We start from the raw sequence: 72,089 nt of genomic DNA on the forward strand, positions 1-72,089 counted from the left end.
AAAGGGAAGTACCTCAATATTAATATATACTGTTTATGCTTTTATTTATTTATTTATTTAGTTGTTGAGTTTTTTATGCTGTCATTCGGTAGAGCCATCATAACGGTTTACAAAAAAGTTTAAATTTTTTAACAATTGAGCAATAAGTATAACAATGTGTATGTTAAACATTACAAGTCCAGAGGAATCATTGTTTGGGAGGAGGAGGGTTTGAAAATTCTGGTTGGAGAGAAGTTATTATGATGTTTTTGGATAAAAGTACAATATACCTATTGTTAGCTCCTCTCCTCAGAAGAGTGTCATAGAACAGATTGTCAACTCCTCTTCCCTGGGGAGTTGATCTATAACATTGCTACCTCCTTTCCTTACAGGAGCATCTAACAACAGTTCGCTAACAGATTACTAACTCTGCCCTCCTGGTGGGGTCAGCACTATAGATAGCTAACTCCTCCCTTCTGGAGGAGCAGATCATGACAGATTGCTACTCCTCCCCCTTTCAGGAGAAAAGCAGAACAGTTTGGTAACTCCGTCCTCCTGGCGGGGTGAGCGACAGCAGATTGCTAACTCCTCCCCTCTGGAGGAGGAGAGCGTAACACTTATATTCCGCTGATCCTTTGGTCTCAGTGGATTACAACAAATACACATATTAATAACATAATCCACTAACGACATAACTATGAAATTTCTGCATACTTTACATAATAACAGCAATCCAGGAGAGGGAAAAGGAAAAACAGAAAGAAAAACCAAGGTGAGACTAGGCTGGACCATCTCCAAAAGCTAAAGTAAATAAATATGATTTGAGGAGCTTTTAAAGCGCAGCAAGTTTGATTTAGATCTAAGCTCCTCAGAAAAACTGTTCTATAGAGTGGGGCCTGCTATATAGAAAATCCATTTTCTAGATTATGTAAGTCATACCTGACTTAAAGATGGAATCTCCACAAGGTGTTGCGAGGAAGAGCGAAGGCAACGAGCCAGTCAATATTTCTGAATAGTTGTAGCCAAGCAAAAAGAGCTCGCTCAAGAAGGGCCTTGAATACCCACAACGGTGTTTTAAACTTCACACGCCAGCTGATGGGTAGCCAGTGTAAACTCGCTAGAACCGGAGAAATGTGATTACGTAGTGGGGTACCAGTAATAAGATGGGCCTTAGAGTTTTGAATCAGCTGAAGTACTTGCAAGTAAGAATTAGGGAGACCCAAACACAAAACATTACAGTAATCCAGTGATGACAACCCAAGGAACTGTGTAATAGTATGGAAATCAGAGTAACTGAGTAGTGGTTTTAATGGATGCAGTAGGCAAAGTTTATAGTGGAATGACTGTACCAACTTATCAATGTGTGAAGGCATTGATAAGGAAGAGTCAGTAATAACCCTCAGATGACATACCTTCAGCTGGATAGGACTAGTGTGAGTGGGTTTTTGAACATTCAATTGCTACAATATATGCCATTGAATTGTTCATAGGATTTATTCATGTAAGTGCACTTTACACATGTAAATGACTTTTGAAAATTGCTATGATAGTATGTTACATTTACATGCGTAACTCCTTTGAAAATTCACTTGAAAGTGAGTAGAACAGTCTACAGGTAAAATTCTTCTATGCATGAATGAAGAGTAGGATCTAGGGTTGATCCTATATGAAGTTCTTAAGGTGGTCAAACAGGTGGATAAGGCAATCTCAAACTTGATCTGAACTTGTTCACCTGTCAAGTTCAGATCTTCTTGTCTGCCTACCTATATTATTACAGCTATTTTCAAATATTTAATAAAGCACAAGCATAAGTTAGTTCTGTGGGGTAGCAAACTCTTCACATACAAAAAGATCCATTATATGCAGACAAGCTACATGGTATCACTGTATATGCTCTGACCCAAAAGACAAGGACAAATACATCAAAGTTCTGACAGAATCCTTCAAACCAAAAAGCTACAACCCTACAATCATCGCCAAGGAAGACAGTGTCTTTATGTAAAACATCCAGATCAAACATAAAGTAATGCAAAGAAAGGAAAACAGAGTGAGTACACCTTTTAATAACATCCAATCTGGAGCTAGAAAAACTGAGAAAAATCATTAAAGACCTACAGTTGTATGCAAAGGTTTTGGTCCCCCTCGTCAAGTTGTACTATACGTTTCCATGAATCTCTAGGTGAACAGAGGCTGACACAATCTCTACATGCTATAAAGTTAAATATGATATCTCTTCCCTCCCTTCTCTCTCCACCCTCTTCCCCTCTACCCCATCCCTTTCCTTGTCCTTCCTTTCTTCCTCCCCCTTTTTCTTCTCCCTTTCCTCTTTTATCACTCTGTCCTCCCCATTTTCTATGTTCCCCCTTCCCTTTTTCTCATTTTTTCTCTTCTTCCTTCTTCCCCATTATCTCCATCCTCCCTTTCATTCTTCCTATTCCCCTTCCCCTTCCCAAACTTTAAAGTCACATCCCAATTTATATTTATATATAAGTGGTTAAGTAACATTTTGGAATTACTTATTTATTTTTTTATTGTTTTTTAAATTTGAATTATTAATGTGAAGGAAGTAAACTAATACTATATAATCTTTTCTGTCTTTCTGTTATTCATGTATTATTATTCCTATTTTTATTTCTAATTAAAGGGGTTATTTTCTAAAGCTTTATCACGTGTGCTAGGGCCCTAACGCACGCGATAAGGCCATATCACATGCGAAAAGGGCCTTTTCGCATGCGATATAAAACAAATTAGGAGGAGGGGAGGAATCGGGGAGGGGAGGAGTCAGGGAGGGGAGGGGCGGAGTCAGCAGTGGCTTCGCTGCCGGCGATAATGTTACTAATATTATCGTCGGCAGTAGCACGCCGAATAGCACCACTTTTCACGTTGGCGCTATTTGGTGCGAAAGCCGGCAGCCAGCGCACCGCTGTGGTGCGAAGGCTGCAGGCTTTCACAGGCCTGGCCCCTCCTACACCCCCCGCTCTCTGTTTTTGCAGGATTTATCATTCTGCGAAGAATGATGAATCCAGGCCTAAGTGATATAAGGTCACTACAGTTGTAGAACCTTACAAGGCAACTATTTTCCTGCAAGTAAACAGGATACATTATATATTTATTATCATAGTAATTTTAATATTTTTTGTATTTTTCATACATTTTTCATGTATTTATTTTAATATGGACTGTTTTTGTGCTATTTTAATTTAGAATTCATTGGTCTAGTATATGTTTTTCACTTCTCTCCATCCATAGTATATCGGGCTTGGTAGTGTGTCCGTCAGTGTTCGTGCATGTTCCCCAGCCTGCCGATAGATGGCGCTATAATATATCAGGCTTGGTAGTGTGTCCGTCAGTGCTCGTGCATGTTCCCCAGCCTGCCGATAGATGGCGCTATAATATATCAGGCTTGGTAGTGTGTCCGTCAGTGCTCGTGCATGTTCCCCAGCCTGCCGATAGATGGCGCTATAATATATCAGGCTTGGTAGTGTGTCTGTCAGTGCTCGTGCATGTTCCCCAGCCTGCCGATAGATGGCGCTATAATATATCAGGCTTGGTAGTGTGTCTGTCAGTGCTCGTGCATGTTCCCCAGCCTGCCGATAGATGGCGCTATAATATATCAGGCTTGGTAGTGTGTCTGTCAGTGCTCGTGCATGTTCCCCAGCCTGCCGATAGATGGCGCTATAATATATCAGGCTTGGTAGTGTGTCTGTCAGTGCTCGTGCATGTTCCCCAGCCTGCCGATAGATGGCGCTATAATATATCAGGCTTGGTAGTGTGTCTGTCAGTGCTCGTGCATGTTCCCCAGCCTGCCGATAGATGGCGCTATAATATATCAGGCTTGGTAGTGTGTCTGTCAGTGCTCGTGCATGTTCCCCAGCCTGCCGATAGATGGCGCTATAATATATCAGGCTTGGTAGTGTGTCTGTCAGTGCTCGTGCATGTTCCCCAGCCTGCCGATAGATGGCGCTATAATATATCAGGCTTGGTAGTGTGTCTGTCAGTGCTCGTGCATGTTCCCCAGCCCACTGATAGAAGGCACAGGTGGCTCCCTGGCCGCCTTGGAGGCTCAAACATGTACAGTGGCCATGTCACAACACCATCTACAAGAGGAACTCCTGGGGGAATTCAGCGATACTGCAGAATGCAGATTTTGTGCAGAATTCCTCCTTCCCACAGATTTTCTCCTTCACCTCACCGATTTCCTCCCTTGCTGGAAGACTATTCAAAACTGGAAGGACAGCGGCCATCGCGGGACAGGCAGAAAATAGAAGAGAAGACCCTGGCATGCCGCGAACGGAGTGCGTCCCGCGGCACATGATCCGTTTGCGGCGAAGATGAAGGCCCAGCACACCGTTTGCGGCAAAAAGGGAAGGCCCCCGTGTGCCGTGCTTGGCACGCCTGGGCCTTCATCTTCGCCGTGAACGGAGTGTGTGCCACGGGACGTGCTCCGTTCGCGGCATGCCGGGGTCTCCGCTGCTATTTTCTGCTCGAGGCGAAAATGGAAGGCCCCCGTGTGCCGCAAACGGCGTGCTGAGCCTTCATCTTCGCCGCGAACGGTGCACCGGGCCTTCATCTTCGCTGCGAATGGCACGGGTCCCATGGCATATCAGTGAGAGAGAATGTGTGTCGGGGAGGGGAGGGTGAGAGAGAGCAGGAGAGTGTGAGAGAGAGCATGGGGGGGGGTGTGTGTGAGAGAGGGGGGGTGACAGAGAGCATGGCTGGTGAGAGGGTTGGGGAGGGTGTGAGAGAGAGCATGGGAGGTAAGAGAGGGTGGTTGGGGGAATGCTTGAGTGTGGGTTTCAGAGAGAGGGAGCCTATATGAGGGGAGGGGGATGCCAGTGAGAGAGAATGTGTGTGAGAGAGGAGAGGGGGTGTTGGGGGAGTGCGAGAGACAGCTTGGTAAATAAACTTTGCCAGCCCTGGCTTTAGCAAATGTGCCACCACGTCCTTGCCCTGGGTGAAAACAATTTAGTTTTTCCTTTTCAGCTAATGCTTCCATACAAGAGCATATATGCCAATAAAAAGGCTCGCCGCCTGGGTGTAGAATGGGTACAGTTGCTAGTTTGTATATATGCATATAAGTAATTTGTGGTTTGGGGTTTTATTTTATTAATTTCTCAATATGTTTTCAATTAACTCAAACATTTTTTATTAGAAATGTTTATATTAATTATGTTATTATTATTTGAATATCATTGATCTTATTAATTTGGTTGTAATTATATTGAAATCTACAAGTTAAATATTCTCCAATATTGTCATACCGTACAATATTCTTGAATGCTTATTCTTAAAGGTATCAAGGAAGAATTTGGTCTAATGTATCCCTGACGCAAATATTTTAGTCAAAACATGGCCATGTTGGATTTATAAATATATCACTGTTGCAAGAACTGTGGATCCATGGAATTTGGTGTTGTAAAACCTTTTTGTATATATGCATCTTTAATATTAAATAAGGGAGCCCTTTAATTCAAGTGTTTTGGTTAATCATTTTTATTCTATTTACTACTCTTTATTATTATTATTATTATTATTATTATTATTATTATTATATTTTTATTTTCCTTGACTGTATATATATATATATTTGTGTTCCACTGTTGTTTTTCATTATTCTGACTGTGAGTCCTTGGTGTATTTTATTTTCCTTGCAGAAAGTTATATTTGCTTGGAAACAAGGCTATCTTTCTATGTGTATGAGTGTACTAGGACAGTCTGTGAGTTTTTAAAGTCCACTTTCAAAATTTAGCTGAAGCCCATTGACTTTAGGCCTGCGCAGCTATTATAAAATTATCCTTTTTAAAGTTAAAATGATCAAACAATTCAGACCTGACTTAAAAAGACTTAATAAAAAATTTGTTTTTATTTTAACTTACCTTCTTTTTACTCTGACACTTCATAACCCCAATTTCTCCTTTCACATTAACACTTTAATGTAATCTGTGATTCACTTGTATTTTCTGGCAAATACCAGTTTTTACTCTGCCCACCTAAATATGTTTGGGCCTGAGGAAGAGTGTGTGAACTCCCAAAAGCTAATCAAGAATATATTAACTAGTCTAATATATTTATTTATTTGTTGACTTTACTTCTGTGCATTCAAGGGAACTAACATGGCTATCCCACTACTTTATCATAATAACTTGAAGGAATTCTGCACAAATCCTCAAGAGGGCAGTAAAATAGCTACTGATACATGCGTAATATTTCAGCAAAGCAAATGATAAAATCAACAAAATGTAGAAAAGTATGATTTTGGTTAGTTTTGACATCCCCATAAAATATTATTGAGAGAGAGAGAACAAAATGGTATAGCTGTTGCTGGCAATGAGTGTAAGGCTAATTTCCTAGTGATTTTCTGGGAAATGTGTGACATCCTAGCCTGCTAACATCTGATCACCACAAGGGACCGTCTAGGAAAAACTTAAATGAATACATAAAGGAATGTATAGTCTATCAGCTACAAATTCCAACAGATTTTCTGTAAGAAAAGTCCACTAAAACTTACATAGTAACATAATAATGACAGCAGAAAAGGACAAAATAGTCCATCCAGTCTGCCCAACAAGTTTCTTATGGTAATAACTGTTGATTTGTACAGTTACTCCCATGTTTCTATTAAGGGTAGTAACTGCTGCTCATGCTGGTTATCCCCAAGCCTTATGTTAAGGGTAGTAATATTTACACAGCTCATGCTGCTGCCCTCTGTCATCCCCCACTTCCATCACAAAAGCACAGTATAACTGCTGTGGTTAAGAAAGTTTACCACCTGTATTTTGGCTGCAAAACTGGACAAGAGCTGGGCCCCACACATATGATGCAACACTTGTGCAACAAATCTTCGCCAGTGGTTTAACAGTTAAAGGAAATCTATGCCTTTTGCAGTGCTAATGATTTGGAGAGAGCTAAGAGATCATATCAACAATTGTTACTTCTGCATGGTGCCTTCAGTCAGGAAAGGATGTTTTGGCATCCTTGTTGTGATGGGTAACCTGAGTCAAGGGGTTGCAATGTCTAGAACTTTTGATTGTGTTGCAGGTCGGAGGGGGGGGAGAACCAGGGGGCTGCTACATGGGTTGTGCAATGGCAGTGAGGTCGCTGCTTGAGTTGCTGGGTCTCTAGGTCTCTATGGCTGGGATATGGCCTAGAGGCCTATGCTGCAGGCAAAGGTCTGCTGTTGGGGGGGTTGGGGGTGAGGAAATAAGTTCTGTGTGGTCATTCCTCTGAGGAATGTTGAAGGGGTTTTCTGGGGGGGGGGAGGGGATGTATTATTTGTAAGATTTGGCTCGGATATTGGTGTTGTGTTAATAAACTGTGGCCTTGTTTAATCCCATTTTCTGTTTGGTGTGTACTTTGTCAAAAGGGGGTGAGAGTTGTAATGCTATGGGACTCCCGCTTGCGCACATTATTTTACACTATATTTATTAGAGATGAGCTTTGTTTTTCTGTGTCGGGTCGGGTATCGGTTCGGGCACTTCGTTGGAAAAATTTGTTTTCCTGCGGGTTGTTTTTCGGCGAAATGGATCAGAAAAAACAAAACGGGAAAAATGAAATGGAAAAAAAGAATAAAAAAAACCCCACCCCAACCCTTCAAATTTACTTTATTACAAACCCCCCCCCCCCCCACCATCCCGATCTCTCTCCAAGACTTACTAAAAGCCCTGGTGGTCCAGCGGGATCCCGCAAGCGATGTCTCCCTCTAGGGCCATCAGGGCATCGGGCCTGCCAGGAATCAAAATGGCGCCAGTGGCCCTTTGCCCTAACCATGTGACAGGGGCTACCGGTGTCATGGTCGGCCTCTGTCACATGGAAGGAGCAATGGATGGCCTGTGCCATTTTCTAAGACGGCACCGGCCGTCCATTGCTCCTACCATGTGACAGGGGCCGACCAATGGCACCGGTAGCCCCTGTCACATCGTAAGGGTAAAGGGCCACCGGCGCCATTTTGATTCCTGGCAGGCCCGATGGCCAGACGGCCCGAGAGGGAGAGATTGCTCGTGGGACCCCGCTGGACCACCAGGGATTTTAGTAAGTCTTGGGGAGGGATCGGAATGGGGGGGGGGGTTTGTAATAAAGTAAATTTGAAGGGTTGGGGTGATTTATTTTTTTTAAATAAATGTGCCCCTCCCCCTCACACTAACCCGAAAAACAAATTTTTCCCGAAATTCGGGAAAATCCATTTTGGGATTCGGGTCCCCCGACCAGGACGAATTCACATCTCTAATATTTATTAGTATAATTTATATTATTTTTATTGGAAGGCAGAAAATCTTCAGCTAGCCTGCTTCCCCCCCCCCCCCCCCCAATTTCTGCTGCCCTAGGCACAGGTCTAGTCTGCCTATTGACAAATCCAGACCTGCATACAATGGAGGCAATGAATGCAAATCTATCTTATGCACATTCACTGTGGATATCCTGAAAACTTTGTCTCTCTTGAGGACTCGAGTTGGCCATCCCCAGAATAAGCAAAAGGTTGTCTGGTCTGCTGAGTAGAAATGGATTTGTGAAATTCAAAGAAATGCCAGAAAGCCTTATTTTCATCATTCCGATATTTAATTCATATAGGTGAAATATCATATGTTCCAGAAAAGAATAATGCAAAAGACTGGTTTATAAGTGCAAATCTGTCCCCCGCAACTCTGTCCCCCTTCTTGACACTGGACTGTGTTTCACCAATGCTGCATCAGGAAGGCATAAACTAAGCAATTTTGCAAGTTTCTGAAAATAACAATAAAACAAGGTAACATTCAAAATACAGACTGAGAAAAATGGCAAGAGTGGAGGATATTCTATACAGTATAATATATATCACTTTTAGAAAGAGTTAATTTGATCAAATGTGCATAAGCTGCTTATAAGTAAAAGACAGTTAAATGGCTGAACAATATAAAAATAAACAAAAAAGGGTGCCAAAAAGGCGACCAATGGTAAGGCAGAGCAAACCAGAAAATATGACATCACCAGTTGTGAAATTATAAGAAAGCAGATCACTCAATTTCTTTGCTCAAACTATGAGGGATGAGAGTATGTAATTCATAAATCTATCATTATTCACAATGGGTAAGGAAGCCTGAGAAATCACCCCCAAGAGGGGAGGGAGAAACAACTTCTAAGAAAAAGAAACATAAATTGGTGGCAGAGAGACCATTCTCTTGCTAGTGATTTACTAAGGGGGCTTCCAGTTAAGTATTGCGAATGCAAGAACAATGTTCAAATATACATGTTTTGAGCTGACAAGAGGTTTTCCCAATATATAAAATCTCACATGGGCAGGAAATAACATAGATGACTCCTGTAGTTTCACAGTGTGACATGTGGTTCAACTCGTATCGTTTACCCATATCAGGATGTGCAAGCACAGTCAGTTTACTAGACACAGGGCAGAAGAGACAATGTGCACAAGGTGAATGTCCCATAGGGTGATCCAGGGCTGTAATAAGAAGCTTCAAAAAAGAAAATACCAGGAGGTCTCGGAGATTTTCACCCCTTTGAAAGCAAATCTGGGACGGTCCGTAAGGGCAGATGTGGAGACAATACTTACCAGTGTTTATTGACAATGGCACATAACTCACCAACATGACTAGATAAAGGCAAAGCACATCATTCTATTATCCGTATTAGAAGTAGGTGATAGAAAAAGCCATTCACTGTGAGTATAATGGGCACATTTAAAGGCTTTCTTGATATCCTGCTGGGAATATTCTCTGGAGAGAAAATGAAAAAACATAGTCTATGCTTGAGCAACAAAGTCAGAGGTAGAAAAAGCATAATTGTTGTAGGTGTAGAAATTGCCCAAACGGTATACTTCTTCTGAGGGGTTGTGGGTAGTCACTTGTAAAATTTAGCAAAGTATTTCGATCAGTAGGTTTACAATAAATAGATGTGACTATCTGCCCCTCATGGAAGGAAACCATAATGTTAAGAAAAGGCATACAGAGGCGTGATAAAGAGTCAGTAAACTGTAAAATGGTATCACAATTATTTAACCAATCCAAAAAAATAAAATAAAATTAGATAATGGATCCCATAAATCATAACCAGACTGGAATGAAAAGCTAAAAAAAAGAGGAGGGGTAAACATACCAAGATTTGAAATGGGAAACATATAAACATGCTATCTGGTTCCATGGTTACACCTATGGCAGTTTCTTTAACTTGTTGATAGAAGGTGTCCTGAAAAATAAAAAAGAAATTTGTGAGTGCTATTTGGGCTAAACGCAAAATAAAGTCAGTGGGAACTTGTATAGTATGGGGACATGAGATGAGATGGGATTCAATGATTAACAAAGCCTGGTCTTGGGGGACATTAGGATAAAGAGCCTTAATGTCAAGAGTAACTATTTATTTTTATTTATTTATTTATTTGTTTGTTTGTTTTTATATACTGACGTTCATCAGGAACATCACATCGGTTTACAATATACTACATAAATACAGTTAAAAAACAAACACAATTAGTTACAGCAGAGAATTAAAAAAAACACTCAACTAATATACAATAAAAATTATTATAAAAGTGAAACTAAAATCAGATAAATAAAATATAGACTGTGTGAAAAGGTACTCTGCTTTCTGAAAAGAATGAAACCATATATAGCAACAGGTAGTACGAGGCAGGCAATTATGTATAGGCTTGCTGGAACAGTTTTTAATTTTTTTTTTAAGCTACTGGGGTTTGGCTCTTGTCTTAATTCTTGAGGTAAAGAGTTCCATATATGGGGGCCTGCTAATGATAAGGCATGCTCTCTCACTGAAGTGAGATGAGCTAATTTTGGAGATGGTATTGCCAGGGTACCATTGCTGGCTGAGTGTGTGATTCTTTGTGGGGTATGAAAATGGAAGGCTGAAGTTAAGAGCGGGAAGTGTAGTCTGCTGTAACCGTGTAATGAAATGTGCAGTATCTGGAACATATGAAGCATAAGATATCACAAATGGCTGGAGAAATTTTGCTTTGAAAATCAATAAAGGTTCTGATATCCAATATGATTTGGCATCCAGAGGGATTAGTAAGGCTTTTGTGAATCTTAGGGAGAATGTAAAAAGTCAGAGTAATGGGGTGGAGTTCTGCTAGAAATTGGGCCCCTGAGACGAAAGGAAATGGCCATTGACAACCTCTTGAACACAAGATAAGATATAACCCCACAGCTCTTTAATGGGGTCTACAGGTAAAGGTCTATAAAATTGTGTGTTAGCCAATTGATGGTGAACCTCAATAACATAGTCCTGTTGAGAATGACCATACCGCCCCCCTCCCCCCTTTGTCAGCCAGTATAATTACAATTGTAGAGTCAGTAGTTAAAGATTTTGGAGCAGTCCATTCAAGTTTAGATAGATTATTATATGTACGCCATGTGAAAGGGGACAATAAGGCAGCAACAAGTAAAACCAGTTTCTCAAAAGCAGCAATCAGAGGATCAGGGGAACCAAGGGGGAGCCAGGAAGATTTAGGTACAACAACGGACATGTCAGGAGAAGAGGAGTGTGAGTGAAAAAAGTATTTGGTTTTAATACACAAAAAAACCTTTGCAAATATATATGGATAGTAAAAAAAAATTAACTTTGATAAATGGCACAAAGGATGAACCATGCGGGACCATGTGGGTTTCAATGTTCATTAAATTGTGGGAAGAAAGGTTGAAAACCATGTTACTTTCCAGAGGAGATGTGATATTGTTTGATTCAGGAAGAGCAGATTTAGGGCTGGATTCATCATTCTTTGCAGACGGGGGGGGGGGGGGGGGGGGGGGGGGGGGCCTGCGAAAGGCCACAGCCGTTTGCACTGCAGTGGCGTGATTTCGTCGGCCGCAGTGCGGCCAGCTGCAACCTTTCACCATAAAAGGTGGTGCTATTCACCATGCTACTACCGGCGATAATGTTCCTCACATTATCGCCAGCAGCGGAGCCGCGGCCGACTCCTCCTCCTCCCCGTCCCGACTCCTCCCCTCCCGGTCATTTATTTCCTATCACACGCAAACAGGCCCTTTTCGCGTGTGATAGGGGTTTATCACGTGCGTTAGGGCCTTATCTCGTGCAATAAGGCCCTAATGCATGCGATAAATCTTTAGAAAATACCCCCCTTAGTTAACGTCATGGGTCGTGGTAGTGCTGCGTTTGTGATTGAGTCATGCATTGTGGAAGAGCTTGACAAAAATTCCCATGAGGTTTTTTGAGATCTTGTCATGGCTGACCTTGGTGCGAGTCTAAAAAAGAGACAATGATGAAATGGCAGATGAGGTTGAAAGATATTTTTGCTGCTGTTGTTCATCTGAGTATGGTGAGTTGTCAGAGGATGAGGTATCAAAGGTGACTCTTTTTCATGGCAGATGAGTCATGTTCATCCAGGGATAAAGAAAACCTTTTACATAATCGGTCTGTTCACACTGAAACTTTTTATAATCAAAACCTTTATATTGGCTCAGAATTTGTCCAGATTAGATTGGAATTTTGATAATTGTGCAGAAAACAGGTTTGAGGATGTATGTTTTTTTAGAGATTCAATTTGGGTAGTAACTTGCTCTTGGAAGGTGACTGCTGACTTTCTGTTAGTTTACACAATCAAGATCATCAAATCAAATGAGCATTTGTTGAGTATCTGGTTCCACCTTGTAATATACTCAGGATTGTCCATGTGAAACCGTGGTTCTTTCAGAAACTGTAAACCATGGGGGATCCGTTGAATGTGACAATACTCCACTAGTATTGCTGCATGGAGTTCAGCCTGGGTAGCTCTTTTCTAAAAAATTATGGCTTCCAGCCAAGAGACATTGTCTGCAAGATTGCCAGAGTCAGCAAATAGTGGAACATCATATAGAAGAGTGTGAAAATCCTTGTCAGAATAATTGAAGATATCCTCCACAGGCATTGCCATTAAAAAGCTTTCACAAATATAAAGGTAATATCACAAACACAGTGGATAGGAGTGCAAAAGCAAACTCAAACAACAATGTCGACAAGCAAAAGATGTGCTATGAATCATAGTTGTCCAGTCTGTTGAGTAGAAATGGATTTTTGAAATTCAAAGAAGTGCCAGAAGGCTTTATTTTCATTAGTCCAATATATAATTCATATAGGTGAACTATCATATGTTCCAAAATAGAATAGGTTTATTAGTGCAACTCCATCCCCATTCTCAGGGGCTTCGGGCTTTACAAAGATTCTTGGGGTTTGCTAATTATTATCGACAGCTTATCCCAAACTACTCCTCTGTGACAGACCTCCTTACTGCTCTTTCCCCCCAACCAAAGATCTAGAAGCATTTTGAGAGTTAAAGAATGCCTTTTATTTAGGAATCCTGCCTATCCAGACCCTACCCAGCCCATCAGCTTGGAAGTTGATGCCTCCACACCTGGATTATAAATTGTCTTTCTGAGCCCCCTTTTGAAGGACTCAGCAGGTTGTCACAGACTTGCTTGTGCTCTCTGCTATGTTTGCTAAGACAAGACTCCTGTTATCAGCAGCCTATGCAAATATTGCCTGCTTGGCTAACAGGTAATTGAGTTCCAACTTCAACTAGCTAGAAATTCAGTACTTTTGTTCCTCTCTGAAATACAGTTCCTCTCTACATTGCAGTCAAAGAATCCATTTTGCTGCATGTACAGTAGCAAACTTGGGGTTTTTATTCCTACATTCCCCCACTCCCTTTTAAGGAGTGATGTGTAGCAAGGAGTGCATCACTACTTAAACCTAACTATTAGACTACTGTGCAAGTCTTACCCAAAATGACATGTATAACCACTAATTATGTCATTATCAACATGAGGTATGAATAACGCAACAATAATAGGGGCATGATACTAATAAGGAATCTTAATGGCAATAATAGTAGAATGGCAATGACATAATAGTGTAATAGATGGAATAATAGTGAATATAATCAATGTAATAATGGGATAATAGTAAAGGAAAATAAATTGTGACTAGTAATAGGAAATAAATGTATAAAAAGAAATAAGGAAATATAATAGTTCTCATTTGTTGCATACCGTAGAAATATGATGTAGAGATATCAGTCTTAGACTCGAGGTAGACTATTGTTCAGGTGCAATCTCCTTTTCCTACTCTAAAATGTGAAGAAGTGTAATTACTAATTAACTTGGTACCTCATACAGTTCCAGAGATGGGGGCTGTGGGAGGTCTCGCAGGAGCATGGCTGAGTGTGATAATTTTTGTACAATGTTCTCCCAACCTAGCTTGATGGACTCTCTACCTGGGTCTCATTAAGCTAGGTTGAGAGAACATTGTACAAATTTCATCTTTGGGTGAGTTTCCTCACTCTGAAGGGCATCAAATATTCACAAGAGTGTACTGTTTTGTTCATACGTCTCACTTTGAATGTCAAAGTGGCCCCTAACCCATACACTCCTATCTAAACCTCACCTCGAGTAACTAGGTGGGCCTCATGTAGAGATATTAATACCTAACTACTATACCTTCTGTACCTAACTTCTATACCTTCTGTAGGTATTCCTACCTACAGAGAGAGAGAGAGAGCTCTCGCTCTCTCTCTCTCTCTCTGTAGGTAGGAATACCTACAGATACTCTCAGTCTCTCTCTCTGTAGGTAGGAATTGCAACAATTGTGGTATTTATTGCAAAGTGTGAAAAAGTTATTGCACTCAGTGGTAATACCTATGCGAAGTGCTAAGATAGTGCACTTTGCAATAAATAGGTTATTACTATAAAACATATCCCTTTTCCTATCTCATGCGATATTTAGTGCATTTTGATAAATCCAGGCCTATGTTCTTATTCCATATCTGCCCTAGCCACATTATCCATGGTCCTCTTACTATTTTCAATCACCCTTTTTAGAAGAGTGATGGCCCTACTACTATGAGGGCCTTATAGCTAGGCGTGCTCTCTCTCTCTCTCCCCAGCAGCTTAAAATAATGAAAATGCTATTTGCAAAAACATAGCAAAATGTGATAAAGCCATATTGCACAGCTTAACGCAAATGAAAAAGGTGTAGTTAATTTCCATGTTAAAACTGTGCGATTTGGCCAGAAATCCCACCCCAAACTCCTCCCCTTTTCCTAATTTGCATTGCACCATGCATTATGGTGTTTTTCGCATGCATTATGGCATTTTTGCATGCTTTAAAGGTGTTTTTCGTATTCAAAAATGCCTTAACACTTGCAAAAACACTACATAGCACTTTGATAAATGAACCCCATAGTTTGTAAAAATATCTTCATCTGGAATCATAATTGTAGTTGGTAATTTCTGCTGTGTTCTGGTCCACAGACATTTCAACCTTGTGAGAGTCTTTAAAGCCTAAAAGATATACCAGGTTCCCACAAATGGGTAAAAGACCATATGGCCCATCCAGTTTGCCTAATTGTCCAATTAATTTAGCATTATAATTCTCATCACTTAGAGATCTCCTGCAGTTATCCTATGCTTTCTTGAATTCAGATACTGATTTTGTCTCCACCACTTCCACTGGGAGGCTCTTCCACACATCCACCACCCTTTTTGTAAAGAAATATTTCCTAAGATTACTCCTGAATCTAACCCCTTTCAACCTCATCTCATGACCCCTCATTCTAGAACCTTCTTTCCATTGAAAAGGCTCATCTCCAGGGTATAGAAACCTTTGATATATTTGAATATCTCTATCAAATCTCCCCTATCTTGCCTTTCCTCTAGGGTATACATGTTTATATCTTGAAGTCTATCCCCATATGCTTTAGAGCAAAAACCACTGACCATTTTAGTAGTCACCTTCTGGACCAAGTCCAGCATCCAGTTTATATCTGTTATGCTCTCTTCCTCCAGAGGGGAGGAGTTAGCAAGCTGCTGTCGCTCACCCCGCCAGGAGGGCGGAGTTAGCAAACTGTTCTGCTTTTCTCTTGAGAGGAGGAGGAGTTGCAATCTGTCATGATCTGCTCCTCCAGAAGGGAGGAGTTAGCTATCTGTAGTGCTGACCCTGCCAGGAGGGCAGAGTTAGTAATCTGTAGCAAACTGCTGTTAGATGCTCCTGTAAGGAAAGAAGGTAGCAAGCTGTTATGGACCAACTCCCCAGGGGAGAGGAGTTGGCAATCTGTTCTATGATACTCTTCAGAGGAGAGGAGCTAACAATAGGATATTGTACTTCGCTACTGAGATAGCAATCTATCATGCCTCCGCTACGGAGTAGCAATCTGTTATAGGCTGCTGGCAAGTCTCATAGAAAGAGAAGGTAGCTATCTATATAATACTTCCGTGAGTGGGGTTAGAGGTCTGTAATGGTGGATCCCACAGAGTGATTGTAGTGTAAGGAATGACCACTAGGAGGAAATGGTGAATTCCTGGGCCGATGGCAGATGACAGCGCCCTCAGGAAGAGATCCTGAGAGGAACCACCGGCTAGGCTAGAATATGAAGTAAACACAATAGCTCTTTATTAAGCTGGAAGCTGGACCACCAGTGGTGGCAGGAGTGAGTCGAGATGTCTGGTAGGACTGAAGTCCTTCTGATACTGGAATGTAATCTCTGTGTCGCTGAGCTGTAGAGAGAAACTAGAAGAAGTGAGTAGACAGGGTATACTGGATACAAGATGGTACACTCACAATAGTAGATGTCTGCAATGGTCTCTATGCCACAGAGAGTCTTCAGTATATTGAGGAACAGGAGCCGTAGGCGAGCACTGGTCCCTCTAGACACAGCCCGGGGACAATAGCTGTATATGAAATGGCTTCTAGAGTAGAAGAGAGTCTGTAAAGGGTTCTAGGAACATGGGCCCTCTTGGAGCGAGCACCAGTTCCTATCTGCAATCTTGCCAATGTAACTCTTGATCTCTGTACCTGCGATAGCATCTTGGAGGAAGGGAGTCTTCAGAGCTAGGAATGTAGGCCCTCGTGGAGTGAGTACCGATTCCTATGTACAATAGAACTCATTGTGTTCACGTCCGTGATCGCTTCCAGGCAATGAGGAGTCTTCTGAGTATTCCGGCAATCTGAAATCAAGAATAGAGAGCAGAGCCCCCATGGAGCGGGTACTGGTAAGTTTGAAAAGGCTGAGCAGTGGGGACGGATTCCCCGGCTGACTCAGATCGTTGTTGCAAGTATTGTGGACTGCCGAAGCAAGTCCTGTTGGAATTCCTTGCTAACTCGTTAGAGGTTAGCAAACAAAGACTTTTAAAGTGGAAATGGATGAAGTCACTATGGGGGGACGCCCCCGAGGTTCGCGCCCTTGCTGGTACAAGTCTGGAGCGCGCACGCCTTTACGTCATCAGGAACATGGCGGATCCGTAGCATCAAGCCAGCCCGGGGACACCGGGACCAAGAGGCAGGGAGAAGCCGTGGCTGCATCTGTCCGTCAGAGCCGAAGGGAGTTGCTCCCAAGGTAAAGAAGGTCGAGCGAGGGGCGAGAAGAGGCACGAACGCAACATTATCCTTCTGAAGCTGTGGTCTCCAGAATTGTACACAGTATTCCAAGGTTGTGTATCATGACTGCTAGTTTGTATTGGTACAATATATCATTGGAAACCAATGAAGTGATTGTTAAGACAGATTTGATGTGATTCTGAATTTAGTATTGGTTAGTAGGTGATTAGTTAGTAGTAGTTCAGTTACTATTTCATGCACACTTATTCTGAATTAGTCTTCTTGTTCCTACTTTGTGTATTGCTTTGTCTCAAGACAAAGATAGGTGGTGATGTCCTTTCGTGGATTGCAAACTGGCTAAAAGACAGGAAACAGAGACAGATTTGATGTGATTCTGAATTTAGTATTGGTTAGTAGGTGATTAGTTAGTAGTAGTTCAGTTACTATTTCATGCACACTTATTCTGAATTAGTCTTCTTGTTCCTACTTTGTGTATTGCTTTGTCTCAAGACAAAGATAGGTTGCGATGTCCTTTCGTGGATTGCAAACTGGCTAAAAGACAGGAAACAGAGACAGATTTGATGTGATTCTGAATTTAGTATTGGTTAGTAGGTGATTAGTTAGTAGTAGTTCAGTTACTATTTCATGCACACTTATTCTGAATTAGTCTTCTTGTTCCTACTTTGTGTATTGCTTTGTCTCAAGACAAAGATAGGTGGCGATGTCCTTTCGTGGATTGTAAACTGGCTAAAAGACAGGAAACAGAGAGTAGGATTAAATGGGCAATTTTCTCAGTGGAAGGGAGTGGACAGTGGAGTGCCTCAGGGATCTGTATTGGGACCCTTACTGTTCAATATATTTATAAATGATCTGGAAAGAAATACGACGAGTGAGATAATCAAATTTGCAGATGACACAAAATTGTTCAGAGTAGTTAAATCACAAGCAGATTGTGATAAATTGCAGGAAGACCTTGTGAGACTGGAAAATTGGGCATCCAAATGGCAGATGAAATTTAATGTGGATAAGTGCAAGGTGATGCATATAGGGAAAAAATAACCCATGCTATAATTACACAATGTTGGGTTCCATATTAGGTGCTACAACCCAAGAAAGAGATCTAGGTGTCATAGTGGATAACACATTGAAATCGTCGGTGCAGTGTGCTGCGGCAGTCAAAAAAGCAAACAGAATGTTGGGAATTATTAGAAAAGGAATGATGAATAAAACGGAAAATGTCATAATGCCTCTGTATCGCTCCATGGTGAGACCGCACCTTGAATACTGTGTACAATTCTGGTCGCCGCATCTCAAAAAAGATATAATTGCGATGGAGAAGGTACAGAGAAGGGCTACCAAAATGATAAGGGGAATGGAACAACTCCCCTATGAGGAAAGACTAAAGAGGTTAGGACTTTTCAGCCTGGAGAAGAGACGACTGAGGTGGGATATGATAGAGGTGTTTAAAATCATGAGAGGTCTAGAATGGGTAGATGTGAATCTGTTATTTACTCTTTCGGATAGTAGAAAGACTAGGGGGCACTCCATGAAGTTAGCATGGGGCACATTTAAAACTAATCGGAGAAAGTTTTTTTTTACTCAACACACAATTAAACTCTGGAATTTGTTGCCAGAGAATGTGGTTAGTACAGTTAGTATAGCTGTGTTTAAAAAAGGATTGGATAAGTTCTTGGAGGAGAAGTCCATTACCTGCTATTAAGTTCACTTAGAGAATAGCCACTGCCATTAGCAATGGTTACATGGAATAGACTTAGTTTTTGGGTACTTGCCAGGTTCTTGTGGCCTGGATTGGCCACTGTTGGAAGCAGGATGCTGGGCTTGATGGACCCTTGGTCTGACCCAGTATGGCATTTTCTTATGTTCTTATGTTCTTACATTTAAACCTATTTTATTAAATAAGAAAAGCCTTGCAACTGTGTATAGCTATTATGGTTGGCAGTCTGCGGGCTCTTCCCATGAACCGCCACACTTGCCCCCAGTATGGGCCACCCCTGTTGGCTCCCGATGCCATTGAGCTCCTTAACTCAGCCTTGCGGCAGGATGCCACACTTTTGAGTAAGTGAGACGCCGCCGATGCTCTTCGTAGCAGGATGCTGCCGACTCCCAGCCAGACTTCCCCTTAGGCGCGTGTGTGCCTGATGTCACTCCATTTAAATGGCCCGCGGTGGGAAAATCCCCCATGGTACCCATTGATGACTTCACAAGTTCAAGCCTATAAAAGGCCTTTGTTCTCTCTCCCTTACTGCCTCAGCAACAGGTCCCTCTACTTTTGAAGTAGTGCAAGTTGCTCCAGCATCTTGTCTTCAGTTCCAGCGTCTTGCCTTCAGTCCAGTGCCTTGTCCTCAGTTCCAGTTCTGTCTTCTGTTGTCCACTTGTTCTTTGTACCTGGCTTCCCAGCCTATCCATCCTTCTTCTCCCCTTGGCCGGATACCTGCCTTGACCTCAGATTCTTCTGACTGCCATTTGCCCTGGACCATTGCCCAGACCTTGGACTCATCTGATCTCCACCTGCCCACAACCTGGATATCCCAGCACTATTGCTTCTGCCAACAGCAGAGACCCCCACCTAAGACCTGACAGCCCAGCATGAAGGCTCAAGCTGAGGGGAGCGAGGGCTGGTATTGTAGGGAGGTATCTCATGTTTTACCCCTGAAAGCTGCAAATATGAATCATACAAGCCAATGAAATATGCAGACAATACTGACAGGCCCAAAAGCTCAGTCGCAGCAAAAGAAGGAACTTTTGCCCAGATGAACTATAAAACAGCACTGTCTCAGTGGGAAAAATACCAGAATTGCCCTGATACACTGAAAGATACTTTATCAAGATGTGCCTGTTTGTATGTTCCTATGTAAATAGGAACAAGGCAGAAGGACAATTGACTTACGCTCATAAGCCAGTGTCAGGGAACAGCCAAGGTTTGTCCATAGGTCAGAAAGTCTCCCACTCTTGGAAGAAAGGGGGGGGGGGGCAGTCGGAGATGGAGAAAAACACTCTGGCACACAGCTTGGCATACATACATGGCAGTTCTCCCCCCAAAGAAATGGGGAGAAGGAAAAAGACCTGCAACGTGCCAGGACCTCCTCCTGAAGTAATGGGGAGGGAGGAAAAGACCTGCAATGCAGCAAAGACTCTCTACCCACCACGTGATTATACATGAGCTTATACATATTTGTCAGATGCAAAGTATAAGACAGGGGGGCAAAAAAAGTTGAGTGAAAACCTGAAGAGTGATCCTGCAACAAAGGACCCCATGAAGGCTGAGAAAGCAAGAATTTGTGGCAAAGCATCCCTGAAAGCAAAAGGGAGCCCAGAAGCTATCTATCAAGGAGGGATAAGACTAGGTATGGCAAGGAGACCAGAGAGATGAGATGCCTTGCTGAGGTGCAGAGAGTGAGACGATGAGGGGTGAGAGCAAGCCCAGATAGCCCAGCAAGTACCACTACCAGAGGCAAGTCTCCTTCCAGAACAACCTGCCCATTCTGCCAGTACCAAGCCCAGGAAGCAAGCCTCTCCTCTGCCCACATTCTCCAGACCTTCAGCCAGCGTCTGATTCAGAGGTGAACAGAGGGATATCGCCTGAAGCTGGGATCAGGAGTAAGTAAGTTAGCCATAAGTATTACTATATTAAGCAGGCTAAGGTTTATGGCATGTGTGAAACCACCCATGATACGTAATTTCTAGGGAAAACTGGTGCTTAGTGGCCAGGATGTTAGAAACAGGAAATTTTGTTATTTTCTAAATATGATATCCTGCCAAATCTGATAAATAAAAGTCTGTTTCTGAGGAGAATACATGTTGTCTTTTCCTGACTTAGGATTGTGAAATAAGGTGGGAGGGTAATTGGAAGTGTCCTGTAGCAGACAGGTCCCTGTACCCCTAAACTTGTTTACAGTGTAGGTGAAATTCCTGCTGGGCCTCGCTTCGCTTGGGTCTGCCTGCTGATGGTGGGAACCTGCAGGGCTCCTCTCTTCAGGTTGTGCTAATCCCGCCTCAGCGCAAGGGTTCACAGCTGCAACAATAGCACAATCTAGGAATAGTTTAGAGCATCACCCACCTGCTTATCTTATGCATTTGGGTGAATCATTGTGGGCATGCCTGTGGCTAGGGTGGAAAATGTTAATTTATTTATTTATTTATTTATTTATTTGGGGTTTTTTATATACCGAAGTATAGCGTTTTGCCTTCACTCCGGTTTACAGTATAACAACGTAATACATACAAATATTTTATAACTATCTTTAACATTCAAAGAGTAGAACCTTATTTAACATATTAAATGAGAAAATTATATACAGGAGATAATCTATATGAAGATGTAATATATGATATTCATTAGCTATTATGTGGAACAAATAGCAATCTGAGCAGGGGAGGGTTAATGTATGAAATGGGTCTGGGAAGGAGCTCGGGGTATGTTAGGTGATTTCAGGTAAAGACTTGATAAGGTTGTATGAGGGACGAGGGCGATGAAAGAGGAGGTGAGAGGGAAAGAAGCGGGTAGGGGGGGGAGGGGAGGGGAGAAAGTGTTTAATAGAAGGGGATCGTCGAAGGAATGGGAGCGTCAATGTGTAATGGTTCGAAAGGGGGTGGATTTCTTATCCCACGCCATCTCTAAAAGTTTGACTGAATAACCATGTCTTTAGTTCTTTTTTGAATGCTTTGATGTCATGAATTGAGCTTAAATGTTGTGGAATGTTGTTCCATAAGTTTGGGCCTGCTATGGAGAAAGCTCTGTTCCTGGTGTTGGTGAGTTTGGCTTGAGGAAGTGATGGAATTTCAAGTTGAAGTTTTTTGGCAGATCTGGTCATTCTTTGAGGTTTGTGTGTTATGATAAGTTCATTGAGAGCTGTGTTGTCCGTTGAATGTATTGCATTGTGAACTATTGTTAATGCTTTGAATTTGATTCTCTGGTCTATTGGGAGCCAGTGAAGTGATTTAAGAACTGGGGTGATATGGTCAGACTTTTTTTTCCCGGTTAGTATTCTTGCTGCGGCGTTTTGTAATAGTTGCAGAGGTTTTAAGGTGGTTTTTGGTAGTCCAATCAGGAGGGAGTTACAGTAGTCGATGCTGTTGAAGATGAGTGATTGTAGAATTGTTCGGAAATTGTGTTGGTGAAGTAGCGGTTTAAGATGCTTGAGGACGTGCAGTTTGTGGAAACCTTCTTTGGTTTTGAAAGCAATGTTCTGTTTTAGGTTGAGTTCGTTGTCGATCCAGATTCCTAGGTCTCTTGTTGAATTTTTTAGTTGGATGTTGATGTTTTCTATTTGTAGAGAGAGGGAAGTGGAGGATTGTGTAGTGTTGTTTCTTCCTATTAGTATGCATTCTGTTTTTTTCATGTTGAGGCATAACTTAAGGTGGTTCAGCATGTCTCTGATAGTGCTTAGGTGTTTGGTTGCGGTGCTTAATGTTTCTTCTATTGTGGATGTTATTGGGAAGAGGAGTTGGATGTCATCGGCGTACATGTAGAAAGTAACTCCGATGGTTGATAGGAGGTGGCATAGAGGGAGTAGATATATGTTAAAGAGGGTCGCCGAGAGTGCTGATCCCTGTGGTACGCCGGTTTTGAGTGGGAGAGGATTTGAAGATTGGTTATTAATGGTAACCTTGAAGAATCTGTCTTTCAGGAATGATTTGAACCAGTTGAGGGTTTTGCCTGTGAGTCCAATGCTGGCTAATCTCGACAGTAGGCATGTGTGGTCTACGGTATCGAAGGCTGCGGATAGATCAAGTAGGATGAGGATGTGGCTTAGGTTGTTGTCGAAGCCCCTGATTATCTTGTTTGTTAGGTTGACGAGGAGAGTTTCTGTGCTGCGGTTTTTCCTGAATCCATGTTGGGCGTCGTGGAGAATGTTGTTGTCCTCAAGGTGTTCGTTGAGTTGTGTGAGAGCTGCTTTCTCGGTCATTTTTGCGATTAGGGGGAGGTTTGAGATTGGTCTGTAGTTGTTTAGGTCTGTGGGATCTAGGTTCTTCTTTTTTAGTATGGGGGTGATAGTTGCGGTTTTTAGTTCAGCTGGTAGCTCTCCTTCTTCAAGGGATTTGTTAATGATGGCGGCGATTGTTGGAGCGATAATGTGTGCTATTTCTTTCATACTTCGTGTTGGGATAGTATCAAGGTCATGGCGAGCAGGGTTGGTTTTTTTTAGCATTTTTTCTGTTTCCAAGTTTGATATGGGCTTGAATTCTGACCACAGGGATATGGCATTTGTTCCGAGTTTGTCTTCTGTGGATGTGTTGTTTTGAAAGTTGTTTGTTATTTTGCTTATTTTGTTTTTAAAGAATGTAGCTAGGTCGTGGCTTAGGTTGTTTGAGGAATTTGTGTTGGTGTTGCTGTTTTCTTCAGTGAGGTTCTTCAGTGAGGTTTCTGACGATATTGAATAATGCATTAGAGTTATTTGTTGCGTTCTTTATCTTTTGACTGTAGTAGTTGCGCTTGGTGTTTGTGATTGATTTTTTGTATATGGCGAGTTGAGTGCGGTATCTTTGAAGGGTCGTTGAGCATTTTGTTTTCTTCCACTCTTTTTCCAGTCTTCTGAGGCTAGATTTCAGCGATTTGAGTTGTGTGTTGAACCAAGGGTTTTTCTTATCTCTGGTTTTTCTTAGTAGTTTTGTTTTTTTGGGGTTTATGTTATTAGCTGTTTGTTCTGTTAGGTGTATCCAAAATTGAATCTTTATGGGTAGAAATCCCTTGTGTATCAGGGAAGACTACAGTGATAGGGGTATACTACCGTCCACCTGGTCAAGATGGTGAGATGGACAGTGAAATGCTAAGAGAAATTAGGGAAGCTAACCAAATTGGTAGTGCAGTAATAATGGGAGACTTCAATTACCCCAATATAGACTGGGTAAATGTATCATCGGGTCACGCTAGAGAGATAACGTTCCTGGATGGAATAAATGATAGCTTTATGGAGCAATTGGTTCAGGAACCGACGAGAGAGGGAACAATTTTAGATCTAATTCTCAGTGGAGCACAGGACTTGGTGAGAGAGGTAACGGTGGTGGGGCCACTTGGCAATAGTGATCATAATATGATCAAATTTGATTTAATGACTGGAAAAGGAACAGTGTGCAAATCCAAGGCTCTCGTGCTAAACTTTCAAAAGGGAAACTTTGATAAAATGAGAAAAAATTGTTAGAAAAAAACTGAAAGGAGCAGCTACAAAAGTAAAAAATGTCCAAGAGGCGTGGTCATTGTTAAAAAATACCATTCTAGAAGCACAGTCCAGATGTATTCCACACATTAAGAAAGGTGGAAAGAAGGCAAAACGATTACCGGCATGGTTAAAAGGGGAGGTGAAAGAAGCTATTTTAGCCAAAGATCTTCATTCAAAAATTGGTAGAAGGATCCAACAGAAGAAAATAGGATAAAGCATAAACATTGGCAAGTTAAATGTAAGACATTGATAAGACAGGCTAAGAGAGAATTTGAAAAGAAGTTGGCTGTAGAGGCAAAAACTCACAGTAAAAACTTTTTTAAATATATCCGAAGCAGAAAGCCTGTGAGGGAGTCAGTTGGACCGTTAGATGATCGAGGGGTTAAAGGGGCACTTAGAGAAGATAAGGCCATCGCGGAAAGATTAAATGATTTCTTTGCTTCGGTGTTTACTGAAGAGGATGTTGGGGAGGTACCCGTAATGGAGAAGGTTTTCATGGGTAATGATTCAGATGGACTGAATCAAATCACGGTGAACCTAGAAGATGTGGTAGGCCTGATTGACAAACTGAAGAGTAGTAAATCACCTGGACCGGATGGTATACACCCCAGAGTTCTGAAGGAACTAAAAAATGAAATTTCAGACCTATTAGTAAAAATTTGTAACTTATCATTAAAATCATCCATTGTACCTGAAGACTGGAGGATAGCAAATGTAACCCCAATATTTAAAAAGGGCTCCAGGGGGCGATCCGGGAAACTACAGACCGGTTAGCCTGACTTCAGTGCCAGGAAAAATAGTGGAAAGTGTTATAAACATCAAAATCACAGAACATATAGAAAGACATGGTTTAATGGAACAAAGTCAGCATGGCTTTACCCAGGGCAAGTCTTGCCTCACAAATCTGCTTCACTTTTTTGAAGGAGTTATAAACATGTGGATAAAGGTGAACCGGTAGATATAGTATACTTGGATTTTCAGAAGGCGTTTGACAAAGTTCCTCATGAGAGGCTTCTAGGAAAAGTAAAAAGTCATGGGATAGGTGGCGATGTCCTTTCGTGGATTGCAAACTGGCTAAAAGACAGGAAACAGAGAGTAGGATTAAATGGGCAATTTTCTCAGTGGAAGGGAGTGGACAGTGGAGTACCTCAGGGTTCTGTGTTGGGACCCTTACTGTTCAATATATTTATAAATGATCTGGAAAGAAATACGACGAGTGAGATAATCAAATTTGCAGATGACACAAAATTGTGCAGAGTAGTTAAATCACAAGCAGATTGTGATAAATTGCAGGAAGACCTTGTGAGACTGGAAAATTGGGCATCCAAATGGCAGATGAAATTTAATGTGGATAAGTGCAAGGTGATGCATATAGGGAAAAATAACCCATGCTATAATTACACGATGTTGGGTTCCATATTAGGTGCTACAACCCAAGAAAGAGATCTAGGTGTCATAGTGGATAACACATTGAAATCGTCGGTTCAGTGTGCTGCGGCAGTCAAAAAAGCAAACAGAATGTTGGGAATTATTAGAAAAGGAATGATGAATAAAACGGAAAATGTCATAATGCTTCTGTATCACTCCATGGTGAGACCGCACCTTGAATACTGTGTACAATTCTGGTCGCCGCATCTCAAAAAATATATAATTGCGATGGAGAAGGTACAGAGAAGGGCTACCAAAATGATAAGGGGAATGGAACAACTCCCCTATGAGGAAAGACTAAAGAGGTTAGGACTTTTCAGCTTGGAGAAGAGACGACTGAGGGGGGATATGATAGAGGTGTTTAAAATCATGAGAGGTCTAGAACGGGTAGATGTGAATCGGTTATTTACTCTTTCGGATAGTAGAAGGACTAGGGGACACTCCATGAAGTTAGCATGGGGCACATTTAAAACTAATCGGAGAAAGTTCTTTTTTACTCAACGCACAATTAAACTCTGGAATTTGTTGCCAGAGAATGTGGTTCGTGCAGTTAGTATAGCTGTGTTTAAAAAAGGATTGGATAAGTTCTTGGAGGAGAAGTCCATTACCTGCTATTAAGTTCACTTAGAGAATAGCCACTGCCATTAGCAATGGTTACATGGAATAGACTTAGTTTTTGGGTACTTGCCAGGTTCTTATGGCCTGGATTGGCCACTGTTGGAAACAGGATGCTGGGCTTGATGGACCCTTGGTCTGACCCAGTATGGCATTTTCTTATGTTCTTATGTTCTTATCCAGGATTGTATTGCTCTGTTGCTGGTGGAGAGGTCCAGGTTATTGAGTTGTTTTCCTAGCTCTTGTTTTAATAGGTTTAGTTGAAAGGGAGGTCTGTAAGTAAATGAGGTGATATTGTTATCATTTGACGGTGTGTTGTCTTGTTTGGTTGTTCTGCATCGTAGTAGGAGGTGGTCTGACCATGGGATTGGGTTGGCTGAGACGGATGTGTCATAAAAGTGGTGACTGGTGAAGATTAGGTCCAAGGTGTGTCCTGCCTTGTGAGTGGGGAAGTTTATTTGTTGCATCATACGAAGGCTGGCAAGCATGTCTATTAGGGTTTGGCTGTTTTGTGATCTGGGGTTGTCATCTATGTGGAGGTTGAAGTCTCCTAGGATTATTGTGGGTTTCTTTGTGTTGATGTTTGTGATTAGGTATTCCAGTAGTGGGGAAATATCATTTTCTAGTAGCTTGGGGGGACAGTAGATCAGGTAAATCTGTAGGCATTCTGAGTCGAAGAGAGCGATTTCGTATTTATTGGGAAAGTTGTTGTTGATCCTAATCATTGCGAGGTTCTTTTTTATTATTAAGAGAAGTCCTCCTCCTCTGCATGTCTTACGAGGGATTGAGAATAAGTTGTAGTCGTTGTTGGTGATCTGATTCAGTATCACTTGATCAGTGTTTTTAAACCAAGTTTCTGTAATTGCTATGAAGTCGGGGTTTGTGTCTTGTATCAGGTCAGATATTAGCATGAATTTTTTTGTCAGAGACTGTGCGTTTAGAAGGAAGAAGGTGAGGTAGATTAGGTTTTTGATATTTTTTTTGATAGGGATGCTTATAAGGTGTCTGAATCCTGTTTGTGGAGGCATCTTGTTGTTTGTAGAGTTGTTTAGAGGTTGTTTGTAGTTCTGCTGTTCTTCCGTGTTCTTGCTTATTTGTTTGGTTTTGTTGGTTTGTAGGCTTTACGTTTAAGTGAGGGAGAGGTGAAGGATGATGATCGCTTTTTTTGAAACGTCTTGATGGGAGTTTGTGCTGTATGTTATGAGATGATTGTGTGGTTGCTTGAAAGGTTTCGAAAGAGGTTAATGATGTGTCTCTGGTGACTCCTTATGTGGACGCCAATTAATTTTTAAAGGTATTGCTGAATATCTTATGTCCAAAATATCTGCATGTTTGACACTTGTTATTTACCTGTTTTCTGCTATATATCTATACTATTTTTTATAATATAAATTATATTCGATTTTTCAAACAAGTATAACAGGATGAGACAGTACACTGCTCTTTCACATTAATTTTTATACACATTGTTCTATAATGCTATATTCAAATGAATACATGAGGAGATAGATAAGGTTATACTGGCCTTTCCTGGGTAAATAATTTGTTTATTCAGTAGACAATATTCATATACAGCCAGCAAAGTAAGTCAGCTGGATAAGACTTATCCGGCTAACTTAGCTGAGATTTTCAATAGCAGCCATGCTGCTGAGAATACCTGGGCAAGTTTAAAGCTAGCCACGTAAGAGAACCAGCTAACTTTCGCCTTGGTCAATAGCTTGTCTAAAGTTAGCTAGATAAGTTTGAATATCGCAACTTATCCAGCTAAGTTGGCCAGATAAATGGCTTTTCTCAGTTATGCCCCTGGAATGCCTCTTTTTTATCCAGCTAGATTTTAGCCTGATAATGACTTATCCAACTAAAATCTAGCTGGATAACAGGTTAAATATAGCAAAACTTTTGAATATTTACCTCTCAGTGAATTGTATATATTTGCTGCTTTGTTAATTTTCACTGCACTGTATTTGTATTATTGAAGTTCCGTTTGTTTTGTGTTACATTTTTTTATTAGTGCATAAAGGGGTGAGTTTTCAACAGATTTACACAGGTCAAATTGGAACTTTCATATTTAAGTACCATGCAAAAGGCTGAAGTCTGTACGTACTAGCAGTGTCATGCATAAATGTTAAGTTTAAGAATATTTAGGGGCATTCAAGGACGAGGTTCAGAGGTTTGTGCACAGGTTGTTGTTTTGTAAATGATGTATGTACATACATTACCAAACGTGTCTGTTCATTTTTGCACCTGCTAATTGATTCACTCAGTTTATATTCCTCTTGTCTTTTGTCTGTAGCTTTTGAGTGGAAGATCTGGGTGAACTGGTGGATGCTCACATCCAAGTTATAAAAGGTCTAAGTGAACTGATGAAGGTCTGAATGAACTGATTGAGGTATTGATGAACTGGTAATTTCAAGCAGACATGTAAGTAAGTATATTTACTTAGAAGCAGAGTATGTGCACGTTTATGTAAGATATGTCTACACATTTAATTCTGGGTTATTACATGTGCATTGTTATAATTATTATATATGTAAAATATATGTGTGTAATTTTATAAAATGGCTAGAAAAAGTATGTGTGTTCCTATATTACAAATATATGTTCGTGCTGAAAACATACGCCCATACTTTTGGAAAAGAAATACATAGTATTTTAAAAACTTTGCAGTTCCCATCATAAAGTTTATAAAATACTAGCAAAACTTTCCTTGGGTCTACTTATGCACGCAAATGGTGTACCACAGTTTTGAAAGTTGGGCTGCCTATTTGTATCATTGGCTGATATTTTAATTTATATGTATAATGCGCTGAGAATGAACTGGTGTCTATCTGCAGCAGAGGACCGGAAGGCTCATCTTCATACTTTTCTCAGCAGCCACAGCAGAGGACTCTGTGAGCCATCTAGGTGTTGCATGTCCCGGCCACGTTAAAGCCACTGCCAGGCCTGCTCACCACTCTCTTCCCTCTGTGGGTCCCGGTCCCTCCTCTCCGGCTGCCGCGGTGAGTCACCTGCGCCCCAGATGCCCGGTGCCTGCATCTCCGGCTCCTTCCAGTTCCCAGGCCTCGCGGCGTGGTTCGCATCGGGGCTCCATGGTCTCGGTCTCCTCGGCCCCGCCCCTAGGCGTGCGCACACCAGGCAGACCTTTAAAGGCGCCGCAACGGGAAACCGCTCCGTGGCGCCCAGCGATGATGTCATCTGAGCCCTGCATAAAATTCAGGGCTCGGCCTCTCATTCCTTGCCTTGGCAAATGGGTCATCACACATCGTGTGAGCTAGCTTGCCGACCTCGTTCCTGCGTTCCTGTGCTTTTTCCAGTGTTCCCGTGTTCCTGTTCTTGTTCCAGTGTTCCCGTGTTCCTGTTCTTGTTCCAGTGTTCTCGTTTTCCATGCTTGTTCCAGTGTTCCTGTCCTCGTTCCAGTGTTCCTGCATTGCTCTTGTGTTCCCGTGGTCCTTCCGGTGTTCCAGCGCCTGTTCCTGTGTTTTTTCGTTCCTGAGTTGTTCCATGTTCTGCAACCCAGGTTGTACCTTCTCGGACTGATACCCGGTACTGACCTTCGCTTGCCCTTGACCACACTTGGACTGATACCTGGAACTGACCTCTGCTTTGCTCCTGACCACGCTTGGACTGATACCTGGAACTGACCTCTGCTTTGCTCTTGACCACGCTTGGACTGATACTTGGAAATGACCCTTGCTTTGGCTGACTATCCTTGGATGGATACCTTGGCTTTGATCCTTGTGCTCCATTCGGACACTCTCTTCGTTTCTCCTGTGACCACCAGGTCCACCTGCCTTGACACTGCCCATGGCCTTCCTCGAGCTAGACCACTAGGCGCTGCCTACCCTGCCCGGAGGACCTTCAGTTCCTGCCTCATACCCGTGATCCCCGGTACTCTTTGTTCCGGTCTAGCTCGTCTGTTCACTGTCAGCCGCGCACCTCTACTCTTTGTGGGCACACCTCTCCATCATTCTCAGGGAAACCCCCAGAGGCCCACTTAAGCCCAGGCAGTCCAGAAATCCAAGAGCTCAACCCGCGGAGCCCCTGTTATTGGTGAAGTTCCAGTTTGCCTCTGTCTCCTTGTGTGCTCTGCCTCCTGGCAGCAGGCACCCTCTGGGATTCCTAAGAGGGCCGTACCAATCCTGAGCCAGGCCAAGGGTCCATCTCCAGCTCAACAGGTTGCCAAGGCCATGGTCTTGGCGGAGGCCTCCACCTTGCAGGCTATTCCGGACCTGGCCACACGTGTCCTGGAGCAGCTGCAATACCTCGAAGCATTGGCCACCTCGGTGGAGAATCTATGTTCACAACTTGAAGAATCCACCATGGCCAACCCTGGGACTCTTGCTAATAGCGCTTCCTCTGGTTCATCACCCTCATGGGCACTGCTAACCCTCCCAGCTCCTCCCCAATTCAATGGGAACCCTCGTCTATGCCGAGGCTTCATTAACCAGTGTTACATGCAATTTGCGTTACAACCTTCTCTGTTTCTGGACGAAGTGACAAAGATCACTTTTATCCTCTTGCGTTTGGAGGGGAAGGCCCTGGCATGGGCCTCCCTGTTTTGGGAGTGATCTGACTCTTTACTACAGCAGCTCCCTCACTTCATTTCTACATTCCGACACACCTTTGATGACCCAGGCCGACAGGTGGTCGCCGGCACCATCTCCTCCACCTCTGCCAGGGGTCCCATTCCCTCACAGAATATACTGTGGAATTCCGAACCCTGGCAACGGATTTGGGATGGCAGGAGGACTGCCTGTGGGCACTCTATCTCAAAGGACTGTCATCTGCTCTAAAAGACAAACTGGCAGCCCGAGAGATTCCTGCGTCATTGGAGGACCTCATCTCCTTGGTCGGGCAGATTGACCACTGCCTCCAGGAATGGCATCGGGAAGTAAGGGAGGCCATATGACGAGTGGCCCCAGAACCACCTTGGTCCACTAGCCCCAAATCAAGGGCACAACCAGCGGTTTTCCCCATCAAAGGAAGAACCAATGGAGATCAATCATGGTCATCTTACTCCTGAGGAACACCTCCGAAGGCAGAAGTCTGGTATCTGCCTCTACTGTGGGGGTTCAGACCACCATATCCAGACCTGTCCAGTGTGTCCGGGAAACTCCAAAGTCTAAGCCCGGCGGGGGTCCTGAGCTTGGGCACTACTGTTACAGGCCCTCAACTACTGCTTCCTGTCTCCCTCTTCAGGGAGGTACATTTGTTTTCCACCACTGCCCTTGTGGAGACTGGGACCAGTGGAAATTTTATTCTTGAAGAGTTAGTCACATTACTTCAGATTCCTACTCAACCCCTTGAGGTTCCACTGCGAATAGCTTCCATCCATGGAGAACCCTTACCCGACCATATCACCCATCGTACTCTAGCCATCTGACTGACCATAGGGACTCTCCACGATGAAGAGATTCCTCTCTTGGTCCTAAAACGGTCAGTACATCCCATCGGCCTACCCTGGCTATGACTACACTCCCCACACTTTGACTGGGAGTCGCTCCAGCTCATCGAGTTGGGTCCTCAATGCCAGACACATTGCTTACGGCAGGTGTCCCCATCCGTACCTGTGTTAACGTCCATGACCCTTCCTGGACTACCTACGCCCTATGCTGACTACCAAGATGTCTTCTCGAAGCAACAAGCCAACATCTTACCACCTCTCCGGATGTTTAACTGCCCAATTGAGCTCTTACCCGTTATCATGCCTCCCAAAGGGAGAACATACCCACTCTCGCTTCCTAAGACCCAAGCCATGTCAGCTTACATCAAAGAGAACCTAGACAAAGGATTCATCAGGCCCTCTACATCCCCTGCGGGCGCCAGATTCTTTTTTGTAAAGAAGAAGGAGATTCAAGGTGGGCTTTCTTGAGTAATGGCTTCCTTCTTGCTACTATTAACATACAGCCTAGATATATAAAGTGCTATGAATATTGTTATCACATGCACACATTGATCAGTTTTGGCCATGGAAGCCTGTAGCTCTTTTAAAGTTGCCATTGGCCTCTTTGTTGCCTCTCTGATCAATTTCTTTATTGCTCAGTCATCCAGTTTTGAGTGTGGCCTGATCTATGCAGAACCTTGGTGGTGCCATATACCTTCCACTTCTTAATATTCATCATGATTATGCTCTGAGGGATATTCAAGGACTTTCTAATTCTTTTATTCTCATCCTCATAACTGTGTCTTTCCTGGAGTTGTTTGGACAGCTCCTTGGTGCTCATATTTTGTTTTTTGCTTTGAAATGCACTACCCAGCAGAGAGAACAACAGGAACTAGTGAATTTATCCTGTCATCATGTGAATCAGTACAATTTAACACAGATGGGCCCAATTTACTTGGTGTGTGCTTTTGAAGTTGATTGGTTACACCAGAGCTTTAAGTATTTTGGATTGCTACAGAAATACAATGTGGTAGCAGACTTATCCAACCAAGCTATTCTAAAGAATTCTAGAATATATTTTTCACTTGGCATTGTGTGGATACATGGGAAGAAATACCTTTTTAAAACATTTTATTTCCAGGCTTTAAAGCAACAGAAGGTGAACATTTTAGAAGGATATGATAGACCTTCTATAGTCACTATATATTGTTGTTCAATCAGCTTACAAGCATTTGTTCTCTCATTTACTTTTTATGTGGTGGATTTAATGAGAGGAGGCCTGGATTTCCTGCCCATCTTCTGCTGCCCTGCAAGCCTGGCAACCCTCCCACTGCTGCTTTCACTGCCTTCTCCCCCCCCCCCCCAAGATCTTGGCTCCAACAGCAGTTTTCAAAGTGCAGTGAGAGTAGAGATTAAGTATGTACTTACAGGCCCTACCCCCTCTGGGCTTCTGTGCAGGGGACAGGGAGTGTAAGCACATGCCTAGTCCTCACACTCACTGGACCTTGAGGTTTGCCACTGGATTGGAGATCTGGGAGCTCCAGACATATTAGAGGTTTGAAGGTGGGGGGGGAAGAAGTGACATGGCACTGGCCCTGAATCAGTATCAAGGGGCAGCAGCTGATGAAATCCTTTCTTGAATGAGAGGTCAGCTATAGAAAATCATTATTAGACAAAGTACCGTTTCGAGGATCTAAATTCCCTTCCTTTGGCCATATAGTATAAACTAGTCACATATAAAATCCATATTCAGACACATTCTAGCTAGAAAAGTTAGCCGGATAAGGTTATCTGGCTAACTTTGGAGATATTTTCATAGTGAATTCACACTATTGAATATAGTTAGCTGTCTTAAAGTTAGCTGGCTAACTATAGTCTCCTAACTTTAGTGCAGCTCTAATTTTAGGGCCAGACTTAGCTTGCTAAGTCAACCGGCTAACTCTGAATATTGGAGATTGCTGGCTAACTTATCTGGCTAACTGAACTCCTCCCAGTTACACCCCTGGAATGCCCCTAACTTAGGCCTAGAGTCATCAAATTGCTATACTTGTAGCAGAAATAGCGTTCGCGATAAAAATGGGCATGGTTAGGCTTCTATCCTGTGTATAGCAGCACAGAGGAAATGATCATGCCAGGCATTGCATCAGCGTGTTGCTTGCTGCGTCAGCATGTATTGCGTTGTGTCAGCGCATCATGCATCATTTTACGCATCAATGTGTCATGTGTCATTTAATGTGGCGTGCGCTGATTTGTGCGTGGCCCATTATTTTTTTTAGTTTATATATACTGGTTTCCTGCAACTTCCTCTTTGAGGGTATGTCAGGTGTTGGAGAGGAGAGTTGTGAGTGGATTAGTGGGAGTAGGAGCTTATGCATTGTGATTTCCTGAGCGTTGTTTAGTCTTTTGTTCTCATCTGTTACCCTTTATCTTGGTCTTTTGTCTTCTTTGTTGGAGTGAAAGTTTTTGTCAGTTTGTCCTCTTTGTTTTTTCTGTATTTTTGTCAGGAGGAAGAGGAGTGGTGAGTTGTAGTGTCAGGAGGAGGAGGAGGAGTGGTTAAGCATGGTGGTGAGATGGAGGAATGGTGAGGCATGGTGGTGAGAAGTCGAGAGGTGTGGTGATGTAGAGTGGAGAGGATGGAGCATGAGAGGAGGAGGGGGAGACCAGAGGAGAGGCATGAGGAGAGGAGAGAAGAAGAGGGCAGGAGTGCTAGGAGAAGGAGTAGATGTAGGAGTAGGGATAGGGACAGGAGTAGAGAAAGGGAGGAGCAAAAGACAGGAGGGGGTGGGAGTGGGAAAAGGATAGGCAGGTAAGTCCAGTGGGAGGAAGATGACAGGCTAGGGATAGAAGGAGAGAGCAGAGGGGAGGGGAGTTGGTAGGGCAGGAGCAGGAGGGAGGGGAGAAAAGAAGGGGAAAGAGGAGTGGGAGTGAGGAAAGGGAGGACACCTCTCTGGAAGTGAGAGTGGCACCCCCTTCAGATAGCCAGGTAGCAGGTCGTGTTCATCTCAGGGCATTGATGTTTAGTCTAGTGGACAATGAAATGATCATCACTGGGGAAATGGAAAATTATACCATGCTATTCAGCAACTGTGCAGCGAAGACCTCAACAGCAGCCAAAGGCCAGATTTGATGCACCATCGCCCAAGCAATCTCAAGGCACAGTGGCATGACACGCAATAGGGAGTGGGTGGCCCACAGGAACTGGAACATAAAGGTTCAGTTAAAGATCAAGGTGGCAAACTGCAACAGGTACGTCTGGCAAACTGGCAGCGGAGCACCTTGTCTGATTGTGCTGACGCCCATGGAGGAGCACTTTATCCAACGGCTGGGACTGGATGTGTTTGAGGGCATGGCTGAGGAGTATAGAGAATAGATGAGACACCAGCATGGAGGCAGCAGCAGGATGAGATGAGATGAGACAGACACCAACATCAGGAGCAGGAGATGATACATGATGAGAAGAGGCAGCAACTATACCATAACTGGAGACCATATCAATAAGGCTGGAGTATGGGCAGAGCATCAAGGAGGGCTTTCGAACTAGGCAGCAGGACAACAGTGTTAGATAGTAGACTATCTCCTTCAGCAAGCCAACACAGGAACTCTGTAGTGAGGATGGGCCAGCAGTCTTCTTCCATCTTGCTAGGGCAGGAACTCTGGAGTGAGAATGGGCCCAGCAGGCTTCTTCCATCTAGCTGGCATAGGAACTCTGTAGAGGGGCTCACCCAGGATTGTTGGTACAACTCTTCTTATTTGGCATTTGATACCACATCCTTTGGTCCTTTATGGCCCCTTTATGCATGTCTTTTGGGGGCCTACCCCACGGGCATCTGTCAGCCCGGGGACTGCTGCGGGGTGTGGACTCCATTTATGCTGGAGAAGGCTCAGATGGTGGCTCAGGCATCCTTTTCAGGATCTGCATCAGCACGTTCATCATGCTATTGACTGCTGCGGCCAGCGTCGTAACATTCTGCATGTTTGTGGCAGTCTGATCTTGAAGGATTTGGTTCTGCCTGTTGACAGCCCTCTTGAGACACACTAGCTCTGCCCGTATGTGTCAGAGGTGTACCCCATGCCTCCTTTCCAGCTGGTCCAGCTGCTCATGTATGGACTCCGCTATTAGTGGCGGGGATGTTGTTGGTGCTGGTGCCAGGCCTGCTGGTGGTGCTGAGATAGTGGTGTGGAATCCAGGAATTTGGGCCTCCAAATGTGGCATGATGGGGCTTCTGGGCTGCTCCTGCTGAGGATGTGGTGCTTCAGGCTGGCACTGTGGTTTGTTGGCTCGAGGTTGTGATGAATCTATAGGCTCCCACTCAAGGCTCTGTTCCTCCATGAAGCCAGAGAGGTTGAAGGACACATTGAGTGGGCTGGGTGAACCCAGGGGTTGCAGCATCTGCAATGGCTCCTGAGCCTGTGGCTGCTACTGCTCCTCTTTCTCCTCCTCGTTCAACTGGGTCTGGGCATCTATCAGGAAGGCCCTGTGTAAGAGGGCTGCTGCACTGCTGGTCCCTGGGGCTTCCTGGCTGGGACCGGCAGCTTCGTGGGTGAGAACTGTGGAAACAAAACATAAGACATAAGCACCAATGGCAGCAAGTATACTTCTTTCATTTGGCATCAGAAGTGCACTTTGCTTCTTAGCATTGTGAGCATCTTATGCCAAATGATGTGTACAGCTGATGCTGCCTGCCCATTTATGCGACTGCAGTTCACATGGTGTCCAGCTGCTCAGCCATGCCCTCAAAGACATTCAGTCCCAGCCTTCGCAATAGGTGCTCCTCCATGGGGGTGAGGACAATGGACAAGGGGCTCCTCCTTCGGTCCGCCGTATATATTTATTTTTGGCCTCCTCTTGGCTTTCAGCTGCCCCTTGATTTCCTGGTACCTATGGGCCACCTGCTCCATGCTTCGTTGGACTCCACTGTGCCTGGAGATGCCCTGGGCTATGTTGCACCAGATCTGGCCCTTGGATGCCTTTGAAGTCTTGGCACCCAGTTGCCAAACAGCATGGCATAATGCTCCAGGACCCCTACAATGACCATCTTATTAACCTGAACTTGATAGCCCTGAGATGAGGGCATCCTGCTGCCTGGAAGTGAAAAGGGGGTGCCACTTCCACTTCCAGATAGGTGTCCTCCCTTTCCTCACTCTTCCTCCCACTCTCCTCTCCCCTCCCTTCCTCCCCCTCCTGTCCCTGCCCTGTCAACTCCCTTCCCCTCTGCCCTCTCTCTGTATCCCAGCCTGACATCCTCCTCCTCCCCCTGTCCTCGCCTGCCTATCCCCTTCCCCCTTCTGCCTCCTCCTATTCCTTCCCTCCTGCATATCCCTACTCCTGTCCCTGTTCCTACTCCTACTCCTCCTTCCCTTAGCACTCCTATCCTCATCCTCCTGCATTCTCTCTTCCCTACTTTCCATCCTCTCCTCTCACCTCTCCTCTCTCCCCAAGGCTCTCACGCTCCATGTTCCTCACTCCTCCTCATTCCTCCTCACCACAAACACTACTCCTCCACAAACACCATTCCTGCACTCACACCACTCATCATCACTCCTCCACACTCCTCCACCACCACCACTTCTCCTCTCCTCCACACTCCTCCACTACCACTCCTCCACATCAAAAGACAGTCAGACAAACTGGACAAACAAACAAACACTATCACTCCAACAAAGAAGACAAAAGACCAAGGTAAAGGGAAACAGATGGCAACAGAAGACCAGACAACGCGCTGAGGTAATCGAATCAGAAAAAGCTCCTACTCCCTCTAAACCCTAAATCACTCACCAACTCTCCTCTCCTCTCTTTCCCACGCCTGACACACCCTCAAAGAGGCAGCTGCAGGAAGCCTGGATATATAAACTGAAAAAATAATGCACCATGCACTAATTTATGCTAGCTGCGTAAAAGGATGCGGCATGTGGTGAAGCAAAGCGCAATGCACTGACGCAACATGCCATGCACTGACACAATGCACCATGCACTGACACAACGCTATATGCGTTATTTACTTATGCAATGCGGCAGGCTGCAAATTAGCCTAACCACGCCCTTTTTTATTACGGGCACTAACTTTGCTCGGTATAGCTGGATTGTGTCTGAATATGAATATTCTTAGATCTTCTATGTCACTCCTAATTCAGATTCGTGATGATGTCAGACACTGCCAAATTGTATAATCATTTTCGGTGAATTATCCCCTGAAGAAGGAAGCGTGGCTTCCAGACCCGGACCTAATTGGGTGTTTTGACTATGTCAGCATAGAAGATCTTAGAATGTCTGAGGAGTGAATATGGGCCAACAGTGAAAAGAATGAGACATGATAATTAAATCACCAAAGATAATTAGACATCAGCATGGTTCATGATATTTTAAATGCTTAAAAAAAAATAGTTGATAAAAAATGAGTATGAAGGGATGTATGATTATATGAAAGTGGGCATGACAACATTGTTGTTGATCTACGAGCATTGCGATGATTTAGCCCCTGATATGACAGTCCCTATAATAGAGTGAGTGCATACAGTAATAAACATTTATTTTCACTTATTTATTAGAAGGTATTATTAAAAAGAGTTAAACAAAAGATGAGTAGAATTATATTACATTTGGGTTCTTATTGCGGTTTTCTACTTTGGGCTGGGGTATTAGCATATTTATTGTGCCATTGGCAACTATCTTATTTGGTACATTTAAGTTTGGACAATAACCCAGTGCATCCAGCACCTTTGTTTAGGCGCACAGCACTCACAGAGAAGAGAGATTACCCTTCTCCCAGGGATAGCCAAAAGGTTGTCAGCCACCCCTGCACTGGAAACAGAAAGGAGCCCCTTTCCCCCCCAAGGCAAAGGATCCACACCCTGGAGAAAGGGGCACAGAAAAGAGCTGGTCAGGGTTCCTGCCCCAAAGAACTTACAGATACGTTTATGGCCCAACCCGTGCAGGAAGGACACGCGGGGATGGGCTTAAATCTGCAAAAACTGGAAAACCTGGAGCCTTAATATTATCAAACAAGTGTCGTGGACAAACAGCTAAAATGTCAGCGCCATGGAGAAAGACAGAAGGATCTTACATTTGTTCACCCCTGAATAAATGTCATGAATTTGTATAATACCTTCTTATTATGTCAAGAGTAGTTTCACGCCTTCTTTTCCTAAAGAGCTATCAGTAGTCCTATCATCTTAAGAGCATCCTATTTGATTCTATAAGTACACAAAATAGATTTTTTCTATCCTTTACTGATAACAAGCCATACTTGCTGTTAACAGCCAGATGTACTAAGCAGGTTCCACACAAACACAAACTCTTTAGTGCATTTAACCTTAAAACTGGTATTAGTATGGTTTTTAAACTGACTGTGGGATCATTTTGCCCCCTTAGAGACAACAGGAGGTTGTGGGGAATAGCTATTTGTGAGGGTCAATGAATATTTTAAATGCTGTTCTGAGTTGAAGAGGACTGCTTGGGAGACTGAAGAGAGGTGAGTAGGCTTAAATGCATTATCTGCCTCTTTTAAATACGTATGAGGTTCATTCTTCGTTTCTGAATGTACTGTAGATAGATGATCACTCTGATGTTTGTGACATTGGGAACTGGGTGGAGAAAGACCATGGAGCAAACTCCAGGAGTGATGTCAGCCCTATCTAAGGGCAAGAAGCCTGAAATGTTTGCCCACACTTCAGTCCCAACCCTGCCTCATTTATACACTCTAACACAGCTCCGTAATATATAATGGGAAAAACCATGAAAACACATTAAAAAAAAATGCCTTACTTAAGTCTAAAATCCATCATCAACAACACTGAAAATTACAAAGCAGGAAGAACTATTTCCTGTTTCACTTCTTGATGTTTTCAAAATGGAACAAAAGAAAAACCGACATAGTTTAGTAGGTTTTACTTTCATTTCATTTTGAAAAAAAAGGGTAAAAAAAATCCCCTCTAAAGCAGATTTGAGGTTTCACTGGGGCCTCCCCAGGCCGATCTGAGGCTTTCCCTGGGGCCAACCCAGGATCTCCCTGGGGCAGCCCCAAAACAGTTGGCTGGTGGCCTAGGGCCTCGATACGCCCCAAAAGGTACTGGGGGCCAGGAACCATCCCATCTCCCACTTACTCCATCCATGGGGGTCTTGAAGGGCAGGAGGGATGCCCACTCACCTCCTGTCCCTGGGTTGTCTGCTTTCAAATGGCCCTGAGACCGGTGCCATAATAACTTCAAAGTGCTCCTGGTCCTAGGACTGGCCAGTGCCATTTTCTTGTACGGCTGTACAAGAAAATAGCGCCTGCCAGCCCTGACAATTGTACCATTCAGATGTCACTATGGCACCAGTCTCAGGGCCAACTGGTGCAATTTGAAAGCAGACAACTTAGGGGCATGATGTGGGGGCTGGAGTGGCTTCTGTCCCCGCCACTATTTTGGGGTGGGTGAGAGAGGAACAGAAGGGCCTGGAAATGCTCCTGTTCTTTAGTTTGTTTTTGGGGATTTGTAATGTTCATTTTGTTTCTGCAAGAGGAATAGAAACGAAATAAACATTAAACGAAATAATACCTGGGGAAACGAAAACCTCTAAAGAAAAAGAAAACCCGAAAGGAATTTTGGAAGCCATACACTTTCTCACAAATTGTCATTTTCATCCAAAACGTAACTAAACCTTGGGGAGGTGGAAAGGATTTTTGCATTAACATCCACTATTTTGCGTGACCTGTAAGGCAAGAAAATAAATGCAAACAGATTTTGCATATCATGCAAATGAGCCATTAAGGTGAGAGAAATAGCATGTGTTAATAACCCAGTTCTGTGATCTGTTCACGGGTTAGTACGTCGTCCTCAGCCTCCCAGTCTGGAAAGCTTCACTAGGCCATGGAAAGGTATTGTCTCCACCCAGCTACATTGTTGTTGATTTTAAACTAATCCTGCATTTGGCAGGCTAACATCAGACCTCTCATTTCACTTAAAGGAATTATTGTAATCATTTGTTTGCTATCAGAGCAGAGTTCATTAGAGGAGCCATAGTGCAGTTTTGAGAGATTACCGAGTGATATTTTGGGTGAGTTAAGATTAAACTAATGTGAGAGACCTTTACTGCTGTGAATACTTGTTTTTGGATTCAAACCCAGCATATTTTGGTGACTGCATGGACAACTGTTTTGAGTCTTAACCTTAAGTCTAAAAAGTTTGTGCTTCCTTGTATCAAAAGTCCTCTAGATGCCAGCACAGTGTCAATGCATCCTACATTTACCCAGACAATATAACTAGCACTACATATTATAGTGTTAGAACCTTTCTGGTAATAAGTTCCTTATTTAACTTCAGAGATTTATTAATTTTAAAAACACACATTTTTTTGGTGTTATTTTCTTGAGAAACTGATAATAAACATATATTGGGATTTTGTCTCTCAGCAACATTTCAAATGACTCGGGGATGCTAATCTGATGTGGGTGACGATAGTACATTCCTTGATATTTAGAGACTGTATATCTGTTCCCTCAATAGTGCATTATTAACACAGATTTACAGAAAACAGAAGAGTCATTTTCCATCAGGCAATCTGATTGGTTGGAATAAAAGGTATTAATTCCCTTGAAATCTTTTTTGGCAGACTTGACTGTTATAATGTTGAAAACCTCTGCTCCCATTTTTAAATACTAAGTAAAACAGCACACTCAGTTTTTCTGGTAAAATATCAATAATTCTCTGTTACGAGCACGCTCGGAGCACGGTCGTCTCGAGCGGGGGGTGAGCCCTTGGGCCACGGCAGGACTCAAGGAGGAGCCCCAAGCCACACCGTGGGAGGTGAGCTGGGCAGGCATGGTGAGCCAGGTGGGTACAGAAGCAGGGAGTCCGACCCTCCGCCGGACCTGCATGCCCATGGTAGCCAACACGGGGAAGTTGACTGATGAACGGTCCTCCGACTGTTCCCGGCCCTTTCGGACCTGCCGCTGGGAACGGCAATGGGCAGCAGGCCGGACAGGGGCGAGGGCAGACAGAGTCCTTTGCAGAAGACATCAGACGGGGGCTGAAGCAGACATCCAAGAGAGGCAGAAGCAAGACGGAGACATCAGGGCAAAGGCTGAAGCAAGACATTGGAGACAAGGCAGGACGGAACCATGGCACTGTCCAACAGGGCGCCCTACTCAGCCAGCACAGCTAGACTGGTCACGGACCACCCCGTCCCAGACGCGCCCTACACAGCCCAGGAAGGCTGGTCACGGACCACACTGAAGAAAGGAGGGTGCAGGGAAACTCCAGGCGAACAGGAACTCCGATGCTGGGATACTCACATCCGAAGTCCTTACGGCTGGCAGGCACAGGAACAGACAGCTAGGCAGAGACACTGGACAGGGATCCATCAAGGCATATGTGATCACGGAGGACCTGGATCAGCAAGGATACAGACGACTGTAGGACCTGATCCGAAGGCCCGTTGCAAGTGAACAGAAAGTCCTTAAATACTGGAGGAAGAAGGCAACTCCCTGGGAGAAGCTTGCCAGGACCTCCCACCGCTGGTCCTATAAGTCAGGTGGAGAGCTGCGGGCCAGCCCCTAGGAAAGGGCGTCGCCCAACAGGAAGTCCAAACGCTGAGGCAAGCCACAGGCACAGCTAGGCCTCTCAGGCCCTGGAGCAAGTCCCGGATGGAGCGTAGGCGAGGCCCTGGCTTCAGAGCGGCCTCTGGAGGAAGGTAAGAGACCTCCTGTAGCGCAGCAGCAGCAGGGGGGATCGCAACATTCTCTTTTTAAAAGTCATTTATAGTAGTTTACTTTGAGCCTGGAATTCCACCAGGCAGGGCATTACATTTTAGGGCTGTTCATTAGGAACATCTTGTACTGAATTATTCCAAGCCTGAGGAATGCAAGTGAGTCTGCTATACTTGAATTCAGCTTTAATTGCAAAATGTTTTAAAATAATCTATTGCACTCGTTTTCCTGCTTGATAGCTTATTTTTGTTACTTACTTATGTGCTGTTGAATGTACAGTCCGATCTGTGAGCAATTAGGGCTTCTGATTTTAGCTTTTAACCAACAAACACTAATAAAACGCTTCTGATGCCGAAAAAAAGGTGTTTATTAGATAACTACCAGAAAAGCACCACTTTCCTTAATATGCTCTCACCCCTTGCCTTTTCTGCCTTGGATCCTCCACTCTGTTTCTGTGCCATTTTCAAGCTGATGATTCCTCAGCTATACAAATATGTATTTAATTCACCCAGAAAAGGATACAAAGAAATAGTACCTGTGAGCAGAAACACTGATAAACACAGAGTTTTCGTACTCTCGATGAACTCCTCATTAACTGTAAAATACCTAACTTTACAATTTATAAACACAAGAATAGACATTGTAAGTATATTTCAGACTTTCATACATACAAATAAGATTTATATTGGTAGTGTAAATTTTGCACCAATGTGTAAAAAGATAGAGCTTTTTACCTTTTGTGAATTTATTCATAAAACAAACCTGTTATGCTTGGCATAACCGAGAAAAGCAGGCTTTAAATAGCTTGCTGATTGTGTCTTATATTTGCAAGGTTTCAGAAGAACTCACCAGTGGTTGCACATAGATGCTGCAAGATTTTACCATCTTTTGCAACCTGAAATCCTAATGGTAAGGCTTTCGGTAAAAAAGGAAAATGTAGTGGGTTCTTCCAATGTGATTTACAAAAGAGGAAATTCATTTTTGGCTCATCCTTTATAATTTGGTAATTTTTCACTTTTCTTATGGCATCCTGTTTACACCAACTTTTATAGCCAGTTCCTTGGGTTCTATTACATGGGGAATCCAATGTCACAAGTGGAGACCCAGTAAATTATCTCCATATGGGGAATGTTGAAATGAAGTGAAATATAGTACAGAATTCAGCAAACTAACTGAACCCAGGAGGAGCAATTGTTGAATAACAGCAGGGAAGGTCTTTTCTATACCAGCAGTATTTCAGGTATCAATATTCTGTAATATTCTTTGTGGAGACATCCACAAAGGTATTTGACTTGGGAATGGAGGAGAATACAGATGGAAACTTTGAAACGCGCCGGGTGCACGTAGGCGCACATATGTCAGCGCACGCCCAGGGACATGGCTATTTTATAAGATGCGCACACACACATGCTCATGTTATAATATAGCCTGGGCATATGCATGTGTGTGTCCAGCCACGTAAACTCGGGTTTGAGCTGCAAAAGTCTGGGAATTTTAAAACAAGTGCGCGTGTGGGAAAGAAGCAGTTTCACTAGTTCATCCACCAGTTCCCCCAGTGTACAGCTATATCCTCCAAATCAACCTGGTTTAATAGCCTGCACTCCCCCTCCCCAGACCTCTCAAATCCCTTAGCGATACCTGGAAATAGTTTTTTTAAAACATCTCCTCAATAGCAGAAATAAAGTTACGTGGCATTGGACCTGGGCGTGCGCCTGAGCATGTAAGTATTTGCATGCACGTCTCTTAGCTCCACCCCAGAATGCTCACACCATGCCCCTTTTTTGTTCAGAGTGAGATATTCGCATCTATCAATCAAATGGGCAGTTACGCTCACTACACAAAAATCTTCTTGAAACCCCATCAGTTCGCTTGGCTAGACTCGACATTACATGTTGACGTGCTTTTTCAGTTGCAGGCCCCTCTCTCTTGAACTCTATCCTGGACTATCTAAGACAGACTCCGTCGCACAATGAATTAAAAAAAAAATTAAAAACATATCTGTTTTCACAGGCCTTTGGTTCTCTCTCTACTGCTCGTTAGGTATTTCTCACGACACACGCTGGATGCTCATCATACTCTTTTCTTTTCCTTACTAGATTACTGACCTTTTATACTTCTTTTTTATTTCCATTTTATCTTAATGTTTATGGTATTTGTTTTTATGTTGTTTTTATTTATGGACATTGACTGTTGTAAACTGTTTTGACCAATACTTGTAAAAGCAGTATCTAAACCTTTTAAAATAAGTAAATAAATAAAATAAACATCTGGAGATGAGCCCCAATATGGGCGGCTTTTAAAATTTACAGGGCGCACCCATGTCTTACATGCGCATGGATCCATTAATTTTGGTGCATACCTGGCTTTTAAAATTCACCTCAAAGGCAACGTTTTACCCTGTCATTAAATTTCCTAGAATGCTAAAAAAAAACAAAAAACAATGGCATGCATTCAGGATGTGTGGATACCCAGTCAGATTCATCAATAGCATTAACTTTAGGATATATAGAGAGAAGACACAAATATAGCCTTCACTATACAGCAGCAAAATACAATACATGGCAATAGGGAGTACTAAATATATTAGCATTTGACCCAAAATGACATTTTCTGGCATCCTAAAAGAGAAACTAAACAAAAGTTAATTACAGAGCCTTCTAAAGGTTTCTTCCTGATCAAGCACAGCTCATTTTTCCACATCAAAAAGAAACTGTAGTCTTTTATATCTGAAACATTCTTTGACAGTTTAAAAAATTCTCACACTCCTCTCCCTTTTTGGCTAGCAATAAAATAAAACCATCCAAGGAATCTGCTCTGCTGACCCAGAAGCATTGTTTTTCTAAACAGTACTTGGAAGAAAATGTACATTTACGTTACTGCAAATAAAAATACTGGATTGTATACTATCATTCAGTCAGTAGTGGTATTAGGAGGGGCTGAATTAGCTATAGTGCTGTAACTTTAAAACGGCCTACTCTACATTTTCCTAAACAGCATACTATAGAATTATAGACCCCCCCCCCTCCCTTAAAACCAGTATACAATCTCAAAGAATTCCAAAATCACAAGAAATTATTTTTACTCATTTTGCATAAGCAAACAATTTAATAGAAAGAAAAACTATATTAGGATTATTTAAAGCTATTGTTTTCAACAGCAAATCTTTGTAAAAAAAAAAAATTTCAAATATAAGACCTATTTTTAAGAATTTAAGTAATGCAGAGCTCTATAAGTCATATCTGTCTTACAGAAAACTAAAGTCTTTGAAGGTCATAATACCTTTCAAAGGAGTAAGATAATAAAATGTGTTTTGTACATGAGCTTTGGAGACTGCATAAGTCCCTCCTTTAGATTAAAGATGGCTTTCAATATCCTAGTTGTGTTAGCATGGCACATTTAGAACAAAAACATGATTACCAGTGACCTGGACCATTGTATGTTTATCCAATATGCCCAGTAGATTACAGTGGAATCCTGTAAATGTTACCTAGTTTTGTTATGATCTCTAATTATTGTATCTCACACAGAAAGTTTTGCAGGAACATCAAAAGCGCTGAAGCAATTTAACACAACTTAAAGTCTCGGCAGATTTGCAACATGGAAAACATTAGCATTCAAAAACATATCACTTTTATCTGAAAAAATCTCCAGCAATGGAGTGGTTACTTACTTTCTTGTTGGCAATGTTTCCCATCCATTTTGTAGAAAAGTCACATTTAAAAGAGGGACTTGGGTGATCTTGAAAGTTCATGTGCCACAACATCTTATCTTGGTCCAATACAAGGTATCACAACCTGCATAGAATCCAATTGTTGCGCCAGGAGGTGGACCCTTGGCCTAGTGCAGGATTGGTAGGCTCCCTGGTCGGACCCAGAGAGCGCCTGCCACCAGGAGGCAGAATACAAAAGGAGACAGAGGCTAGCTAGAGCTTCACCACTAGCAACCCGGGGCTCCCTCAGGTTGAGCCCTTGGTTACCCGGGCCGCCTGGCCTTAGGTAGGCCTCACAGGATCTCCTTGAGAGAAAGTTCAGGAGTGTGCCCACCACGATCAAGGGTGTGCAGTCAATGTCCGGGGTGCCAGAGAAGGCCAGAGAGAATCTCTGAATGTATGGCAAGTATCAAGGCCAGTCAAGATAGCGTAGTCAGCCAAAGCAGGGGTCAATACCAGTGGTCAGTCCATGGATAGTCAGCCAAAGCAGAGGTCAGGTTCCAGTGATCAGTCTGTGGGTAGTCAGCCAAAGCAGAGGTCAGGTTCCAGGCAGCAATCAGATGCGGTCAGTGGTCAGGCAAAGGTTGGTTCCAGGCAGCGTGCAGACATGGTCAGTGTTCGGGCAGAGGTCGCTTCCAGGCAGCATGCAGACGTGGTCGAGGAAACAGGCAAAGGTCAATTCCAGGCGGCGATCAGCATAGTCAAGAACAGGCAGAGGTCAGTACCGAGAAGACAGTGCGAGAGGTACTACCTGGGGAGATGAAGGAACAGGAGGATGCAGGAACAGAAGGACGCTAGAACAGGACTGGAACAAGGCTGGAATGAGACTGGAACAAATCCTGGAAACGCAGAGGCAAACTAGAAATCAGAGCATGATCGACCCGATTGCCAAGGCAAGGAAGTACAGGCAGGCACTTCCTTTTAAGCAGCATTCAATCAGGTCGCGCCGCGGAGTTGGGATCCGCCCCTGGCCCTTTAAGGAGCCGGGCGGTCTGCACACGTGCGCCTAGGGGCAGGGCCGACCCTTTGGAGGACGTCGAGCCCCGCCGTGAGGCCAGGCTGGAAGTGGAAGGCCCGGCAACTGCTGCTGCGGTACGCCGAGGCCTAGCTGCGCTCACCACTATAGCAGGGGATGATGACCTGGGACACGTGGAGCACTTGGTGAAGTGAGCAGGCCCGAGTGCGGACGGGACGCGCAACACCAATTTTTGTAAAAACAAATATATTTGCTATATTTTTGCCAGATGTTGCTAGTCACCCTTAAAATTCTGGGTGGACTTATGTAAAATAATGTTATTACCATCTTGGAACGTCATCTTTCCTGAAGTGGTTCTTTTTCTTTTTGGTCATCATAAAATAATTCAGATATTAAAATAAGTCTAGAATTGCATGTCAACTTAAAATAGTGTATTTTATGGCTCCAAGATAAGGTAGGTATCCTCCCTATTCCATGAAATCAGTGGGCACCATGTACTTCTACCTATACAGTTTTATATTGTTCAATTCTCAGTTTTATGGATTAGGTCACCTCACCCATCCTTCCCAGACACATGTATTGCAATTCACATATTTTTTGTAATCTGCCTTTTGTGTTTCCTAGAAAAGGGCAGAATACCAAATGTAAATAAATACATAAATAGTAATATGCATATGCTGGTGTGTGTGTGTGCGCATGCAAAAGTATGCATGTCTTGCAGTTGATTCAGGGAGGGAGGAGCCTAAGCTGCATTGGTGCTTGTGGGAAGTTTAGGGGGAAGGGGTGGATGTGTGTGTGCTTGAGGGGTGTGTATGCTGAAACAGCAGAGGGCTCAGGGCAGGATCAAGCCCTGAAGGCTGTGGCTCCTCCTCGTCTTTGGCCGACAGAGCCGAGGGAACCCTGACAGCCCCCACTGTACCAACTGGCTCCTCCTCTTCTGCAGCTGGTGGGACCTGGGGAAACCCCGCCATCCCCAAAGAGTCCGCCATCGGAGCACTACTACTGCAGCAACCTTTCCCCCTCCAGCACTTAATGCTCTCGCTTAGCCCACCTGCCTGCTGCCGCTCCTTGCCTGTGAGGTCAGCGTAACAGACGGATGGCTGGTTGGACAGATGAATCAACTGAAAAGCCAAACTTTTTTTTTTTTTGCTTCCTAAAATCATTAATGGCTGCTCATTACTATAACTGAAATTGAGTTTGATTGCTGCTCTTCAAGTAAGATCAGTGCTTGTTTGAGTTTCATTTGCCATCACCACAAAAGCCAAGCTGCCCTCCTCCTCTTCAATCCTAAACAATTTTAAAACATATCGATCCAACTATAGAGAACCATGTTTACATTTCTGCTCCTGTAGAAACATGTTCCTCAAGTTTTTACATTTTAAATCAGATCTTATTTACTTATTTTTATAAACTTCTAATCCAATTCAAGATTGACCAAAGTGGCTAAAAGGATAACATTCATAAAAACACAGACAAAACATAAAAGTCATAAGAACATAGAGAAATCATAGACATGCATCGAATTAAAGTTAATAAATAGATAAACTTCAATCCTAAAACTCTTAAAACAATTATCATGTTAATCAAATATCTAATAAAACAAAACTGCTTTCAGCTTTTTCCTTCTATAAATGTACTTAAAACCTTAAGCAGATTGTAATCAAAATTATTTTTAAAAATAGGGGAAAAAGGGGACATTTCATGCAATATGCTTAGAAAGAAAAGATGACATTCACTGAAGAGGGGGAGGATAATTTTCAAACAGCCTGCCCACATTGGCTAAAGTCTGAGGCTATTTTATGTGCATTTTATATCTGATATTTATATTTTATATCTGATGTTAGCAGAATTTTCAAAGCGGATTTAAGCACATAAATGTGCTTTGAAAATTCATGGGTGTGCACAGTTCCACCTGCTTGAGAGGCCTAACAGTGTGCTTAACATTCTAGTATTTTTTTTAATATGTTTTAAAGAAGTTTAGCAAACTAACTAATGCCTGGTTGGCTTGATATACTAAAGGCTTTTATTTTCTATTTTGGGTCTGTTGTCGGGATTTCCTGGAAGGCCCTTGACCTTGCTTTTCATAGCTCTGTCAGTTTCTTTTACACAAAAATATAAAAACAATATCAAAGACCGAGAGCTGCAGTTATACTTCTCTTTATTTCTTATCAGAATGCATGCAGCCTGAGAGAACAAGATACCAGCAAAATTAGGGAAGTTGCTCTAAACTATGCAGTTAAAATACATTCTTATGCCCACATAATATAGTTCTGGGGTTGAGAAATCATCTCTCATTCAGATTTTATCCCTGGATTAGCAGAGAAATAAATGTTGATTACTAGTTAATTGCAATTGTGTACTTTGGACTCATTTAGTGGGCTAAATAACAGGTAAATTGTATGATTATAAGGTTTAAAACGTATTAAGTATTTTGTTTTCTTCTTGGTAAAAATGTTGGAAAACTTATAATTGGTTAAAAGTATCTTGATGATGTATACCTGTATAAGGATTCAAGAAATATTATTACTTGAATTGTTACTTGTAAAATCTAATAAATAAAAAATGTAAAAAAAAAATTCTTATATACCTAAGACTTTTGTTATGAGTACCGCCTGCGGCAGACCTGCAGCGCGACCCTCTCACCTTCTTGTATGGACTCCACCTCCTGGTTCCTCGTCACTGGCAGTGGTGGGCCACCAGCTCCGACCTCGGGTTGCCTCCGGTGCCTCCAGCTCTGCCATGGTCCCCAGTGTTGCCAGCCCAGATGTCCCTGCTCGTTGGGCCTCTCCGCATGGCCCACGGACAGATGCCACCATTGGTGCCGTGCTCCTCCCTAGGCACGTGTGCGCACATCGATGATTCTTTTACAGGGCCCGCGGCGGGAACTTGGCCGCAGCCCCGGATGCTGATGCAACAGGTCTCCTCGTACTCTGAGTACTCGTTGCAGATAGAGAATTGTCTCTCGTTGTATTCCTGTCTCCTGTGGTTCCTGGTTCTAGTCTTCCTTGTTCCTGCCCTGACTATGTGTTGGACTGACTTTCTGGATTTCGACTCTGCTTTGTTTGACTACTCTTCAGCCTATCTCCAATCCCGGACCTTTGCTACGCTTGACTACGCCTGCCTTCTCCATGCCCTGACCATTGCCTTGATCAACTACGCTACAGATTACTCCACGTCCAGAGTTCTTCTTCACTTGCCATGACCTCTGTTTGTCGCCATCCTTGACTCTAGCTTGTCAGTGATGCCTTCTCCAGTCTACCTCCTGGACATAGACTTACAAGGCTTTGACCTTTCTTTACTCAGGCACCTCCAGTTACCTCCTGATCCATTGGTGCCTGAGTTTCCGTACCAAACCCAGTCCAGCGTAGAACTACGCCACCTATCGACTGCTGTCTCTGGGATGAATTACCTTACTTCACGAACCAACCTCGAGGCCCACCTATGTCCTGCCGGCCCCAGCACCCAAAGGCTCCAGCCATGGGGAACAAGGGCTGGTATAGGTGAAGCTCCAGTGGCCTCTATCATACAGGCCATCCCACCTGTCGATGGTGGGGACCCGTAGATCCCTACCTACGGGGTTGCGTCAACCCCACCTCAGCCCAAGGGTCCATCTCCGACGCATCAGATTGCAAAGGCCATGGACTCAGTGGAGCCGCATGCCCTCTAGGCCATAACTGACCTGGTATCTATGGTACAAGAACAGCAGCAATTATTGGAGTCACTAGCTGCTTCCATTGGATGCCTTCATACCTGGCTTAACGATCATCCTAACAATTCTGTTTCTACCTCGGCTCCTCCTCATTCACAGCCACCTCCATCCACGCCTTGTTGGCACTTCCAGCACCCCCACACTTCAATGGTGACTCTAGACTCTGTAGAGGGTTTATAAACCAATGTTACATGCAATTTGCTCTACAGCCCTCAGTCTTCCAGGACGAGTTGACTAAAGTCACCTTTATTCTTTCCCGCCTTGAAGGGAAGGCGCTGGCCTGGGCTTCTCCCCTGTGGGAATGCTCGGATGCTTTGCTGAAAGAACTGGCTCAATTTGTGGCTATATTCAGATGAACTTTTGATGATCCTGGGTGACATGCCGTGGCAAGCACCAGCTTACTACATCTTTGACAAAGTCAAAGAAGTCTCTTTGATTATACCATCAAGTTTCAGACTTTGGCTACTAAGCTCGCTTGGCAGGAAGACTGCCTCCGAGCTATCTACCTGGATGGACTCTCCCCACAGCTGGAAGTTGAGCTGGCTGCACGGGAGCTCCCTTCCTCCTTGGAGGACCTTATAGACCTGGCAGACCGAATCGACCATTGTCTTCAAGATCGTCACCAGGAGAGTTGGATGCCCAAGAAACCTACGTGGATTTTCTCCCATTCACCACCCATTTCCAACCCTGCCTTTGGCAGTGATACCAGCGTGGTCAAGACAGAAGAGCCTATGCAGCTGGGTCGTAGGCATCTGCCATTGGAAGAGCACCTCCGGCAGAGACAAACCGGTATGTGTCTGTATTGCGGAGCACCCGCAATACACAACACATACAGACATCTACAGACTTGCCCCATCCATCCAGGAAACTCCTTGGCCCGAGTTCAGTAGGGGTCCTGAACTTGGGTGTGACTTCTCCGGCCCCTCAGTTATCTGTACCAGTTACTCTGATCTGGGATTCTCGATCCTTCCCAGTTCTTGCTCTGGTAGGGAGATGGGAAAACCCTGGGGTGGGTTTGCAATTTTGACATTTTTCGAGTGCTGGTAATATTTTTCTTTAATTTTGTTTTAAAGATGTCACCGGCCCAGGCCCCTTCTCCACCCCAGCACATTTTTGTTTATTTTTCTTTCATTTTGTTTTTTTTTTTTAATTTAATAGACCTAGGTGATAAAAAAAAAAAAAAGAGAGAGATGTTTTGTGTTTTCGGTATTTTATATGACATTCTAGCAGTTAGGATAGGCCAAAGTAAGTTTTAAAGGCTATTGCAGTGATCCCTATTTGGGAAAATGTTTTTGTTTTGTTTTTGCCTAAGAAATTTTAGACAATGTTTAAAAACTGGAGAAAGGTTTTAATGTATTTTTCCTATTTCTCTTGTGAATATGTAATTTTTCAAATGTGTGAAGATCCCACCCATGAGAAGTGATCAGAGATGCACGCCTGCTACACTGTTATGGCTCAGATTTACAATAGCCTCAAACAGAAGTAAATATATTTGACTTTGAAGGTGGCCAGAAGCAAATAAAAGGTGTGCATGTAAATGAGTGAATCGGCCCTGGGGGCATAACAGGGGTCTTAAATGGAGTGCTGTGTTGGCTCCTCCTCTTACATGCTCCAAATATCTTTCTTTAGGCCATACTGAATATCTTTAATAATCTGCTTTAAATCAGGCACTAATTGACTTTTTCTCACAGTTTGCCTTTCGTTGCCTCAAAAGATTTGGCTGAATCCAGCCCTGCTATAAGTGAACTTATGAAAATCATTTCATTTTTACTACAAGGACCTGGATTTGAATAGGGGATGACAGCTTTTCAGTTGTGCTGCAATACTTTTTTCTTTTTTTAAATGTCACCAAAAGGAATTAATTTCTTGAATCTCAGAGAACGAGCAAGAACTACAGAAGACAAACACCGATGAGCAGCAGCTTCCACCCGAGATTTGTGGATTATGATTTTGCTTGGACATTGCAAGTATATACAGCATATTTAAGGTTAAGTGGTCTGAAAGGTATCAGATTTTTAGTCCTTTATCATACAAATATGCTGAATCACAGCAGAGTCATGAGAACACCACAGTACTACCCACAAATTCTATTTTACCAAATATCTACCCAGTAGCAGAACTTCAGAGCAAAATTATAACACATGTACATGCCTGCCTCATCTATACTATCTGATCTCTATTATATCTTATTTGGGCATATAAATAATTTCTGCTTTTAGGGGGTCATTTTATAACAGGATGTTATACCTCCTCCCCAAGTGACACCAGTTTTCAGAGTGAATTCATGCGCTTCAATTTGCTTTGAAATTATCCCAGAAAAACTTCCCGCTCACAGTTACACCTGCTGTATTTTGCATGGAATGTTTTCTGAGAAATTTCGACGCATGTTTTGAAAATTGAAAAACATGCCTGGAAATGCAAACGCCATCCAGACTCTGTCCCCGGAACACCTCCAATATGTGCTTAAAATTATGTACGTACAGGGTGTATGTGCATTCTTTTACCTGCATATCGGTTGGACACATTTCTGCAGTTAAAGCACTGTTTTACTTGCAGAAGTCCCTTTGCAAATTATTCTCCTCCTGTTTTAACATTTTACTAATTTTCATTAACATTGTATTATTTGTTAACCCAGTAAAAGAAGGAGGGCAATAAACAGAAAGAATAGTACTCTGGCACGGATCCTTGTTATTATTACAGAGCACACATGCACAAATGTTTAACTTTACAAAAATCACCTGCAAAACAATCCCCCCCCCCTCAAAAAAAAAATCTACCTAACAGTTTTCATTTTGCTCTGTGTTGATGCAGTCTACATGAAACCTATGCTTGCTTTCAAATAATTACCTTATTTACATTGTCATCATGCTGATAATGAAAAGCAAAAACAGTACCAGATACATTTTTCCTGGTTTTTAACTTTTCTGAAATCGATTGTAAAACAACAAATAAACAAAACAAACAAAAAAAAAATCATCAAGGCTGAGGGACTCTGTGCTGCGTTTCCTTCCCTTTTCAAAGGCTTTTTTTTTTCTTCCTAAATCTTGCAGTGTTTTTTGAAACTGAAACGCTGCACTGCTGAGAAAGTGCCATGAAAATATAACCCGCTGCGTTCCATGAGAACAAATAAGCAAGGCCACCCAAATTTTCAATTAGAGCTAGTGCCGAATGCAGGAAATAGCTCGAGATCCGTCAAAGGCTGCCTTAGGCTGGGTCGTGGATACGGAACAGTGACAGGAAGGTTGGAGGCAGAAACACAGGCTCAGTGTGAAGATGGCTCTCGTCCAAGGAAAACTGCATTCTGGTAGCTTAATGCTGATTTCCTGAAACATCCAGGCTGGGTATTAGAGGCTGGAATTCACATTCTGTCAAGGGCAAAGACTGAGCCTCATGCTTCGCTTCTCTGCTGGTGAAACAACACTAGAAAGTTCAAGCTGCATTGCATGCTTCGCGTTTTAAGCTTTATTAAGCACGCAAAGCACAAACTGTGCACATTTCTTTCGGCCACCTGAACAAGCACAGCCTGTTGAGCTTGGGAGATATCTGCAAACTTGATGCATTTTAGCGTGTTGGGCTTCATAGGAGTTCCCATCTGGGTAGAGCTGGCAGTTTGGATGGGGTTCCTTCATGTGTATCGTTCTGCCAAATGTATAAGGTCTGGTTTACCACAATCTCAAAAGCAGCGTTTAGAAAACCCATGGCTGAGCATGCCGACATCATTAATGTTAACTTCGTTCTGTTTGAAGATTTACATAATTAGAGAAGGTTAGGACCCAGACAAATCTCAAATTTCTTGAGTTTTCATTCGTGGTCTGGTTACATTTTATTTTGTATAAAGTTGCCAATGATCACTTTCTTTGCATATGCTAAATAACCATGTAAAGGACTCATGATTGGCTTTCCCTTATGTCATCCAGAATTTATCCAGAATTTTATCAGCCTTTGGTTTGCAAACTCCACATTTGCTAGGGAAGGACTATGCTATAGGTGGCATTAATTCTGATGGGGCTCTGTTGTCCATTTCTCATAGGTATTCAGAGAAAACCCATATTGACAATGTTCATCAGAAACACAGCAATACAGATTAGTTTATCTGAAATCTTAACATAAATGCTAGGCCATACATGGGGGCTGCTGTAATAAAGTGTGCTGAAGCTGCTGCAGGTTTGTGCGTGTGTTTTCCTGTGCAAAGCCCTATACGGGAATATAATAAGAGTTTTGTGGGCTGGAAAAAAGCACATATGAATGTGCTTACAGACCTGCGTTTTTTTCTGTGTGAAAGCATGCTAATGGCATGCAAAGGAGGCAATTACCTAAACGTGGGCAATGCAGGGAGTCACGCTAATGCTAGTGCAGGTTTTTTTAATGCATATTTTTTTTACCACCATGGTCAGGGCACGAGTTAAATGACAGCGCTGACTCGGGGGCCATTTTAATTCATTGTTTGCATTAGTGTGGTTGTGTGTCCGTGCAGCTCTGGTGTGATTTTATATGATGGAGATTTCTGATTGTGTCCAGCTGTTCCTGATGCTGAGGTATATCCTGCGGGTTCGCCAATGGATGACAGCAGCAGAAGGTTTGGCAAATGACAGAGGTCGTGGCAGGAGAGAGAGGATCCAGAGGGAGCAGGCAGAGAGGAGGGATCATGAGGAACAGGCTATTCCGGCTGGAAAAGGCACAGAAGGGTATGGAAGGAGTGGACATTTCGTCTCAGGACTATGCTTTTGGGATGCCTGAGTCGGATGCCGTTAGGACCTACAGACTGAGCTCCAGGGCAATCATGGGCCTGTATAAAGAGCTCAGGGAAGGCATTGATCCCCTCACAGAACATGGACATGCCATCCCAGACCTAGTGAAGCTGCTCGGAGCCCTTCAGTTTCTGGCCACCAGTTCTTTCCAGAACACAGTGGCTGTGGTGGCTGGCACGAAGAGGGTCAAGCAGTACAACTAATGCCCACAGCAGTTTCGGGAGCGGCAACAAATGAAGAGAGCATTTTTCGGCATAGCCGGGGTGCCAAATGTGATGGGAGCTATATCGACTGTACCCATGTGGCTCTCACTCCTCCTCATGGAAGAGAGATGGCATACTGGATTCGAAAGCATTACCACTCCCTCAATGTGCAAGTGGTGTGTAACGCTAAACCAGAGGATTCTCAGCGTGGTGGCAGAATTCCCTGGGATCAGCCCATGATTCTTTCATCCTGGTGCAGTCAGCACTGGCATAGCAGTTCACTGAAGGGAAAATTGGTGAAGGCTGGTTGCTGGGTAAGTGTGGAAAAAAAAAGCTGGTACAAGTACTTAGAATAAGTTTCAATCAGCTCTGTGGGAGACAGGGTGTGCACAAACATAATTTAAAAAGTAAGTGTGATGGGGTGGGAATCTAAGGCATAGCAGTAAGTGCTTTCTTGTACATTGATGCCAAAATGCTTATTTATCTGTGATCTCACATTTTTTATTAATTAGTAATACCTTTTTTTTTAAAATGTGTGTTTTGGAGTAAAAAGGGGTATATAACATTCAACATTTTACGTTAACTGTTTTTGGATAGCAGATTACTCAGCAGTTCACAATTTTTCTATGTGGACGGGGTTAGTGAAGGGGAGAGGATAACAGTTTTGTACCTTTTTTTTTTTTCAAATTGGTTTTAAAGGGTTGCCCTCATTGGTACCACCATGTTTTTGAGGGTGGATAAGGTAGACAGCCAGGAAATTAGTCCAATATTTCATGTAGTGCCTTATGTAATATTTATTTATCTATGCTTTTTCTCCTTTTCTTTTTTAACTAACCCGTTTTTCTTTTTCTCAACTTTTTAGACTCGTTAATAAATTAAATTATAAATGTTCATTGTATCAGACAACGGAAGTATATTTCCTGCTTCTACAGTTTTATGTAAACCGGTTTGATTTACATTTTATGTAAGAATATCGGTATATAAAAAAAAAAAAAAATCAAAATAAATGTATCTGATTTTTTATTGGATAGTACGGCCTTTAAAGGATATGGAGGTTGGTGAATTAGAGAACAAACTGTAAAGAATGGGCCACATTTTGCTGGCACACATGAATCAGATAATTAATGGCAGCATTGTACATGCTATCTTGCACATGGCTGTCACTAAGTCTATTAATATGCAGCGCATGTTAGTAAACAGGACAGTATAGTAATTTTTATTGTACATAGGAGTCTCATTTGTAATTTAAAAAATGTTACAGATGTCAGTTTAAAAGAATCTAGTTCATTTTATGCAAAATATATTTTTTTTCTACAGGTGATGCTGGCTATGCGTGCAAATCATGGCTGCTAACACGACTTGCGGTTCCTAGGATGGCTGCTGAATTGAGTTACCAAGAGGCACATGTGAGGACACAAAGCATCATAGAGAGATCATTTGGTCTCCTCAAGAGTTGTTTCCACTGCCTGGATCACTCAGGAGGGGCACTACAGTACTCTCCTGAGAAGGTAGTTGACATTGTGGTAGCCTGCTACATGCTTCACAACCTTGCTCTGCAGCATGGTCTTCCACAGGGCATTAATCCTGACCTGGAGGGAGAGCTGGATGTGAGCTCATCAGATTCTGTAGAGAACACAGCCAGGGGAAATGAGGTCAGGAGGCATATCATACAAGATTGTTTTGCAGACCAACAATAAGGACTGTGCCTTAACCTCTTCTTCGGCTGGTTATTTGTCCTTGTACATACTTGTTATTATTGTTAATGTTTATTTCTTCACAAAATACTTATTTTAAATGTTTTCTATCTCTTTTGGATACTGTTCTTGGTATGCATGGTCTTTGGGAATTGACAACCTAGTATCCAGTAGTGATGTGAATTCGTTTTCCCAAATTAGGCAATTTCAAAGAAATTTTGGAAAAATCCATTTTTTGTATTAGTGCGCACTAACTCCTGTTAGCATGTGCTAACTTTGCCCCTGTTAGTGCACACTATCAGGAGTTAACGTGCACTATCATGAGTCAGCATGCACTAACTCCCGATACTGCACACTAACATGAAAATCGGGGCCCCCCGAAAAAAACCCAAACCATGGGAAATATGAAATTTCCTGCAGGGGTCCCTGAAATGAAGCCCAAGATGATAGGGCTTAATGAGGCACATCTCTAATATCCAGTGTCCACTGGCTTACAGAGTTGGGCAGGCAACATACAAAGCATATCTCTGCTAAGTTCAACAGCCATGTTGCAGTTTATTTATCACCTCATTGGGTATTCTAATTTCAGGGAGAGGGATGGGTGGAGGTAAAAGTTGGAAGAGGGTTAATAGTGGGGGAGGGAAGGATAAAGTGTTAGGAGAAACCCATGCTTATGATGGGAAGGGGAGGAGAGAGAGTAAGGGGGTTTTGGACTTTTGGGATGGGAAAGTGAGGATGGGAAAGGGTGATGGGAGGGGGTGGGTGGATGTAACGCTTGGAAGGGGGTTAGTAGTGCGGGAGGGCAAGATAAGGTAGGAGAAACCCATGCTTATGAGGGGAGGGGAGGGGGAGGAGAGAGAGTAGTGGGGTTGATGGACTTTGGGTAGGGGAGAAGGAGGATGGGAAAGGGTGGTAGAAGAGGGGTAGATGGAAGTAACAATTGGAAGGGGGTTAGTAATGGGGGAAGGGAAGCATAAGGTATTAGGAGAAACCCATGCTTGGGAGGTGAGCGGTGGAGATAGAGTGGTAGGGTTGATGAACTTTTGGGAGGGCAGAAGGAGGATGGGAAAGGATGGTGGGAGAGGGGTGGGTAAACATACCACTTGGAAGGGGGTTAGGAGGGGAGGATATGATTTTAGGAGAAACCCATGCTTGTGAGGGGAGGGGAGGGAGGGGTCAGAGAGTAGTGGGATTGATGGACTTTTGGAAGGGGAGAGGGAGGATGAGAAAGGGTGGTAAGAGAGGGGTGGGTCAATGTAACACTTGGAAAGGGGTTAGTAATGGGGGAGGATGAGGATAAGGTGTTAGGAGAAACCTACTTTTCTAGGTGCCTTTGTGTGTGCCCGAGTGTTGTGATTCGTGCCCAGCTGAGTGCCAATCTTGGCACATGCAGCCAGATTCCTGCTTAGCTAGCACCTTTCTGGGTGCCCAGTGCAAAGATGAGGGCCTATCTCAGCACCTGATTGGCCAGATTCCTGCTTAGCTAGGTGGCTTTCTGGGGGCCTGAGCACCCAGATTCGTGCCCAGCTGAGTGCCTGTATCGGCACCTGAGCAGTCAGATTCCTGCATAGCTAGGTGCCATGCTGGGCATCCAAGTGTCCTGATTCATGCCCAGCTAAGTGCCTATCTCAGTGTTCAAGCAGCCAGCTTAGCTAGGCACCTTTCTAGGCACCACTGGTATGCATGTAGATCCGTATTCACCTAAGCACATATGAAGCGCATATGCGTGCTAATACTAACTTCTGCAAGGATGGAACTTCCTGTTTTTCTTGGGTATGTCACCACAATGCCTCCACCATCCACGCCAGCCCAATTTTACCACGAGGGACGTCTCCCTTTTAGCATCCCTAGTGGTAGCCAATGAAGCTAATTTATATAGGCATGCTGGTGAGAGGCGCAACATGAGGAGGATGTCCAGAGCCTGGGAGGAACTGAAGATTGAGTTTGATAGAGGAGTCTCCTACCCATGTGGAATAAGTAGTACCTGGGTTAGGGGTTACAGGGGCTTTTCTGGGTATTTAATGCCTGGGGTGGGATCTCTAGGAGTTGGAAGTTGGAATGTTGTGCATGGTGTAGGTACTTAATGCCTTGAGTGAGGCTCTACGGGCCGGTATTTGAATTATGCTGCATGGGGTTGGGAGTTGGAATGTTATGGATGGAGTGGATCATTAGATTCAATTGTGAACTTTATGCAAAAAGCCATAGTTTTATTTATATTCAATTATTCATGCATAAATTGAAAAGCGGTGTTAGATATAGGTTTGTGTATTTTCATCTTATAAATTGAGGACCTTAAGAAAAAGGCCAGATGGCTGCAGCTGAAGAAAAGGAGATGGCTGGAGCGGATGTGGGCCAGGACTGGTGGTAAGTTTTGTCTCTAGCCATGTAGGCCATACATTGTTTGTATAGATACCCTCATTTAGCTTAACCGCCTCAACATAATCACTGTAAAAGTTCTCCCTGCCATCTATTCCAAATATTCATGCTTATTTTGAATTATCATTCTCTTTATAACCAGTTAGCTATATAGCATGTTATGTTACTTGTTCAACTTATCACGGTTTACATTATTTACTTTCACTTTGTTATTTGTTCTCTGTAAAGCCTGTTGCAGTTTTAGTTATCTGTGAACCGAGATGATGTTCCCAACGTATCCCGGTATATAAAAACACTTAAATAAATAAATAAAATAAATCCTGTTTCTAGCAGAATTCACACATTGGCCCACTCCTGACAAAATTTCTCATTCACATAAACCCTGGCCTATCTTATAAAACCTCTTCTTCACATGTTACTTTTTACATGCCATATCCAACACATACATCGAATCTCATGGCCCTAGATGCCTTGCTATGTAGACCACCAACCCACGCTTCAGACTCTGTCGAGTGCAAAACACTACCCAATGCACATGCAATTCAACATCAAACTATAGCCCTTTTATTTTGTTTATCTGAAAGTCGAAGGTATTGTCTATGGGTTAGGTTCTTTGGACCTATTGGCTTTTCCCTTTCCCTACATCTCAGCTGGTAAAGCTATGCTGCCCTTAAACAGAGGATGCAAATGACATGACACCATATATTTTTGCTCTCTTCACAGATGGCAACATCCCATTACTGGATGAAGAGGAAGAAGATGAGCCGGTTTCTCAGCAGCAATTTGCACGAGCGTCCAGATGTTGGGGGAGGAGATGATGGCGAATCGGGCAGCCCTTGGGAGTTTTGCTGAGGCTGCCATGTACCTAGTTGAGGTCCAGAAGGATCACACCAGACTTCTGTTGGCCTTAGCTAGGTGCATGGGCCTGTTTCCGTCTCATCAACACCCTTAAATCTGTTGCCTCTGCCCTCCCTCGTGCAAATTGCATGTCCTGGACCATTTTTTTTTCCATGTAAATAGTTTCTCTCCTTAGACAATCCCACCCCTTCCCTTTTTAAAAAAAATTGTAAATAGTTAAAATATTTTATAAAAATTATATCTCAGTTTTCTAAAAAAATTTTCATTCAAACGGTGAATGTGTTCTTTATTTTGTTAGGCTTCAGCAATTAAATAGGATGTTAGGAAGGGGAGACAGTAGAAGGTGGGTTAGTTTTAGGAGTTTTATAATAGTGAACCATTTAGAAAGGGGAAGGGGGGGTGCTGTGATGAACACAATTCCCTTATGACTAGGAGGGGGGGATGGGTTGGAATAATAAAAAAAGTGGGGAGGGACTAGGGGAGAGACTGTAGTGGGGAGGAGGAAAGGGGGTTTGGAAGAGAGATTACCTAGTGAGAATAGGGGATATGAGGATCCAGTCTTGCATGGGATGGGGGGAGTGAGGGGGAAGGTGGTTTGGGAGAGGGAGTACCTTAGGTGAATAGAAATTGATGGACAAAACCTTTAAATAAAACAAGGTGAATTCTGTGCAAATGGTTTATTTAACATTAACGTAAAATGACGAAGGTCGAGTAGCATGGGATCTATTTAATGTTTGGATACTTGTAACCTGAACTGGCGGCTTGTGAAAACAGGATGCTGGGTTTGATGGACCCTTGGTCTGACCCTGCATGGCAACTTCCTAGGTTCTTACATTCTTATGAGGATGGCAAGGTCTCTGCGAACAGATGAGATTTGCAATAAGAAGTGTTGGTACCAAAAGAAAGTAAAGGAGCCAAAATTGCCTTCTGCATGTATAATAGTGATGAGCAGTGACAACGATGTCTACCTGAAAAGAGGTTAATAAACAAATGAAAACATTTAAAACTTGTCATGAGCAAGTTTTGCAAAAGAGAAGAGGAAGTGGGGAATGGTAGTGAGGGGGAAGGGGGGGAGTCAAAAGAAGGGGGTGGATGGGACAGTGAGTAACTAGAAAAGGGAGGGGTGGAGGGGTGAGGTTACTACTGCTCACATACAGCAATGATGAGCGAAGACAGGCCAAGCAAAGGCAGAGCCAGGGAGGGAGAGAAGTCTGCGAAGAGACAAGGCTTGCAGGCATGAGATCCGCCAGCACCAGAAGGAAGTTCAGAAGCTGTTTTCCCCTCTCCGCATACAGCATGGCTGACCAATGAAGTTTATTATAACCTGCATCAGAGAAAAAAAATGAGAAAGAGAAACATTATTAGCTAAAACCTTCTTCATAACACACCTCCAGCTCTAGGAACCCAAGAAGTGATGATACCACTGAATTTTTAAAGTCATGCTACTCATGTTTTTAGAAGAGATGAGCAACAGAGAAGAGGTAACCAAGTATACGAAGATTCAGGAGGATGGAGGCACCTGCGAGGAGATGAGAGTTCTGTGTGAGAGAAGCATTCACACCGGTTAGAGGTGCACTAGCTCAATGTCCATATCCGCAGTGATGAGTGAAGATAGGCCAGGCAGAGCCAGGTAGGGAGAACTATCAGTGAAGAGACAAGGCTTGCTGGCATGAGATCCATCAGCACCAGAAGGATGTACAGAAACTGCCCTCTCTGCATACAGCATGGATGAACAATGAAGTTGACATTATTTATGGAACTGCCTTTGATTTTGTACCATGCACTCTCTTTTTTAGTTCTTGCTATCCTGATCCTTACCTCTGCCTTTGCCTCTGCCTTTACCTCTGCGAGAGGGGTTATTTTGGGTGTCTGAACTTTCGCTTGCTGAGTTTTGCTGAGCTTACAAAATATTATTTAACTCCATGATTGCAGCACATAGGTCCTGGATTGAGTGTCTAGTCTGCCTTTGCATCTTTCTAACATCTTTGTGCAGCTGCTTATTCTCATTCTGGATAGCCTTCCCTCCTGATGTCATATTGCTCTGAATCTACTCCTGCCTAGCAATGAGTTCAGCTGCCAGGTTCTCTGCAAAGGCATCCATTGATGTGCGTGGAGCTTCAAATGTTATCCCCTCCTCACTTACAACAGAGGCCTCTTCAATGGCTGGGGACCCACCACCCCCAGAGTTGGGTGATGTCTCAAAGTAAGTTAAATTTAGCTAAATATTATCATTGTTCTCTTGCAAGTAACCCATGGGCTCACTAAACATTATTCTTCTGCAACCGATCTGCTGCAATGATGGAATTTTCTTCCTCTGCTCCTGTCTCCTCTGCTGCAGTCTCCTCCACCTATATGTTAAGCCCAGAGCCTCAGTCTGCAGTGTCTGTGTCTGTCCCTCCTGTATGGTCCCCTGTGATAAAGTCCCTTTGAAGAGTGGCCCTTATCAGATGTTCTACTTCTGTAAGCTGAACCTCGCATGGTGGCCCTTCTCCTGTCTGGTGCTGTGACCTTTCTGTCTGGGCCACCTTGGCTTTTACAGCCAATCTGGTGTCACACCAACGGTGGTTTAATTGTTCTACTGGTCTGTTTGCCACTGACAGGCTGCTTACATCTTTGGCTATACTCTCCCATATTCTTCTCTTTAACACTGTGGATGCCTTTTGTCCAAAGAGTGCATGGTGGCTGTCACACAACTTCCTGGCAAGCAGATCCTTTTCTTTGTCTGAAAAGCGTGCCTCCCTCTGCCGCCTTTACTCCTCCACATTACTGGGACCCACCTACTGTGGCTCCCTACCTCCCTGGCCACTAATCACTCTCCCATCTCCCTCTCCCCTTCCCCTTCCCCCACACCATACTCTATCTCCTCCACCCACCTTCTTTTCCCTGCACTCCGACCCCCAGTTGCACCCTCAAACAGCTGCACACCCCTCCCTTGCTGTCCCAGCTGCCCTCTCTGACTATACTCACTTGAGACATTTGCCACAATCCTCCTATCCATCCTTTCCCCACTTGTCCACCTGTCATGCACATCCTCACCCTAAGATTTCCTCCTCTGTCACACTCCATTCTCAAAAACTCCCACTCCGTTCTTTCTTGCCTAGAGGACAAAAACACAGACAGTGTTATGATTTGTGGGTATGTGGACTCTTGGCTCAAAATGCAAGTTGTTACTACCTGTGGGAAGGAACCCCACAGGTCTGCACCATCGGGAGGCGAGGTCAGAGACAACGGAGAGCTCTGGATGAGGCAATAGGGAGGTCCTGCGGCACCAGGAGAGGACCCCCGTGGAGAGTAGACTGGAGGCAATACCTGGGCAGGGACCCTGAGGGAAGGAATGCCAGACAGACCACAGAACGGGGGGCGTGAGGCTTGGCCAATCAGGAGATTCTCCGGAGGGCAACCACGAAGGGAGGAGCTACACAGTGTAGGATGATGTAAATGCCGTAGACCAGCCCACAGGACAGGGAAGCCTGAGCTGAGCCTCTAGTGATGATATAGCACTGCCCTGAGGAGCGGGGAAGTGTAGACAGTCTCAATATAGTACGTAGGTGCAACCCCGAGGAGCAGGGAAGCGCGCAAGTCCCAGGGAAGCCGGAGAGCGCTACCCCTTGGAGCAGGGAAGCTATGGGAGTCACTGTAATACATAAGTGCGGTCCTGAGGAGCAGGAGGCATGGTAAGTCTTGTTCAGGCTGCGGGTGCAACCCTGAGGAGCGGGGGAATCCCTCAGTAGAACTCACAGATAGTTGAGGTGTCCCAGAGGTAGTCCCAAGGAACAGGAGGCCTAGCAGTTTAGAACCCAGGAGACGCAGAGCCAGCCCGAGGAGCAGGGTAGGCAAGGAGAGCGAGTCCCCAGTGCATGCACTGGCCCCCGAGGAGCGGATACCAGGCAGGGTCCAAGTCCAAGGAATGACGTGTAGTCTCAGGAACTCTTAGAAGTAGTCGAAGACGTATGGAAATTATTGCCAAGTCGACTAGCTGAGGGCAAAGGTGGAGTTTAAATACACCAGTCTGATGATGTCATCACCCGGAGACGCCCCCAAGGTTCCCGCCGAGGAGGCTTCAAAGGAGGGCCCGGTGGCACGCGTGCGCGCCTAGGAAGGCCTGAAGTCGAAGAAGATGGCGGCGGCATCCAGGCCACCAAGAGGAGTCCCGGGGAACGCGGCATCGAAAGCTGGCCGGAACCATGAGCAACCTCAGGGAGGGCAGGAGAGCAGTGCAAGAAGTAAGTACACGCGGTCACAGCTGTCTGCGACCAACGGGCATAACAGACAGCATGACAATAAGAAAACAATGCTCTGCCAAACTGCAATCACAGACAGTAGACAATGGAAAAGGGAAAGAAAAATGAACAAACAATGAACAAAAAATAGAGCACTCAGCAATCACGAAAATAACTCCTAAACCTGCTGCTAGCCTCTAGACAGCTCCTACTCCCACCAACTCCAAAGTCCAAACTACATCCATGCCAGGCTAATGTAAGGATGCGTCTTTTATCAGGAAAGAGGAGAGTCCTGTGATTATTGACATGTAAGTACACCAGTCACAACTCTTTGAAGATCATGTCACTATATAGAACCAAAAAAACATGTGCTACAATTTCCCGCTTTCCCTTATACATTTCTCGCGCTTACTGATGCAGCCAATAGAGCAGGCAGTGCTTTTCCTGCTCTTTAAAGACCTGTCATTATCGCTGCTATGTGGTGTTAATTATTACCCATGAAAATATTTGCCATGTTTTCTGCAACACAGTTATTCAAAATATTCAAAATACATTTAGGGGTAGATTTTCAAAAAACGCGAATAGGCGTACTTTTGCTGGCGCATCAGGCGCAAGCAAAAGTACGCTGGATTTTAGTAGATACGCGCGGAGCCGCGCGTATCCACTAAAATCCTGGATCGGCGCGCGCAAGGCTATGAATTCTGTATAGCCGGCGCGCGCCGAGCCGCGCAGCCTACCCCCGTTCCCTCCAAGGCCGCTCCGAAATCGGAGCGGTCTTGGAGGGAACCTTCCTCTACCTAACCCACCCGCCCGGCCCTGTCTACACCCCCCCTTACCTTTCTCCGGGGATTTACGCCTCTCGGAGGGAGAAGTAAATCCCTGCGCGCCAGCGGGCCTCCTGTGCGCCGGGCCGCGACCTGGGGGCGGGTACGGAGGGCGCGGCCATGCCCCCGGACCGCCCCGGGCCGTAGCCACGCCCCGTACCCGCCCCCCAAAACGCTGCCGACACGCCCCCGAAATGCCGCGACGACCGGGCCCGCCCCCGACACGCCCCCGACACGCCCCCTCGGAGAACCCCGGGACTTACGTGAGTCCCGGGGCTCTGCGCGCGCCGGTAGGCCTATGTAAAATAGGCTCACCGGCGAGCAGGGCCCTGCTCGCCTAAATCCGCCCGGTTTTGGGCGGATTTAGGCGAGCAGGGCTCTGAAAATCCGCCCCTTACTGAATAGGGAGACCCGTTCTCTCACTCACTTTTATGTGCGTATTATGGGTTCCTGAATGACCAGATTCGTAATTAGCTATGCACCTTTCTAGGTGCCCGAGCATCCAGATTTGTGCCCAGCTGAGCACCTATCTCGTTGCCATGTGGTGTGAATTATCACCCATGAAAATATTTGCCATTTTTTCTGCAACCCAGAGTTATTCGAAATATTAAAAATACATTCCAGGGTCATACTTTCACTGAATAGGGAGCCCTGTTCGCTCACTCGCTTTTATGCCAGACTATCAGCGCGGCTTTTCAGCGTGGATGCAGCCGCTTATTACATAGGGCCTTACCACACTTATCTATGTGCATTTCTTCATGAGTTCGCAGATTTCTTCATGCAAATCATTTTCCTAATTCACTTTTTTTACATCCTGCAGAATCACCAGCTTTAGCCACCCAGTGATCAAAAACCATGCTCATAACTAGTGCCTGTTTTGTCGTGGGTCTTATTGCATCGACTTCATGGTATCTTAGTCATTGTTTTGTCAATGGAGTGAGTAATTTAGGGCTTATGCAACCCAAATATACCATTCTTTAAGAGTCAACAACAGGCCAGGTTTTCAGAATATCCATGTTCAATATTCACCAGATGTTTGCATATATTTTGGGGTCTATTTACTAAGCAGTGTTATGTTAATGAGTATTGAAACTTGTTCAATATACATGATCCATGATGTGGACTTACTAAAACCATTAATGTGGCAATATTTTTTTAACACCTAATGCAATTACATACTTTTTTAATGTGACAATGAGCAATATTTGCTAAAGTCTGTTAAATTTACCTCAGAAGTGTAAACTGACAGTGCATAAAGTGGTTACATGCAGGCCGGGCATGACCGGGTGTGCATACCCTGCATTGCATGGGGCAGCACACCCAGGGGTGTGGTGGGCTGACGGCAGCCATGGGGTCACCAGTGGAATCTAATCTGCTGGTAGAGGAAGAAGGAGAGAGACTACAGGCTGCCAGCGCTCAACCTGCCGGCGATCGACAAAGGAGAGGCTCATCTTCCATTTGCGTGTGTGCGCATGCACCCATACACGGTTTCCATTCCCTCTTCAAGCAGGAATATCGGTGGGCCATGGTGGAGCTCATCCCACGATGGCCCAATGACAACAGGAGACCATGTGGGTATGTGTGTGTGAGCTTGTATGTGTGTTTGAATGAGTGAGAACCTGTGTGTGTCTGAGAGCATGTGTCTGTGTGAGAGCCTGTGTGTGTATGTGACTGTGTTAGAGCCTATGTATGGGTCTGTGTGAGTATTGTGTGCCTGTGAATGTGTCTGTGTGAGAGCTTGTATGTTTGTGTATGTTGTATGCCTGTAAAAGCCTATGTGTCACATATATGCTGTCACAGGCACACATACACACACACACACACACATATACATAACGTATCTGTGAAGGTGAGGGAGATGGAGCCTGTGTATGTTAGAGAGAGGGAGTGTGTGAGAAAATGAATGTGTTGTGCATGTGTGTGAGAAAGAAGATAACATTTGTGCGGCCCTACCTCTCCCAATCCACGAAAATCTCAGGGTGAATGGAAATTAGAAGATCCCAGGTATGGAGAGCAGATTTTTTAATCCTTATTAATTTTAATTATTGGGTATAATTTGATGATTCTGCTCTTTCGAAATATTTAATTTTTTTGGAGGGGAAAATAACATTTTTTAATTATTGGATTTTTTATTCATCAGGTGATTTGAAATATTTTATTGGTGTTGGGAAATTTTTGATATTCTTTTTATATGTTTTGAAATATTCCTTTTATGAATATGATTTTACTATTATGATATTTTATATTTCTTGATCTTATTATTTAATGTTTTATGAAGAATGGTACTGTCTCTGTTTTTCCATTGTTGCTCTGCATATAGAGGCTGGCTTGTTGTGGGTTCCAGATCAGTTCTTCTCAGCACATTTCTGTTTATACTTTCTGATCTCTTTATTCTGTATTTGGTGAAGGTCTCTCTCTCTGTTCTGCATATGTGACTGAGTTGAGATATTTTGCTAGCAAGTAATTTCCATGTAGGGATCTATAGCAGCCTGCTTTCCTAATAAGATTTTTATTGGTGTTCTAGGGCCTGGTGTAATATGTGCAGTTTTGCCTTTTCATAGATAAGGTTGTTAGGGTTGTTTTGGTATGGGAGGTTTACTATATTGTAATGGTAATTCTGTTTATTAATGACTTTCTGAGGGCCAAGCCCACACTCAATATGCATTACAAAAAGTCTAATTCCATAGGAGGTCCAAGTATCTTTTTTGCAGAGTTTTCTGGTTGGTACGACAAAGGTGCATGTAAATATAATATGCATGTTGTGATATTTTTGCCTCAGTAGACTGTACTTTTGAATGTTCTTTTACATGTAAAATTTGTTATAAATGTATAATTTAATTGTGTGTATCTGTAAAGGGTGTGGGAGTGTATATGGGTGGCATGTGTGCAGGGCTGTAAGCTTTGCCTAGGGGGTACCTAATACCTTCCCTATCCATGAACTCTGGGATGTGTGTGTCAGTTTTTAATAGGGATGTGAATTGTTTTTTGACAATTTAAAATATCGTCCGATATATTTTAAATCATCAAAAATCGTTAGAGCTGCGATACAATAACAATTCCCCCGATTTATCGTAAAAAAATCGTAAATCGGGGGAAGGGGGAGGGGAAGGGGAGGGCGGGAAAACCGGCACACTAAAACAACCCTAAAACCCACCCGACCCTTTAAAATAAATCCCCCACCCTCCCGAACCCCCCCAAAATGCCTTAAATTACCTGGGGTCCAGAGGAAGGGTCCCGGTGTGATCTTTTACTCTCGGGCCTCCGGTGTGTTGTAGAAATGGCGCCGGCGCTACCTTTGCCTTGTCATATGACAGGTCAAAGGTAGCGCCGGCGCCATTTTGTTTTTTGTCCCCTGACATCAGGAGCGTAGGAGATCGCTCCCGGACCCCCGCTGGACCCCCAGGGACTTGTGGCCAGCTTGGGGGGGCCTCCTGACCCCCACAAGACTTGCCAAAAGTCCAGCGGGGGTCCGGGAACGACTTCCTGCACGCGAATCATTTTTCCGTACAAAATGGCCATTTTCGATTTACACGATTTACACGATTTACATGATATTTAAAAAACCCAAACTGCGACGATCCGATTCCCTCCCCCTCCCAGCCGAAATCGATCGTTAAGATGATCGATCACAAGATTCACATCTCTAGTTTTTAAAAATATAGATTGCAGGATGGAACAGGGCTTTATTTGATGAACCCAGGACAGGCACTGAATGAATTGGGGGGGGGGGGGGGGGGGGCAGGCAGCTCAGTACTTTTTCACATAGAGCAGCAAAAAAGCTAGCACCAGCCCTGGTTGTGGATCCATATGGTACTTTGCTGGGGATTAAAAGTGGGATGGGGAATTATGAGCAGAGGGCATAAAAGTCTTGGAAGCCAAGGGAGGATTATAAATATCATAGAAGGATCTTAGATGCCAGGTGACCTCTCTCTTGCTGCTACCTGGATGCCCTGCAACCAGAATTACTAGCCCAAATTTTGGGGTCAGTTAATGTGGGCTGCAGAGAACGACACAGATTGAGCCATGTCTAGTAAAAATGGCCATGTTCAGTTCAGTTTAGCCATTTTAATGCATTTGTCATCGCAGCTCATTAGCTTTGTGAGTTATGTGAAAAACGGCAGTTTAATGCATGCTGTAAAATCAAGAGATTGCACTTAGGAGGGATTAGCTTTCTTGCTAAACTATGGGGAAATAAACACATTAATAGGTGAATTTTCAAAATATTACATGTGTAAAAATTAGCATTATATATGCACATAAGTAACCTCTACTCGCATATTCTGAATATTATAAAAGTCCAAAATACTTGCATATTTTCACTTTTGCACACATGTATGCAGTATCAGGCCGATTCAGTAAACTGCGCAGGAGAGCCAGGGCTCCGAGGCGAGCGCCCGCTCTCCCAACGCGCGCCCAGGCCACTCTCCTGGGCGCGCGATTCAGTAAACAAATGAGGGCCCGCGCTAATAAGGAGGCACTAGGGACACAAATTAATTTTACTGGCGTTGGTTGTCGAACCCACCGACAGCTACGGGTTCAGAACACAGATACCAGCAAAATTGAACATCCATTTTCCAACCCGCAGGCCATGGGCAGATTTTTTTTTTTTTAAGATTTTTTTATTTTTTTTAATTTTTGGGGCCTCCGACTTAATATCGCTATGATATTAAGTCGGACTGTATACAGAAAAGCAGTTTTTTTCCTGCTTTTCTGTACACTTTCCCGGTGCTGGCAGAAATTAACTCCTGCACATTTTACTTTCTGTATTGAGCGGGACTATTAGGCTCATCAACATGCATTTGTATGTTGAGCGCGCTATTAGTTTCGGGGGTGTTGGACGTGCATTTTCCACGCAATATTACTCCTTACTGTATAAGGGTAATAAAAGCATGTGGAAAACGCGCGTCCAAATGGGGGCTAACGGTGCGCTTGGCCTGAGCGCACCATACTGAATCGGCCTGTATGTGCGTAAAGGGAAGTTTTAGGGAAATTCCTGAGCAGGACCAACAGTTACATATGTGAGTTGCTTTTTTAAAAGACACTTATATGTTTTGGTGTGTATATTTGCCAACCTGTGTATTTTTACATCTGCTAATTATCTGGCATAATTGATATTAAACATGTTTGCGTAGTACTGACTGGGTGGGAGGTCTGGCTGAATGGGGGAGTTTAGGCTGAAGAACCAGAAGTTTCTCAATGACCTGGAGAAGGACTGGGCAAACAGGTGGACTAATGGTTAAACTGGTAATTTCACTCTCATGCGTATGTTTTAAAATACACTGATTTATGCATGTAAATCTCAACTTACTCAAGTCCTGCTTTATTTTTTAATGCAAAATCTATGCATGTATGGTATATTTTTTAAATAGGTAGGTAAAGTAAATCTATGGTTTCAATGCATTGCATATATTAGCACATTGGTAAACATATGCATATTTTTATTTATTTTTTTTTTTATTTAAAAACTTTTCTATACCGTCATTTAGTAATGTACCATCACAACGGTTTACATTTAGGCACGAAATAGGTTTGGTTTTTAAGTTATCCATAGTGTGCCAATATTTACGGTTACATAGTTCAATAATATACTCTAAATGAGAAGTGGGTTGGGGTTACCAATAAATGAAGCTTAAAGTACAGTTAAACCATTTATATGATTGTTGGGATAATCATATGTGTGTATGCTGTTTTTCATTTAATATTTAATTATGAGTAAAATAATAAAATAATAAATTCCACTTTTTAATGTATTTATATATATATATATATATATATATATATATATATGGGTGACTTTCAGCTGTATTTATTCAGCATCTTCACTGTGAAATGCGTTTTTGAAAAGCCAAGTTTTTAAGCTTTTTTTGAAGAGTTTTAATTCTTTCATTAGTCTTAGTTCAAGTGGTAATGTGTTCCATAATAATGGTCCTGCCAAGGATAGTGTGTTTGTAATACTTGCATGTTATAAAATATTATGCATACATGCATATATAAGAGGCCATGTAACAAAATCTGAGCTAAAACTGGAGATAAATTTTAACATGGGTTTTGGTTAACAGATGCTGTAGATACCTATGGCATCGCAGGAGGCAATAATCTAATGGCATGCAAATGTCCCTTGATTAAAAAGCCTGCTAAATGTAAAAAGCATGTTTTATTTTACTCACAGGCCAATTTGCATTCCACCCAAGATCTATCTT

General features: G+C 43.4%; 1 long non-coding RNA gene across 1 annotated transcript; it reads right to left on the reverse strand.

The window, feature by feature from the left end:
* Positions 1-8,522: 8,522 nt before the first annotated feature.
* Positions 8,523-54,238, reverse strand: LOC115085017. The gene is made up of 4 exons (XR_003854692.1): positions 53,814-54,238; positions 10,063-10,152; positions 9,552-9,683; positions 8,523-8,697 (listed from the first exon to the last, which is right to left on the reverse strand). It is a non-coding gene; the product is annotated as an uncharacterized LOC115085017 (long non-coding RNA).
* Between the last annotated feature and the right edge of the window lie 17,851 nt (positions 54,239-72,089).

The sequence above is a fragment of the Rhinatrema bivittatum genome, chromosome 2, assembly GCF_901001135.1.
Source record: "Rhinatrema bivittatum chromosome 2, aRhiBiv1.1, whole genome shotgun sequence".
NCBI classification, from domain to species: domain Eukaryota; kingdom Metazoa; phylum Chordata; class Amphibia; order Gymnophiona; family Rhinatrematidae; genus Rhinatrema; species Rhinatrema bivittatum.